Below are 72,089 nucleotides of genomic sequence, written 5' to 3'. Positions count from 1 at the left end.
TCTATAAAATGTCTTGTTAAAATACAACATGGGGATTGAGTTTAAACATACTAATATTTATTAAGAGACAAATGCAGGTTTTGGCAAAAGCAGGTTTACAGTTGTTCTTGTGGAAAATAAGACAATAATTACTAAATAATAATACAAAAATAAATTCTGTGTATTGCATACTCACAGCTGTAAACCTGCTTTTGCCCCACCCTATATTTTCCATGTACTATGCTAAATATCTTAGTACTTCCATACACAATTTTAATTAATCTTTAAAGCAACACTATGAAGCAAATCTGTTTTAACTTCATTTTACAGTTGAAGATATTAAAGTTCAGAAAGTTATATATTTTGCCTCAGCTGCTATTTGGGTTAAGTACCAAAATCAAGTTTTGAATCCAGGTCAGCGCCGTCTATTGCTATGCTCTTTACACTATGACAGAGCAAGAGTGAGACCAAAAATGAGAGAAAGTAAGGGGCTACCTTCAGATACCCTATCACAATCTATTGCTCTGAGCTGTTGACCCTATTTTATGAAAATAAGGATATGATTATAAGATTCTAAAACCCAAATCATCTAAATTAATTTCAAATTGGTTTACAGAGCACATATTCTTGAAAGGGCTGAGTAAAATGGTTGTCATCTGGTAAGAATAAACTTGTCATGATTTCTCCTGGAGAGCTGCCAAAATTCAAAATGTACTTTCTCATTGTATATGAAAAAACAAAAAGGAATTGCATATCTTTAATTAGACATGCTGTTGTCCCAGTGATACTAATCTTATCAACAAGAATAAGAGTGAGAGAAGGTAGCTGTCTTCTATGCCTGGCTGGTTTAATGTTGGACAGAGTTGTTGTTTTATCACCCCACTGAGAAGGTTTCATCATGTAGGTATATAGGAATCACTCAGGTATACGTCAATCTACTTAAGGCCAAAGGGCTGTGCATTCTATAAATCAGTGAGTGAGTATTTACCATTTCTTTAGCTTCAGCAATATGCTCCTTGGTAAATTAAAAAAAAAATAAAAGCAGTATACCTAGGTGAAATGAAAGAAGACACTTGACTGATGATAGTGGCTCTGGTTCTTACCAATAAACTTTATCTGGACTTATTTTGTAATGCTTCCTCTCACCATGTATATTTATTGACAGTTGCATAGAGCCCTTACTCTGGTTATCATCAAAACATTGAATATATTAAGAAAGCTATCTCAGACCAACAGAGTTTCTGAAGGTTGAAAGAGGTCTATTTAAGAAAATAACATCATTTTTGAACTTAAGCTTCTTCTGTCAAAGCTTTGATAACAAGTGGAAATATGCTTCACTTTTATTTGCATAAGGACAGTAGTCACTAGTATTGTAAAGAAGAACCATTTATTCAGATAGAGTGTAGAAAATCAAGGGGACTAAGAAATAGTAATCACTCTTTATTTTATGTTTGGTTAAATAATAAACAATTTATTTGAGTAGAGTGGACCAGTGCTTGCCTAATATTGTCATTTAAGGGAAATTAAGTTAATAGCTACTTTTGTTTATGTACATCTGCATTATTTTTTCTATTCCTTTATGTATGTCAAGCCTTCACAACATTTTTGTAAAACCATATAGCTAAGTAAACAATAATCCATACTTAATAGAACATGGAAGTCAGTAGTAGAAATGAACTAATAGTCCAGAGACTCATCTGTTAAGCACTAGTTGATATAGAAGACATTTTAGGATTTATCATTTAGAATCTGTAAATCTTTTTAGTGGGTGTTATTGTTGTCATTTATCTGAAATTTGTCTTATAATTCCAACAGTGTTTACTGGCAGGAATGTTTTCAGAAACCTCAATCTAAAATTTAACTCCCATGTTTATTAATCTATTTGTTCAATTTTAGTCTGCTTGGCCTGCTATAAAATATCTCAAAGTGGGTGGCTTAAGCAACAGAAATTTACTTTCTCACAGTTCTAGAGTCTGGAAGTCTAAGCTCAAGGTATTAGCAGCCTGGGTTTTTTTCTGAGGCCTCACTCCTTGGCTTGCAGATGGCCCCCTCATTACTGTGTCTGCACATATCTTTTCTCTGTTCAGGAACATTTCTCATGCCCTAATTTCCACTTCTTTTAAGGACACCAGTCAGGGTCCTTAAGTTGAAGTAGGGTCATGCTAATACCCTTATTTGAACTTAATTCTCTCTTTAAAAGCCCTATCTCCAAATACAGTTGCATTTTGAAGTAGTGGGGACATAGCTTAACCTTTTGGATCTCCACAGTAGTGGAGAACACAATTCAGTCCATAACATCATTATTCAGCAAATTTTATGTGATTTAATCCTGTTGAATATAATCTTGCTTTTGGTACTCAGGCCTACCACAGAACATCTTTTTGTTTATTTGTTTAAGATCAATTTTTATACTTCTAATCTTCACTCTCCCCTTTTTTAAAGGGCATGTAAGATGTCTAATTCCACAAGACAGTATGAGTACAGGTGGTTCTAAGTAAAACAGAAATAATTTATGAGTGAATGCTAAAAATTTTAAATTAATTTGAGATAAGATAATGTAGTCATTCTTGTTGAGGTATGGAATAAGTTCTAAGAGCAAAACTGTCAAAGCAAAATAAAAAATGTTAAAATATTAAAAATTTGATTATAACAAACCTAAGCACTTGTGCCCAGTGAAAAGGTATTAGAAGCAAAGATAACAGATTATAGATTGAGAAATTATTTTTGCAAGGCCTAATAATGGTGAGGGGTAATTAATGAACTTCTGTATATCAACTTGTGTGTAGTATATTATTAGAAAAATGAAGCATGCACTTTATAGCAAGAAAATATAAATGGCTAACAACACATTGCAGATATGCTTAAATTTACTTATCAAATTAATAATTAAATCATTGAAAGTTAAAAAATGAGAAATCACTGTCCACCCTTTAGAAAGTTGTGCAGGTGCAGGTGAGGATGTGGGGATGGATATAGGACTGTCTACACACTGTCGATGACACAGAAGACTGAGACATCCATTTGGAGATCAAACTGTTCACTAATTTTATGAACACACATACCTATAAGCCTACAATGTTGCTTTTAGGAGATTCTCATAGAAATTTCTAATGGAAACAAATAATAGTATTCAAGACATTATTCTGAGTGTAGGGAATTAGAGGTAATTATAGAGTCCATCACTATTGGAATTAATAAAGAAAATATAAATAATATGTTCCATGGAATTCAAACCATAGAAGTCAGAAGCAATGGAATATATCTACACATAAAAAACAGAGAGAAAAACCCACCCCCGCACTCGTTCTCAGGGCCACCAGTCACCACGGCCTCTGACCTGTCGGGACTGCCTGCAAGAGTGTCTGGGAAAAGATGGTGGAGGAGTGAATGGAAGTCACACTGACCTCCTCCCAGGACCAACCTGAATTTACAGTTCAATTGTGGAGAAAACACTCATAAGAAACAACAGAGCAATAGCCAGAGAAAAGCATATAATTTCAGACATACAGAACCAGCTTTGGCAGAACCCCGTCTGGTAAGCAGTATAGTGGAAACTGGAGAGGGCTGCCTAGGCACCCACAGGTGGCAGCGCTGGTGGGATAATTAAGCCACCAGATGGATCCCCCAAAGAAGATTGGGGTCTAAATGCTAAGCTAGGATTCCCAGCCTAGAACACCAGAACCCAAAAAATACACAGTTAACAACCAGTGGAAAAAGCCACAGGGTTGCTCTCTGCCAGAGACAGGTGGTTGGAGATGCAAGGGATATTTAAAGGGCCTACACACAAATTTTCATTTGCAGCCACTTACCCATGGCTCAGGCAAAGGCAGAGGCAGTGTGGACAAGGGATGCTTGAGGAGAGACTGTGTACAGAGGCTTTGAAGAGAGAACTGGGAGAGTAGCCACCAGGATCATGGTGCTGAGTCATCCCCCAGACAGCAGCAGCCTTTGTGCTCAGGCAGACCACTCCCCTCCAAGTGACACTAACCTGAGGGGAAACCATAGCCATGACCCAAGGAGGGTCTCTGTCCATGCCCTTTGGTACTTAAGCCTGACTGCTGAGTTCTAGAGACAGATAAACAACCAAAGGATACAGCCAGAGATAGTAGATCACCGGCAATGGAAGGGCAGAGTAGACTAGAGAGACCTGAGGAGAGACTGGGGACAGAGATTTTGGAGAGAGAACTGAAAAAGTAGCTGCTGGGATCCAGTGCAGAACCCACTCCCATACACAGCAATCATCCTACTCCAGCAGACCACTCCCCTCCAAGCAGCAGCTACCTGAGGGGAAATAATAGCTCCCAGACTGGGAGGGATTCGGCCCTGCCCTATGGTGCTTAAACCTGACTGCTGAGTGCAGAGGGACCATATTAACAATTGAAAGAGACAGCCAGTGACAGCAGATCTCTGGAAGTATCTAACAGGCTGCCTAGGTCGGACAGGGTCAATACCTGACATAACCAGACACGGATCCAGAAAGAAAAAAAAATAGTGGTAAATACAAGAGACTACCGATATGGAAGCCACTGTGGTCTCCTTCATGATTTGTGATATTTTATTTCCTACATAGCTTTATAACATTCATTTCTTGTCCAATGAATTTATATATAATAAGTCACTAGATTTTATACTACAGTGCATTTCAATCCACATATTTTGCCCCTCCCTTCTCTTAGCCCAGCTTACCTTCCTCTTTTTTTGCAATATTCTCATTTCAAATTTTGTTTTCTCTATAGCTACAACTTGTTTCCATTTCATACCCTTACTATTTCTCCCCTGCCCAGACACTCAAAATGAATTCTCTTGTTAAGGTTCATTTCACTTCCTTTTGCCAGCTATTAAAATACCCATGCTCTCTGTATACCTGTAACAAACTTTGCTAGTTGGTTGTGGTTATGGTAGTTGTTGTTGCATGATTTTTTCAAGGTTATCTCTAGAGCTTTACTAATTATATATTTCAAATAACAAATTTTACTGCAACCCTCTTACTTTTTTTACTCAAATTTTAATTATGCCTTCTTAGCCTGTTTTTCTTTTTTTTTCTTTTTTGTCTCATCTATTTCTCTTTCATCCTGCCCTTTTATTTTTCATTCTCCATTTTTTCTTTTCTTTTACATCCCAAATTTTAATTTTTCACTCACTTATTGTGGTTTTTGTTCCTCATTTTTAGTATTCCCTCTCCCTCTATCATTACAAAATCACTTCCCATTCCCCTAAACATCTTAGACTTTTCTTTGTTTCTTTTTTCCCTCTTATTCCCATACCACCTATATTAATTTAAGCTCATTTGTTGTTGATAGTACTCTGGTGGATCTTTCTCTCCAATTTGGTTCTTATTTTATTAATTATTTAATATTTTTCATCTTTTTTTATTCTCTCCTCCATTTTACTTTATTTTATACTATTTTAATTTCTGTTTAAACCTAATATTATATGCTTCCCTTCTCATACTATATTCCACACTCTTCATTCCTTTTCTTTATTCATGAGGTAAACTTTACATTCTCTCCTCCCATTGCTCCAACTCCCAACTCTTATTAGTGCCCCTCCATCTACCCTCTCAAAATCGTTTCTCTTTCAGAAGGTCATCTCATATCCACTGTCTTTTCTTATAATAGGCTTAATCTTATTACACCATTATTAATACTGGTCATTTGCTATTGATAGAGGGATTGTTGAGTGGGGCTGTATTTGCAGGTGTGGGATTGTTTCTTGGGCTCTGTGGTTTTGTTCAGTCAGTGCCTGCACAATAGCACACAAGACATGGTGGGTGAAGTGACCCTCAGTCAACCAGCAACAGGGAAGGAACCATGAAAGAATGACCTAACAACAATCAAAATCCAATTACATCAAGAAAACCAGCATAATAAGCATAAAGGACATCCCAAGAACATCAAGTTCAGGTGATCAAGGAGCTGCACCACTATCTCACAAGCCTCCCACCATAGAAGTTCATGCCACAAAGTGAGAAAGTCAAAACAGATCAATTTAAGAAACAGAAGCAAATAAGAAGAGACCCACAAAAATAAGAAGACAAAGAAACAACCCCCAATCTAAAAGAAAGGAGGGATCCTCAGAAAGAATGCTAAATGAACAGAGGAAGGTCAACTATCAGATACTGAGTTCAAAACAATGATTATAAGGAAGCTCAATAAACTTAGTGCACAAATGACCAAAAACTACAGGGAAATTATGAGGAACATACTGCAAACTATATCAGCATAAAAAGGACATAGAAACAATGAACAAGGGCCAAGAAGAAATGAAGGATACAATTTCTGAATCAAAGAACACAGTAGAAGGAATCAAAAACAGGCTTAATGAAGCAGAGGATCAAATCAGTGAGCAGGAAGACAAAGTAGAAAAAACCTCTCAAAAAGAGCAAGAAAAGAAAAAAAGACTGAAAAAAAAATGAAGAGGGGTTAAGGGAGATGCAAGACAACAAGAAATGGAATAATATTCATATAAGAGGCATACCAGAAGGAGAAGAGGAACACAGGATAGAAAACCTGTTTGAGAAAGTAATGATGGAAAACTTCCAAAATTTAATGAGAGAAGAAGCCAAAAGAATCCAGGAAGCAGAGAGGGTCCCAATGAAGAGGAATACAAAGAGGCCCACTGCAAGACACATCATAATTAAAATGATAAAATTTAAAGACAAATAGAGAATCTTAAAGTCAGCAAAAGAGAAACAAGAAGTAACATACAAGGGAGCCTGATAAGGCTAGCAGCTAACTTCTCGATAGAAAAGCCAGAAGGGAATGACAAGAAATATCCCAAGTAATGAAAGATAAAGGCCTGCAACCAAGACTACTTTATCCAGCAAGGCTCTCAATTAAATGAAAGGTGAAATAAGGAGCTTCCCACACAAAAGAAGACTCAAACAATACACCTCCACCAAACCAGTGGAGCAAAATAAGTACTGCAAAATATGCTAAAGGACTGCTTAAAAAAAGGAAGAAAAAAAGTGAGAGAGAAAGGTACAAAGGGGTTAAAATGACAATGAATAAGTACCTATCAATAATAACTTTAAATGTAAATGGATTAAATGCTCCAATCATAAGACACAGGGTAGCTGAATGGATAAAAACACATGACCCACGCATATGCTGCCTACAAGAGACTCACCTTAAAACAAAAAACCTACACAGACTGAAAGTGAAGGGCTAGAAAAAATATTCCATGCAAACAGACAGAAAAAGGAAAGCCAGGGTAAGCAATACTTATATATGACAAAATAAACTTCAAAACAAAGGCTATAAAAAGTGTTCAGAAGGACAGTTCATAATACTCAAGGGAAGAATCCATCAAGAAGACATAAACATAATAAACATATATGTACCCAACATAGAAGCACCCAAATACATAATTAAATTTTTGGAGGACTTCAAGAAAGATATAGACAGCAACACATTTACTGTAGAGAGTTTTAACACCCCACTGTCAAAAATGGATAGATCTTCCAAACAAAACATCAACAAGGATATTGCAGCATTGAACAATGTACTAGATCAAATGGACTTAAAACAAAATAAAATAATGTGTAAAATATAAAATAATGTGTAAAATATATATATATAAAATAATGTGTGTGTATATATATATACACACACACACATATATATAAATTTTGCATAAATTATACATATATATATATATATAAATTTTCATCCCACTGTCAAAAATGGATAGATCTTCCAAACAAAACATCAACAAGGATATTGCAGCATTGAACAATGTACTAGATCAAATGGACTTAACTGATTTTATATATATATATATATATATAAAATATATATATATAAAATAATGTGTAAAATATATATATAAAATAATGTGTGTGTGTATATATATACACACACACACATATATATAAATTTTGCATAAATTTTATATATATATATATAAATTTTCATCCCAAAGAAGAAAAATACATATTATTTTCAAATGCACATGGAATATTTTCAAAGATAGGCCACATGATAGGACACAAAACAAGTCTCAAAAAATTCAAGGAAAATGAAATCATAGAAAGCAGATTCTCAGACCACAAGCCCTGAAACTAGATAGCAACCACAAGGAAAATACTCAAAAACACTCAAACTAATGGAGATTGAATAGCATGCTATTAAACAATGAATTGGGTCAATAACGAGATCAGGGAAGAAATCAAAAAGTTTCTGGAAACAAATGAAAATGGACTCACAACAGTCCAAAACTTATGGGACACAACAAAGGCAGTCCTGAGAGGTAAGTTCACAGCGATACAGGTCTATCTATAAAAGATAGAAACATTTCAAACAAACAACCTAACCCTACATCTACAAGAACTGGGGGAACAACAACAAAGACAGCTCAGAGCAAGTGGGAGGATGGAAATATCCAAGATCGGAGCAGAATTAAACAACACAGAGACTAAAGAAACGATTCTAAGGATCAATAAATCCAGAAGCTGGTTCTTTTATAAGATAACCCAAATTGACAAGCCTTTAAGCAGACTTATCAAGAAAAAAAAGAGAGAGGGCCCAAATAAACACAATCAGAAATGAAACAGGATAAATTACAACTGACACCACAGAAATACAAAGGATTGTAAGAAATCACTATGAAGAACTATATGTCAAGAAATTTGAAAACCTAGGTGAAATGGACAAATTTCTAGAATAATATAATCTTCCAAAACTGAATGAAGAAGAAGCAGAAAGCCTGAACAGACCTATAACAGCTGATGAAATTGAAGTAGTAATAAAAAAACTCCTAGCATACAAAAGCCCTGGACCAGATGGTTTCACAAGAGAGTTCTACCAAGCATTTAAGGAAGAGTTAACACCTATTCTTCACAGACTATTCATAAAAATCCAAGAAGAGGGAAGGCTCTCAAATTCTTTTTATGAGGCCAGCATCATCCTAATCCCAAAACCAGATGAAGACACTACAAAGAAAGAAAACTTCAGGCCAATATTGCTGATGAACATAGACATTAAAATCCTCAACAAAATATTGGCAAACTGCATCCAACGAAACATTAAAAAGATCATATACCATGATAAAGTGGGATTCATCCCAGGGATGCAAGGATGGCATAATATTTGCAAATCAATAAAAGTAATAAAACACATAAACAAAAGGAAAGACAAAAATCACATGATCATATCAATAGATGCAGAAAAAGCATTTGATAAGATACATCCGCCCACAAAGTGGGATTAGAGGGAGCATTCCTCAACATAATGAAGGCCATGTATGAGAGACCTACAACCAACATCATACTCAATGGTCAAAAGGAAAAAGTTTTCCCACCAAGATCAGGAACAAGACAAGGCTGTCCACTGTTACCACTTCTATTCAACATAGCATGTGGAGGATACTGGCCAGCAGTATTCATCCCTGCTACGGATGCTCACTGAAACACGAGAGAAACATATACAGGGACAACCGAGTCCTGTGGGGAAATAGGGACCAAATGGCCATTATCTCTGGTGGACAGTGCCCTGGCCACCCTCCCTAGGGGAGAGCACCTTGTTCACCCACCCAAGCAGGCTTTTATTAAACATACTGATACAGTTTGTCAATTACAATCTAATAGGGAAGATAAAACAAGTGATTAACTTTGAAAGGGAGTGGCAGATCTCCCACTGGGATTCTGAGATGTGCGGGCTTTATCATTTAAAAAGACTACAGGACCTAAGAAGCTAGTTTTGTTTCCTGCCCATGTCTTCATATCCTAATTAAAGAGCATCCTCCAGCAAGCAGGTCTTACAGGATCTTTCATATTCTATGTCTCGTGTCTGATTACCCCGGGGGTCTGCCGACGCTGGTGTGGACTGCACTGCCCCTGTTATTTCCACAAGCCTGAGTCAGGCAGAGGAGACAAAGGCAGCCAGGAGACTTGGATTTCTCAAAGACTCAGGCTTTGGCAAAGCCAAGGAGGCAGGGGTGGATGTTGATCACCCCTTCATTTCCACAGCCCCCAAATCCTTCCCTTAGGCTTCCACCTGATCATGCCTGTCTTAGGTGATTCCCCCCATGGGAAACCTTACCCATCATTGGCTAACTAATCAAAGATTGGGGGCTGGCACAGAACAGGCAGAGTTTATGCCAGGGCAATAAGTTTTTGTCTCCTTAGTGTCTCCTGGTTCAGAGGCCTCTTACTCAGCCATAGTCATTAACGGTTACAGATTCCTGAGACCAGGCAGGGCGAACCTCAACAATATAATTAAAAGTTCTTGCCACAGAAATCAGACAAGGAGAAGAAATAAAATACATCTGAATTGGATAAGAGGAAGTAAAACTGTCACTGTTTGCAGATGACATGGTAGTGTACATAGAAAGCCCTACAGACTCCATCAAAAAACTACTCGATCTGATCAGTGAATTTGGAAAAACAGCAGGATACAAAGTTGATATTCAGAAATCAAAGGCATTTTTGTACACCAACAATGAAATATCAGAAACAGAAAATCAGGGAAAAAATCCCATTTGCTATAGCAACAAGAAAAATAAAATACTCTGGAATAAACCTAACTAAGGAGGTAAAAGACCTGTATGCAGAAAACTGCACAACACTGAAGAAAGAAATCAAGGAAGACACAAATAAATGGAAACATATAACATGTTCATGGATTGGAACAATTAACATCATAAAAATGTCTATAATACACAAAGCAATTTATAAATTCAACACAATCCCTATTAAAATACCAATGACATATTTCACAGATATAGAACAAACACTTCAAAAATTTATATAGAACCATAAATTACCCCAGATAGCTGCAGCAATTTTGAGAAAGAAGAACAAAGAACATGAGATCACCATACCTGGCATCAAAGTATATTATAAGATTATGGTATTCAAAACAGTCTGGTACTGGCATAAGAACACATAGATCAATCGAAGAGTAGAGATCCAAGAAATAAACCCAAGTCTCTATGGTCAATTAATATTCAACAAAGGGGGCAGAAACATAAAATAGAATAAAAATAGCCTCTTCAACAAATGGTGTTGGGAGACCTGGACAGCTACATGCAAAAAAAAAAAAAAAATGAAACTCAACCACCAACTTATGCCATACACAAAAATAAAGTTAAGATGGATAAAACAGTTAAATATAAGTCATGATGCCATGAAAGTCCTAGAAGAGAACATAGGTAGGAAACTCGCAGACATTCCATGCAGCAATATTTTCACTGATATGTCCCCTAGAGCAAGGGACATAAAGGAAAGAATAAACAAATGAGACTTAATCAAAATAAAAAGCATCTGCATGGCTAAAAAAAATAGAAAAATGAAAAGGGAACCAACGGTATAGGGAAACATATTTGCCAATGATATCTTAGACAACGGTTTGATCTCCAAAATATATAAAGAACTCACAGGACTCCACATCAAGAAAACAAACAATCCAATGAAAAATTGGGCAATGGACCTAAACAGACACTTCATCAAGGAGGACATACAGAGGGTCCAGAGACATATGAAAGGATGCTCAGCATCACTAGCCATCAGAGAGATGCAAATTAAAACCACAATGAGATACCACTTCACACGGGTCAGAATGGCCATCATAAACAAATCAACAAACAGTAAGTGCTGGTGGGGTTTGGAGAAAAAGAAACCCTAGTGCACTGTTGGTGGAATGCAAACTTGTGCAGTCCCTGTGGAAAACAATATGGAATTTCCTCAAGAAACTAAAAATGGACTTGCCTTTTGACCCAGCAATTCCACTTCTGGGTTTATACCCTAAGAAGTCTAAAACACTAATTCAAAAGAACCTGTAAACTCCAATGTTCATAGCAGGGCAATTTACAATAGCCAAGAGCTGGAAGCAGCCTAGGTTCCCATAAATAAATGAGTGAATCAATAAACTATGGTACATTTACACAATGGAATACTATGCTGCAGTAAAAAAGAAGGAGCTCTTACCCTTCATGACAACATGGATGGAACTGCAAAGTATTGTGATAAGTGAAGTAAGCCAAGCAGTGAAATACAAATACCAGATGATTTTACCAATAAGTTGAACTTAATTAACAAAAAAAATGGACAACCAAAATATAGCCAAAGACATTGAAGTTGACAACAAACTGACAGTAACTAGAGTGGAGGGGAGAGGGAAATAACATGGTAAAGAAGGGAAAGGGATGTAAGTAAACCTGAATGAGAAACCCATGGATGAATCCAAGGGTGGGGGTGGGATTGAAGGTGAGATGTGAGTGTGGGGAGGGTGGGGAAAGTGGTGGTGGGAAAATGGAGACAATTGTAATTGAGCATCAATTAAAAAAGAAAAAAACAGAGAGAGGGAAAAAACAGAAAGTAGAATGCTACATGGAAAAAAATTAAATATATAGCATAATCAATTTATGTACATTAAAATATGTAGTGTGTTGGGAGCTGTCCTGACTGGTTTCACTAAGGAGACAAAGCTTATCTCCCTGGCAGGAGCACCACTTCTGCTCCTTTTTCCATAACTGGCCCCCAGTGCTTGATCAGTCAGCCAATGATGGGTAAGATTCCCCAAGGGGGGAACAACCTAAAACAGGCATGATCACAAAGAGCCCCCAGGGAAGGACTTGGGAGGCTACAGCAAAAGAGGGTAATGGACCCTTACCCTCTTGGCTTTGACAAAGCCTGAGTCCTCCTTTTGTCTGTGAGAAGTCTCCTAATTTCTTGGCTGCCTTACTTCCCCTGCCTGACTTAAGCCTGAAACAAAGACAGAGGGTGGTACAGCCCTGTGCTGGAAAGGGCAAGCTCCCTGGGTGATCAAGCCTGAGAAAGAATACATAAACTCCTGTGAAACCTGCTTTCCTAAGAATGCTCTTAATTAAATGATAAAGGTCCGAGCAGGAAATGAGTTTGTTTCCCAAAGTTTTCTATCCCTTTAGCTAACAGACCCTGACACAGAATAAGCCCTAGTAGTTCTTTGTATGCTATCTATTGTTTGATCCTTACTGCCTGACAATGATTAATGAACTTTACCTGTATTCCTGTGCAAACTGATTCCAATAAAAACCTGTGAAGGAAAGGATCCGGGCGCTCTCCTTTGAGAGAGTGGCCAGGCCTCTCTGAGGCACTCTCCCCTTGAGAGTGCTGTCCCTTTTGCTCCACAGGACTCGATAGTCCATGTGAATTTATCTTACGTATCATCCATAATGCCTTGGACACCATGGGCCAGTGTCTGTGTCAGTAGTGTATTCACACACACAAAAAATACACAAACTTGCCCTGGCTGGCATGGCTCAGTGGATGGAGCGCAGGCTGCAAACCAAAGCATGCCGGTTCGATTCCCAGTCAGGGCACATGACTGGGTTGCAGGCCACGGCCCTCAGCAACCGCACATTGATGTTTCTCTCTCTTTCTCCCTCCCTTCCCTCTCTAAAAATGAATAAATAAAATCTTTAAAAAATACACAAACTTAACAACACTTAGAAGTTGCCAGTGGGTACAGGGAAAGGAAGAGTAGTTAAAGGGAAATAAAGGAAATACAATGAGCACCATTTGGAAAGAGTATAATCAACTCAACGATCTGCCATAAAATATAATAGAACAAAAAAGAATTTCCAGGAAATATTTTTGCAGAGTTCAACCTGGGAAAATTCCTTTACAATAACATACATATTTTCTGAAATCAACACAGTATGAGTATTTATAAAAAGAACTTTAATTGAAATAGTGACCACCATGACCTTTTGTCAAAGAGTTAGTCTGTATCAATGAGTCTTTGTCTTCTAATTCACATTACTAAAGCTTCTGTTCAACTGCACATACAGGCCTAGCACTCTTCATCAACACTTAAGTTCTGCACAGTACATTCTAAGTGTTATCATCTTTATCTCTATTTATTTAATAATAGAGGTTTGCTTATTTTCTTTAATTCACTCAAAATTAATTCATAATTAATTTATTTTTATGATATGGTGTTTTAGTCAAGTTGGAGATATGAAAAAATAAGACCTAGCATGTGAACTTTTATTTAAGACCCCAGGTTAGTTACTCAAGATACAAGTTCCATCTTTCCAACAAACTCCTAAAAATTACTATGAAGAAATAGATCCTAACTACACCAACCTCTCAAGCAAACAAACAAAAAAGCACACTAGAAAAAAATTTCAAGTGAAAAGCTACAAATTTCTATTTTTTCTTCTTTCAGATCTATCCTACGTGTTATTATTGGAGTATTTATCCTTAAAATAAATTTTAGTCTTCACATATCCATGTGACTTTGATGGCTGCTTACATTGCTTAAGGAGCAAAGACCAGAGTATGTCTTCTAATGCTCATTGTTCCAATACATCAAATCTTTGTCTCAAGTTCCAACCCCAACAGAGGTCTCAAATTAGACTTAACAGAGAAGGAAATTTTTTTATATCTTACCTAATGATAATTTCTCATTTTTGTTTTTTCAATTACAGTTTACTGATAAAATGGTTTAAAAATAGTACATACAGTTTCTTCTTTTTTAATATTTCAAAAAATTATTTACCATTGACATATGTACAATGTAGTCATTAGCATTATTTAATTTATGAAGTGATCACTTGATAAATCTAGTCCCGTCTGACACCATACACAGTTATAATATTATTGACTGTATTCCCTATGCTGTACTTAATATCCAATGACAATTTTATAACTACCAATTCATATGTCTTAGTCCCTTCCTCTTTTTTACCCATTTCCCAAACTCCCAGTTACCTGATACCATCAAAATGTTGTCTGTATCTATAAGTTTGTGTCTGTTTTGCTTGTTCATTTATTTTGGTTTTTGTATTCCACATATGAGTTAAATTATATGGTGTTTGTCTTTCTCTGTCAGACTTGTTTAGCATAGTACCTCCTAAGTTCATCCATGTTGTTGCTAATATCAAGATTTCATTCTTTTCATATGTCTAACTAGTGTCTTAGCCAAGTCTGGATAATTGCTATTTGTTGATTTATTGCTGATAGCCATGTGGACAGGTATGAGGTGATATCTCATTGTGATTTTCATTTGCATTTCTTTGGTTACTGACATTGAGCAACTTTTCGTATGTCTACTGGTCATCTGTATGTACTTTTTGGAGAAGGGTCTATTTAGGCCCTTTGTCTATTTTTTAATTGAATTTTTTAATGTTGACTTGTATAAGTTCTTTATATATTTTGGAATTAACTCCTTATCAAATGTATCATTGATGAATATGTTCTTCCATGCAGTGGGTTTACCTTTCATTTTGTTGATGGTGTCCTTCACTATGCAAAAAAAATTTATTTGATGTAATATAATTCATTTATTTTTTTCTTTTGATTTCCTTGACTGAGGTAATGTATCAGAAAAAATATTGCTATGAGAAATGTCCCTGATTTTATTGCCTATGTTTCCTCCAAGGATTTTTTTTATTTTTAGTCTACCTTTTACGTCTTTAATACATTTTGAGTTTCTTCCTATGTATGGTGTAAGAAGGAGGTCTAGTTTAATTTTTTGCACACATCAGTCCAATTTTCCCAACACCATTTTATAACTGGAAAATCATAACAATGGGAATTGTAACCCACTTCACCATTGTTTTGATATTGTTTCTGTAAATTCTGCCTCTAATATGAGGCAGAAATTGTAACCCACTTCACCATTGTTTTGATATTGTTTCTGTAAATTCTGCCTCTAAACTAATATGTTGCTTGTAGATAAACAGCACGTTTGTATAAGAATCCTAGGGACTAACCTGAAAAAAACACAAATTCTGACCTCCAGGCATCCCAGCTCTGGGAGATCTGCTAACTTCCCATTGTAAAGTGAGGATGGCGAAACCTGGATGACACACTCCAGACCATCACTTGCCTTATCCAAATGGACTGTGCTCATCTGCATGTAGAGAAATTTTTAACCCACTTATTTAATCTCTTTCTTTTGTTTCTCTCTCCTTTCTTATAAAAATATCTGTCTCCACTGAGATGTGGAGATGGGCTTCAAGATGTGTGTCCCCTATCTTAAAGGTGGTTGACACCTGAAAATAAATCACTTTCCTTTACATCAGTACCTGTCTCTCCAGTAGGCTTTCATAGCAGCAGGCAGCCAGACCTGCATTTGGTTATGGTATATTTAATAGACTTTCTTTACACCATTGTATGTTTTTGCCTCCTTTGTCAAATATTATTTGACCATATAGGTGTGAGGTTATTTCTGGGCCCGCTATTCTATTCCACTGACCTATATGCCTGTTTTTATGCATGCACCATGTTGTTTTGATTACTATGGCCTTTGTAGTGCACAAAGTTGGAGGAATCATGCTATCTGATATCAAAATATATTCCTTTCTGAGATTAGGCCAAAGATGATAGATTGTTGGCTTGGTGGCTAGGCAAATATTGTACTAGTATTTTAAAGTGATGAAAAACTTTAAATTCATTGCCTACATAAAAATGTGGATACTTCTGGAAATGTGACAGATCTGGCAGAATTAGGTCTGCAGATCCTCCTGATAGCTAGCACAGCTGGAGCAGAGCACTGCTGCCCTGAGATGAGCCTTGCAGCTTCAGTCTTTCTCATCAGACCACTGATGGCTCCAGGACACTAATCTGATGGTCATTGCCATTTTTTAAAATCTTCACTCAAGGATACGCTTATTGATTTTAGAGAGAGAAGAACAGGGAGAGAGAGAGACATTGATGTGAGAAACAAACATCCATCAGTTCCCTCCCATACGTGCCCTGACCAGGGATCAAACCCATAACCTTTTTTCATTTGGATGGGACTATGCTCCAACCAACTGAGCCACCCAGCCAGGGCTTGGCCATTGCATTTATCATCACATTCCTTATACAGAAGTATTTTCCTATAACCATATCACTCTTGAACATAAAGGCCTTAACATTTTCCCAGGTTTGACTAACCATCAAATAGTTTTCTTTTTGACATTGGGTCTCTGATAGCCTTCCCCACCACACTCCCCCCTATTTTTTGGAGCATTTATATATAAAACTTGCAATTGTGAATTCTCTTTCTGCCCATTTGAGATGTAAATCTTCTCTCTGGCTCTCACAAGTTTTATAACCCAGAAACATCTTTCTCAAGGACGGGGGTGGGGACATCCTTTTAAATTATAATGCACAGTCTCTGTGCAGTGGTAGGAGCCTAACTTCCATCAGTGAAAATGAAAAACCATGCACTGCCTAGTCACATAGACTAACCTCTCACTAATAGCCTCGTATTTTTTTCATCATCTTACCCCAGAATTAAAAATTTTTCTCCCTTTTGTTTTAGCAGCATTCAAAGGCTCCCTCCCTTTGCAACAGTCTTGAACCCTAGAGTAATAATCTTGAGTTAAAGATTTTTCCCTGTCTGTTTAACAATGTTTGGTACAATTTTCCTTGACACTATCAAAATCAGAGAAGAAAAATGGACCAAAATTCTAAACATTTTTAGAAAAATGGAAGAAAATGTACTTACAGAAAGTAAAAACTACTCATGCAAAATAAATATGCAACCAAGTTGAGCCTATGTGGTAGAAAAAGAAACCCACTCTGCTCTGTTCATTTAGGTGTCTGCTTGACTCTGTTGGTATTTGAATTTGTGACCCCTGGTTTTTTCTTTCACAAAAGCCAGAAAAAGAGGTTATTTTCAAGCACCTATTGCTTTAGGCCCTGAAAAACCCTTGAGGCAAAGAAACAAAAAGTCCTACTCAGAACAGTAGGAAAAATGCACAGCACAAAACCTAATAAACTCCCATACTTTTTGATTCTTCTTCAGCAGAGGAAACAAAACACAAATGATTTTTCCAATATATTATCCTGCCACACAGTATTAGTGAAGCACAATGTTTTCTGCTCCTCTTTCCTGCATTTGTGTCTTGAATAATTTAACAAAAGGGATTTATTAGTAGCTACTTTCTGTTTTGTAGTTTTTAATAAAGACAGGGCACTTTGATTTTGATCTGTAGGATTTAAATTACATCATGAATACTTTAGCATGTGAAAGTCAATCTGAAATATTTTATGTGTACTGAGATTCTTAGATGAAAGGGGCTAGATAAATACTGATTCTTTCCACGACTATTTGGCACTTGAGTTCCTTGCATGATTTTTAAAATGTCTCCTGTCCTCATTGTTAGTCTCCCTGGAATCTGCATACCATTTTCCACTAATCTGTTTGTAGTGTCATCCAATTTACATTTGTTGTTGCTGAAGGTATTTTCCAGGAAGGAGTGATAAATCACACATATATTCTTTAATTTATCATTCTTATTACTCAGCATGCATTTATTCATTCAATTTCCAACATGTAGAATTTGTTTTAATGCTTCAGACTCAAAACTGACCCAATAGGCCACAGTTCTACTCATCATTTCTATGACGCACATCTGACTAACCATAGGCACATGCCTGCCATTTGTATCTCTGTTGCCTTGTGCCATCCTTACTTATAGAAGGGCTACTTGGAAGGTCATGCTACAACAGAAAATCTCTTCTTCATAATTGAAGTGCTTCTATTTTCCCCCCTAAACTGTTTTTCTACATTCTGGAGACTATTAAAGATGCCTGCTACTGCCGGGGCATTATAACTCATTTATTAGGCACATACACTGGTTTGGTTACAGCAGTTTGGCATTAAATTGAGATCCTTTTATTTAACTGCATAGAACTTAAAATCAGGAAATAAATTCAGCTTTGTAGAGCTACATTATCTAATCATCTGAAGATAAACGTATTTGCCAAATTCAACTTTGTAGAGCCACATTTGTTCTAATCACCTGAAGATAAACGTATTTGCCAATGAAAATGTTGGTATATGTTTCATTTTATGTTCTTCGATGTTTAGTTCTAAGCAACAACCTAGCCATAACTTTGTACTGTTACATAGGATATTTTATGGGAAGTTCATTACATGTACTTAAGTTTTCTTTATTATTTTCTTTAAACTCTAATTTGAGACAGCTAATAAAATTGTTTTCAATACTTTTAACTTTTAAGCTACAGTGGATAATGAATAATATCATTATCTAAATTTTTAATTGTAATTAAACTTTTAAAATGATATTTCTTTAGTTTCACCTAAAATGATCCCTATTTTACAAATTAACATGCTTTTGTACTTTTTAATTTATAAAATATTATTTAGCTTTACATTATTTAAACTATAGAAGCATTTCAAAAATGACTACTCACAGATAGGCTATCTACAAACACTACAAAATATTCCATAAAACATTATTTTAAAGGGGTATGAAAGTAAATGTAAGTTTGTTTATTTTGATGTTTTTTGGAACATATTTAATTGTGTCAAAATTTAAATGTTAACAAAGAATATTCCTAGATCTCAAAAATTTAAGGCCTCTAAAATAAAAAATATAAGAAATAAGAAATATAAAATGGAGAAAATAGAAAGAAAGGATGTTTTGCTAGTGGCTTTTAATTCAGTATTTTCCAACTATCAGAAGGACAATTCAAAGCATTTATTAAAAATCGACTTCTCATTTTTACCATATGTTCTCATACATACATATGTAAAACATGGTAATTTTGTAGTATAACTTTATAGTTTAAGTCAAACAAATGAATTTGATTTAGAAGTCATTTGATAACTATGTATTGTTCATATTATATTTTTCTTTAGTTCTGACCCAATATTTCCCCAAAAAGGGGCACTAAGTCACATACAGTGGCAAAAAACGATCAACAAAAAGAAAAACTGGCTTCCATAGTTTCATTTTCACATCAATTTCAAATAATCACAGATACCAAATTATCCAATAAAAATAAATCAAATAAAACCTTCAATGAAGTATGGCCAAAATAATGAATAACTAAAAGACGACAAGAAATATGTGTATAACAAGATACAGTGGCATGTACATGTCCAAACAAAAAATAAAAGCAAGTGAACAAGCAGAAATACAACTATGCAGAAAGTATGTGATTGAAAGAAAATGACCAACTGTTTTATTAAAGTGCTCATAATGTTGCTACTTTTAAGTATATCCTAATGAAAACATATGATTTTATACAGTCATAGGAATAAGGCTGTATCTTTATTTACAATTAATGTGACTATACTTCAACCTCCTCCACTTGCTTCATACATATACCCTATCCAAAACATTCTGCAAGTTTGGAGACATTTTTATTGTTTCTTTACATTAATTCTTAGTTTCAATTTAATCAAAGAGATAATCCTTCTTTATGTGCAGGTAGGAAAATTATCTCTGTAGGAGACCCTTATATCACTTAAATATTTATGCAAACATGCCATTTATTTATTTATTTATTTAAAGAAAGGTTATTTTTTAAAATTTTTATGTTTTTAATTTTAATTAAAATTGTTCAAGTACAGTTTTCTGCTTTTCACTGACATCTCAGCCCACCCCCCAGCCCTCCCCACCTCTCTCCTGTTTCCATGCCCCCCTTGTTTTTGTCCATGTGTCCTTCCTGCAAACCCTCCTCCTTTTCCCCTGAAATTCCCTCCCCTCTCCCCTATGGTCACTGTCAGCCTGTTCTCTATTTCAGTGTCTTTGGTTATACAAACATGCTTTTTAATGTACTAGCCAAAGCACCAGACACATCAAGAAGAAATATTTGGAGGTTAAACAGGATCAATATGGTTCAACATTTTGATCTTAGATCTTGTGATGTCACTATTTCTTAGTTTAAGATTTTAATTATATTCACACTACATGTTCCCAAAGACTCAAAATCTAATGAGGGATATGTCAATGTGTTATATTTATGCATAAGTATATTTGGAAATATTTGATTATATTAACTACTGAATTAAACCTAAGAAGTTTGTTCCAAACTCTTTTTGAGCAAAGATGGAAATTTGTCACAATTTGTTGATAAAAGTGAATCAATTGTAATTAATACTATATTAATTAACTAAAATCAGTACATCATCAGCTTCAACACAAAGCCAAATGTATTAGGCTGTTACTATAATCTTTTTTAAAATTGTATTTCTCATCCTTCCCTATTTTTTCCTTCTCAAGAGTCAGTTTGAGACTTTTCTTCTTTTCACTGTTATCACTATTCAAAAAGCACAGAGGCTTCATTTATATAATTTCTTTTACTAAGGATTATTTAATATATTTTTAGATACTTTGAAGTAATTATGTCAGTGAGAGTTTTAAGAAACAAGTGACAGGTACAATATAGAAAGAATTATTTAAAAATATCACCAGAGACAACAAATTCTAGCTCCATGATAAGTAAGACCAGATAATTGGGTTCAATTTACTCTTTTTTGGAAATTGTTATTCTATTACATTTGTCCCAATTTCCCCCATTGCTTTCTCCTGCCCCACCCAACCCCTACTCCCACAATCTCTCCCTTGTTGTCCATGTCCGTGGGTCATTCATGCATGTTCTTTGGCCCCTTCTCATTCTTTCCCCACTACTCCCCTCTCCCATTCCCTTGGGTCACTGTCAGTCTGTCCCTTGTTTCCAAGTCTCTGGTTTTATTTATTGTGTTTACATTTGGTATTTTAATCTATAAGATAATCATTTTCAATGACCCAAAGCTCAAGTCATTTCAAAATGTCCAAACTTGAAAGTTCAAGGATGTTAGACTAATATTTGGGGGGTCTGGGTGCAGGAGGGCAAAACTGTATGCAACATTCTAAGCTGAAAGCAACAACATACTTTCAGGACTTTCTGTTACCAGTATGTCACCCATGGACCTAAAATAATACATTTCCTTCTAGAGACCTCCAAAACCCATATTTATCCCTTAAAACATTTTAAGGTACTTTATTTTCATGTATTGGTTATTTTACTAAACTTAGTAGCCTCTATAATAAACGACTATTATGCTATCTTGTTAGGAAGTAGTTTTACCCCTGAGTTGGAGAAAGTCATTTGTCCTAGGGACTTTGACATTCTGATTCTTGGGGCAAACTGTACTAGACATTTCAAGTAAGGCTTGATTATAAAACAATCAACAAGACATTAGCTATAGCTATGTTAAATCTGTAGCATTCAATTTCAATGCTTGGGTCAACCAAATGAGGTAGAAGGAATGAATTGCCTGAAACTATGGGCTATTGGAAATCTCGCTGATAGGAAACATTAGGAAATGAATGCTTGTCTTCTCAATTTACTAGGAAGAGAATCTCTTATCCTGATTTATTTTGCTCTGGTTCAGTAAAAGTGAATCATTCAGTGTGTGATTTCTAAGCCGGGCTACTTAAATTATTTAACTGATGTGACCTGCAGCATTCCAAATTAAAAACATTTTTAGTCCTGTTCTGGTTCTAATCTTTTGCCAAAATGTTGTATTCGTTAAACCCAGCATTCAGTAGCTGCTATTTTTGCCATGCAGTTGAATAGAAATTGTCTATCGCTGTGTGTCCTGACAAATGTGGAGCCAGTTCTCATGGTAAAGCTGCCACCAGAGATAGGGGCACCAGTCAGTCAGGATGAGTTTGCTGCAGCTGTGATCACACTGGCCTGCCTCCTCAGGGCTGAAGGCAGAGGCCTCTCAGTAATCCCCATCCTAGCCACTCTCAGAAAAACATATGTAACATTTTTTCATGATTCTCATAAAGACTAAACATGAAAGTCAGTTTGTCTTATGTTTATATTTATAATTACTTATAAAATTTGAGACATATATGTTTATGCAATTTTCAACAATACCCTATTAAATCTGCATATATAAGTAATTAGTAAATTAGTTCATTTCTCAATGGGGACAAACAACTTTGATCCCCTTTATGATGTCTGGCACTTTAAGTAATTACCCACAGCCTCACAAGATTGATGGTTTTGAATTTCCATGTGTCACATGGTAGCTTTTACAGTCTCAAGGCAATTACTATGAATCTTCTTCATAGTAGCAATTGGCATGACATTCAATAAAACTAGTCTTTTTTTAAAGATTTTATTTATTTATTTTTAGAGAGGGAAGGGAGGGGGAGAGAGAGAGAGAGAGAGAGAGAAACATCAATGTGTGGCTGCTGGGGGCCCTGGCCTGCAACCCAGGAATGTGCCCTGACTGGGAATAGAACCTGCAACACTTTGGTTCGCAGCCTGTGCTCAATCCACTTAGCTATGCCAGCTAGGGCTAAAACTACTCTTTAATAATTACATTATTAATGATGTGATTTTATCAGTTTCCTGGTAGGAGAAAAAATGACACATCAAAAAGGGGTATTTAAAGAGAGTTTAATAAAAGGCCTATTTACAAAACTGTGAGCTATTTGAAAGGAAGTAAACAAGTAGTGCAGAAGCACTGTGGACATAACCAAGCAGGAGAGCCACTACTTCCTCTGGTCTTGAATGGGCTAGGGGAAACAGGACTCACCAGGACCAAGAGGAAGTAGAAACTGTGGGTGGGGAGAGGGGCATCTGCTGGGACACTGGGGTTCTCCTTTGGTACAGAAAATTTATCCCCATCAACCATGTAGGAGGGATTGTGGGAAGAAATACCTACACCAATTTCTGTCACTCCCCCTTCTCCTTTTGATGACTTCCATTGTCTAAATCTAAACTGTGCCAGAAAAGGAGGGTAATTAAAAGTGTCTAGAAAGAGCAGGCAAGGTTGAGAGGCAAGGTTGTATCTAAAGACAAGATAATATTATTCAGTGATTATTTAGTGAGCACCTGCATGCCTTATTTTGTTAAAATGTTATAAAACTCTTCATTGCTTTACTAGTTGACCCTTGGCTTTCAAGAACACATAACTGGTGAGTGAGAAGGCATGGGCTGAGACTTCTATTTATCTAATTCTAACAGTTATGTTGCTTATACTATGAGGTGCCTATGATGTGTACATAAGTAATCATGTGCTCTAGAAAATACCCAATACTTCATTTGCACTCAGCTTCAGACCGCAGCAATGATGACTTTATGTTAAGAATATACTGAAACATTGGCAACCACTGGTAATAATGGACATATCCCACTCCCTTTCCACAACTCTTCCTTTTTATTTACAAAAAAAAAGATATCTGGCTTCAACACCTACTTACAAAAATTTTAGCTTCCCTTATGCTAAAAGCTACATTATATTGTTTAAGATTTGAGTTAGTTTTGCCTATCCTGAATCACTACTAAAAAAACGAACAGCAATCAAACAAAGGATTATATTACCTGCATTTGTCCTCTTTTATTTTCATAGACTCTGCTAATTTTCAGTATTTCATGCTCCTATGTCATCTTGCATTTAACAACAGGTCTAATTCAATCCACTGAATTGAGAACTGTGTCTTCCTTCATCTTTGATACCAAAGTAGGAAAGCCCTTTCCAACTGCTTAGATTTTTGTATTAGTACAGAGGTAAAAGAGATGAGTTTAAAACACTCCCAAATCAATAAAAGATAAGCCGTGAAGCTAGCACAATTAAATGGGGGAAGTAGCATACCAATATTATCTACTTGTGTGTTCTGTAGAAAGAATGTGCAACAGAATTTAACAAGACTATATTCTCAAATTACATACATATCCTACTAATCACTACTTCCTATATGAGGTCTGTCCAGAAGGTATCCATCCATGTAATATGAAAAATAGAGACATTTACTGAAGAAGATACAAGGAACATTGTATATAGAACAATGATACCTCAGTCACCTCCAAAATAGGTGCCTTGGGACCTCACACAGTTATGATAATCACCTTCAGCTGCCCCATCATATTTTCCTGAATCTCATCAATGGTCTGAAATCTCTTCCCTTTCAAAGGTGATTTTAGTTATGCGAAAGGCCAGAAGTCACAGGGTGCCAAATCTTGGCTGTAGGAACACTGAATCACAGGGTGATTTGATGTTTTGCAAAAAAAAAATTCTGCGTGAGACATGATGCATAAGCAGGCACATTGTCATAATGAAACTGCCAATCACCAGTTTTCTATAGATGCAGCCTTCTGAATCATCCAAATAGTTTCTGCAGAGGAATATTCAAGATTAATGCAAAATTTAATGCAGATTTGTTGCTCTACTCATTCAGTGATTTTGAATGTGACAGCCAGACAGTACAACTGCTTCCTCAACAGTGTCTACTGCCCCCACTAACTAGTACAGTGAAGTCATCATTGTTCATTCATGGACATTCCAGTCCACTCTCCTTGGTTGCCAGGTTAAATTGATATTGTGCAAATAGTTCTTGTTATATTGACAATAGCTGTACTTTTCCAGGACAGACCTTCTATGAACTAGTCAATCATTTGACCTCAATGGACCTTGATTGTCACTAACATTAAATGTCAAAGTGATATTATAGACCCTCACAGAATTTCACTGGAGTAAAATAAGAGATGCAAAAGAGTTTGAAATATAAAAAATGATAAAATTATAAAACTATTTTAAGAATTATTTATTGTATATATTATTGGTATATTCTCCTTTTGGACTATATATTTTTTCTCTTGGTATAATACCAGTCTTATTTTTGTTCAAGTATTTTACTTCAGTGTAGTACTGGGTATTGGGAAAAAAGAAACAGATATAGAGATAGAGGCAGAAATACTTGTGGGGGGTAGGGGAAGAAAGAGAAAGAGAAAGGGATGCAAGGAGGGACAGGATAGAGGCAGGAAAGGTAAGGTTATTTCTAAATTCCAGCACATACAAAAATTTATTTCCTGATTTACTTATTACTGAAAATGTGTTATTAAATTGAATCAACAAAGCACATACTTTACTATTGCCAGAGGCAATGGTGAATCATATTCTGACAGGTTACATGTATTTAATGCAACTATGTGTTTTTAATACAAAAGAAATGAATAATTTCTTTGGTAATTGCCAAATCACACACTCCATGAAATGCATGGCATCTTCTTAAGAAAATATATTTACCAAAATGTCATGTGAATTTATGAATATTTCAAGGCAAACTCAAGAGAAAATATGTATATCAGCTTTCTAACTTTCTTCCCAAAGGGTGACATTAAAAGATAGCTTTCATTTATTGTATAATGTTTGGTAAATTAAACATTTTTAATATGTTACATATTTCAATGAAGTGTATTCATATGTAAAATAGAATATATATACATATATAGTTATAAGGCTATAAGGCAGTGATAAGATTTTCTTTTAATTTTTTTAAAATATCATATTTATTTATTTTAGAGACAGGTGAAGGGAGGGAGAAAGAGAGGGAGAGAAACATCAATGTTTGGTTGCTTCTAGCCTGCCCCCACTGAGGACCTGGACTGCAACCCAGCCATGTGCCCTACCTGGGAATCCAGTGACCCTTTGGTTCAGAGGCTGGCACTCAATCCACTGAGCACCACCAGTCAGGGCTTCTTTCCCTTTATTTGGGGTGTTAGGCATGATAAATCCATTCATTCATTTGATTTCACAATTGCCTAAAGATATTTGATAAAGACAAGAGATCTTTATAGCATTTTAATTGTCCCTTTATTGGACTCATCATTTGACACTGGACCATAAAAATTTAGCATAATCATTTACCAAAAGTCAATAACCTAAAACCAAATGTAAAAAATTAATATCCTTTCTGGAGTGACAGTGATTTTAGGGGTTTGAAGTGATTCATAGCTAAATTTGGTTATCTGGTATTTCTCAGTGTCATTATATGAATTTGGAGATTAAGGGGATGTATAAAACAGCAAATCCTGAAAAAGAAATTCTGGTGAAGTAACTAGTTTTTCTCTGGTAGTCTTTATGAACTCCTAACATCTAGTACCTCAGGGCACACATTATTCTTCAGTATTTGGCATTTAGGCCTGAGAGTAGACTATTCTTCAAAGTAATATATTAGATATAATGATTGAAATATTCTGAGAAATTGATATATCCCAAAATATCTTTTCAAAGTGTGAAAAGTTCTGGGCTTTTAAATTATTTTCTTTTTAAAATATTTTATTATTTTTGCTATTACAGTTGTCTCAATATTTCCCTATTCACTCCCCTCCACTCAGTCCTCCCCAAACTTCCATAATCAGCCCCCTCACCATTGTCCATATCTATGAATCCCTTGTATATGTTCTTTGACTAATCCTTTTTCTTCTTTCAATCAGTTCTTATCTCCCCCGTCCCCTCTCACAGCTGTCAGTGTGTTCCGTGATTCTATGTCTTTGGTTCTATTTTGCTCATTAGTTTATTTAGTTCATTAGATTCCTCTTGTAAGTGATATCATATGGTATTTGCCTTTTAGTGATTGGCTTATTTCATTTAACACAATAATTTCCAGTTCCATCCATGCTGTTGCAAAAAGATAGGAATACTTTTTTTCTGCTCATGGTATTCCATTGTGTAAATGTACCACTCTCTGTGTGTTTTTTTAATCCACTCACCTAATGATGGGCTTTTAGGCTGTTTCCAAATCTTGGTTATTGTAAATAGTGTTGGTATGGACATGGGTGTGCATAAACTCTTTCTAATTGGTATTTCAGCATTCTTTGGATATATTCCAAGAAATGAAATTGCTGGATCAAAAGGCAGTTCCATTTTTAGTTTTTTTAAGGACATTCCATATTGTTTTCCACAGTGGATGCACCAGTTTGCATTCCCACCAACAAGCACTAGGGTTCCCTTTCCTCCATATCCTTGCCAGTACTTGTTTGTTGACTTATTAATAACCATTCTGACAGGTGTGAGGTGATATATCCTTGTGGTTTTAATTTGCATATCTCTGATGGTTAGTGATATTGAGCACTTTTTCATATGCCTATCTGTATGTCCTTTTTGAAGGAATGACTATTCAGTTCCTTTGCCCATTTTTAATTGGATCATTTGTCTCCCTTGGTGTTGAGTTGTATAAGTTCTTCACATTTTGAAGGTTAAACTCTTGTCCAAAGTATTGTTGGCAAATATGTTCTCCCATATAGACAGTTCCCTTTTCATTTTGATGATGGTTTTTTAAGCTGTGAAGAGCTTTTTAATTTGATGTCATCCCATATGTTTATTTTTTCTCTATTTCCCTTGCTGTAGAATATATATTAGCAGAAATATAGCCATACAAGAGATCTGAAATTTTACTGCCTGTGTTTTCCTCTAGGGTTTTTTATTGTATCATGATGTGTATTTAAGACTTTTATTCATTTTTAATTTATTCTTGTGCACAGTGTAATAAGGTGATTTAGTTTCTTTCTTTCTTCTTCTTTTTTTTTCTGTGTGTGTATAGCAGTCCAGTTATCCCAACACCAATTATTGAAGAGGCTGTCTTAAGACAAGGGTGTCCCAATAGCACCACTCTTATTCAAAATAGTACTGGAAGTCCTACACACAGTGATAAAACAATATGAAGAAATAAAAGGCACCTAAATTGGAAAAGAGGAAGTAAAGCTGTCATTATTCATGGACAACATGATATTGTACATAGAAAACCCTATAGGCTCCACCAAAAAACTACTCGACCTGATAAATGAATTTGGGAATGTAGCAGGGTACAAAGTCATATTCAGAAATCAATGATATTTTTATAAACAAACAATGAACTGTCAGAGAAACTAAGAAAAAAATTCCATTTCCTATTGCAACAACAACAAAAAATACTGAGGAATGAATTTGACCAAGAAGGTAAAAACCTGTACTTGGGAAACTATAGGAAATTGAAAAAAGAAAATGAGGAAGATACAAATAAGTGTAAGGATTGGATGATTTAACATCATTAAAATGTCCATACTACCAAAAGCAATCTATAAATTCAATGCAATTTCTATTATGATACCAATGGCATACTTCACAGATCTAGAACAAATATTCTAATAATTTATATGGAACCAAAAATGACCTTGAATAGCCCCAGCAATCTTGAGAAAGAAGAACACAGTTGGAGTGATCACAACACCTGATATCTAACTTTACTTCAAGCCCACTGTAATCAAAACAGCCTGGTACTGGCATAAGAATACACACATGAATCAATGGAACAGAATAGATAGCCCAGAAATAAACCCAGGTCTTTTTGGTTAATTAATATTTGACAAAAGAGGCAAGAGTGTACAATGGGCTTTTTTTAATTTTAATCATTGTTCAAGTACAGTTTTCTCCCTTTTACTCCCATTCCAGCCCACCCTCCCAACCCTCCCCACTTCCCTCCCATTACCACCCTCCCCCTAGTTTTTGTCCATGTGTCCTTTAAATTTGTTCCTGTAAACCCTTCCCATTCTCCCCTGAAATCCCTCTTCTCTCCCCTCTGGTCACTGTCAGCCTGTCCTCTATTTCAGTGTCTTTGGTTATATTTTGCTTGTTTCTTTGTTTTGTTGCTTAGGTTCCTGTTAAAGGTGAAATCATACGGTATTTGTCTTGCACTGCCTGGCTTATTTCCCTTAGCATAATGCTTTCCAGCTCCATCCAAGCTGTTGCAAAGGGTAGGAGCTCCTTCTTTCTTTCTGCTGCATAGAATTCCATTGTGTAAATGTACCATAGTTTTTTGATCCATTCATTTACTGATGGGCACCTAGGTTGCTTCCAACATTTAGCTATTGTAAATTGTGCTGCTATGAACATCGGGGTGCAAAGGTTCTTTTGTATTGGTGTTTTAGTGTTCTTAGGATATAGTCCCAGCAGTGGAATTGCTGGGTCAAAAGGCAAATCCATTTTTAGTTTTCTGAGGAAGTTCTATACTGTTTTCCATAGTGGTTGTACCAGTCTGCAGTCCCACCAACAGTGCACTAGGGATCCCTTTTCTCCACAACCTCTCCAACGCTTGTTGTTTGTTGCTTTGTTTATGATGGCCATTCTGACTAGTGTGAAGTGATATCTCATTGTGGTTTTAATTTGCATCTCTCTGATAGCTAGCGATATTGAACATTGTTTCATGTGTCTTTGGATCCTCTGTATGTCCTCCTTGGAGAAGTGTCTATTTAAGTCCTTTGCACATTTTTTAATTGGGTTGCTTGTCTTCTTAAAATGGAGTCTTGTAAGTTCTTTATATATTTTGGAGATTAAACCTTTGCCTGAGGTATCATTAGCAAATGTTTTCCCATACAATTGGTTCTCTTTTTATTTTGATACTGTTTTCTTTAGCTGTCCAGAAGCTTTTTATTTTGATGAGGTCCCATTTGTTTATTTTTTCCTTTATGTCCCTTGCTCTAGGAGACATGTCAGTAAAATCTTTTTGCATGAAATATCTTACATTTTCCTACCTACGTTCTCCTCTAGGACTTTAATGGTGTCATGGTTTATATTTAAGTCTTTTATCCACCTTGAATTTATTTTTGTGTAAGGTATAAGTTGGTGCTCGAGTTTAATTTTTTTGCACGTAGCTGTCCAGTTCTCCTAACACCATTTGTTGAAGAGGCCATTTTTTTTCCATTTTATGTTGCTGCCCCCTTTGTCAAATATTAATTGGCCATAGAGACTTGAGTTTATTTGTGAGCTCTCTGTTCTGTTCCATTGGTCCATGTGCCTGTTTTTATGCCAGTACCAGGCTGTTTTGATTACAGTGGCCTTGTAGTATAGTTTACTGTCAGGTATTGTGATCCCTCCTACTTCACTCTTCTTTTTTAAAACTGCAGCAGCTATTTGGGGTCATTTATGGTTCCATATAAATTTTTGAAGTGTTTCTTCTTTGTCTGTGAAATAAGACATTGGTACTTTAATAGGTATTGCATTGAATCTGTAAATTGCTTTGGGTAGTATGGACATTTTGATGATATTAATTTTTCCAACCCATGAACACGGTATATGTTTCCATCTATTTATGTCTTCTTTGGTTTCTTTCCTCAGTGTTATGTAGTTTTCTGAATACAGGTCTTTTACCTCTTTGGTTAGGTTTATTCCTAGGTATTTTATTTTTCTTTTTGCTATTTCAAATGGGATTTTTTTCTTGATTTCTGCCTCTGCTGTTTCATTGTTGGTGTACAGAAATGCCTTTGATTTCTGGATACTGACTTTGTATCCCACTGTTTTGACAAGTTCACTTATTAAGTCAAGCAGCTTTTTGGTGGACTCTGGAGGATTTTCTACGTACACTATCATGCCATCTGCAAGCAGTGACAGTTTTGTTTCCTCCTTTTTGATTTGGATGTCTTTTATTTCTTTTTCTTGTCTGGTCGCTGTGGCTAAAACTTCCAGTACTATATTGAATAGAAGTGGTGAAAGTGGACAGCCTTGTCTTGTTCCTGATTTTATTGGAAAAGACTTTAATTTTTGCCCATTGAGTATGATGTTGGCTGTAGGTCTCTCATATATGTCCTGTGTCACGTTGAGGAATGTTCCCTCTTTTCCCACTTTGCAGAGTGTTTTTATCATAAATGGATGTTGTACCTTATCAAATGCTTTCTCTTCATCTATTGATATGACCATGTGGTTTTTGTCTTTGCTTTTGTTTATGTGATGTATTACATTTACTGATTTGCAAATATTGTGCCATCCTTGCATCCCTGGAATGAATCCCACTTGGCTATGGTGTATGATCTTTTTAATGTATTGTTGGATGCGGTTTGCCAGTATTTTGTTGAGGATTTTAGCTTCAATGTTCATCAGAAATATTGGCCTGAAGTTTTCTTTCTTTGTTGTGTCTTTATCTGGTTTTGGAATTAGGATCATGTTGTCCTCATAAAGAGTTTGGGAGTCTTCCGTATTTTTGGATTTTTTGGACTAATCTATGAAGAATAGGGGTTAGCTCTTCCTTAAATGATTTGTAGAATTATCCTGTGAAACCATCTAATCCAGGGCTTTTGTGTGTTGGGAGTTTTTTTATTACTGCTTCAATTTTTTTTTCCTGTTATTGGTCTGTTCAGGCTTTCTGCTTCTTTTTCATTGAGTTTTGGATGATTATATTTTTCTAGAAATTTGTCCATTTCACCTAGGTTTTCAAATTTCTTGGCATACAGTTCTTCATAGTAATTTCTTACAATCCTTTGTATTTCTGTGGTGTCAGTTGTAATTTATCCTCTTTCATTTCTGATTGTGTTTATTTGGGCCCTCTCTCTTTTTTTCTTGATGAGCCTGCTTAAAGGCTTGTTGATTTTGTTTATCTTTTCAAAGAACCAGCTCCTGGATTCATTGATCCTTATAATTGTGCTTTTAGTCTCTATGTCATTTAATTCTGCTCTGATCTTGGTTATTTCCTTCCTTTTGCTTGCTCTGTGTTGTTTTTGTTGTTGTTCCTTGAGTTCTTGTAGACATAGGGTTAGGTTGTTTGTTTGAAAAAATTCTATCTTTTTTAGGTAGGCCTGTATCACTATAAACTTCCCTCTCAGGACTGTCTTCGCTGTTTCCCATAAGTTTTGGGTTGTTGTGAGTTCATTTTAATTTGTTTCCAGAAACCTTTTAATTCTTCCCTAATTTAATTCTTGACCCATTCATTGTATAATAACATGTTATTTAATTTCCATGATTTTCAGTGTTTTGAGTTTTTTTTCTTGGGTTAGTTTCTAGCTTCAGTCCCTTGTGATCCAAGAAAATGCTTGGTATCATTTCAATTTTCTTGAAATTGTTGAGGCTTGTTTTGTGTTCTATCATGTGGTCTATCTTTGAAAATGTTCCATGTACATTTGAAAAGAATCTGTATTTAGCTTCTTTGGGATGGATCGCTCAGTATATATCAGTTAAATCCATTTCATCTAGGGTATTGTTCAATGCCACAGTATCTTTGTTGATATTTTGTTTGGAAGATCTGTCCATTTTTGACAGTGGCGTATTAAAATCCCCCACTATAATTGTGTTGTTGTTAATATCTTTCTTGAAGTCCTCTAAGATTTTCTTTATGTATTTGGGTGCTCCTATGTTGGGTCTATATATATTTACAATATTTATGTCTTCTTGGTGGATTCTTCCCTTGAGTATTATGAAGTGACCTTCTGGGTCTCTCTTTATGGCCCTTTTTTGGAAGTCTGTTTTGTCTGATATGAGTATTGCTACCCCAGCTTTTTCTTCCTGTCTTTTTGCTTAGAAAATTTGTTTCCAGCCCTTCACTTTCAGCCTGTGCAGGTCTTTTATCCTGAGGTGAGTCTCTTGTAGGCAGTATATGTGTGGGTCATGTTTTGTTAACCATTCAGCTATTCTATGTCTTTTGACTGGAACATTTAATCCATTTACATTTAAGGTTATTACTGATAGGTACTTATTCACTGCCATTTATGTATGTGTATTCCTTCCTCTCTCTCTCTTTTCCTTCCCTTCCTTAAAGCATTCCCTTTAGCATCTCTTGCAGAGCTGGTTTAGTGGAGGTGTATTCTTTTAGACTTCTTTTGTCTGGGAAGCTTCTTATTTGGCCTTCTGTCTTGATTGAGAGCCTTGCTGGGTAAAGTAGCCTTGGTTTCAGACCTCTGGTTCTCATTACTTGGAATATTTCTTGCCATTCTCTTCTGGCTTGGAGTGTTTCCATTGAGAAGTCACCTGTTAGCCTTATTGGGACTCCCTTGTATGTTACTTCCTGTTTCTCCCTTGCTGCCTTTATGATTCTCTCTCTGTCTAGAAATTTTGCCCTTTTAATTATGATGTGTCTTGAGGCGGGCCTCTTTGGGTTCCTCTTGATTGGGACTCTCTGTGTTTCCTGGATTTGTGTGACTTTTTCTCTCATCAAATTAGGGAAGTTTTCCATCATTACTTTTTCAAATAGGTTTTGTATCCCTTGCTCTTCTTCTTCTCCTTCTGGTATCCCTATTATACGGGTATTATTACGTTTCATATTGTCTTGCATTTCTCTTAATCCCTCTTCATTCTTTCTGAGCCTCTTCTCCTTTTCTTGCTCTTTTTGGGTGTTGTTTTCTACTTTGTCCTCTAGCTCCCTAATCTGATCTTCTGCTTCATCTATCCTGCTTTTGATTCCTTCTACTGTGTTCTTCAGTTCAGAAATTGTATTCTTCATTTCCTCTTGGCCCTTGTTGAGAGTTTCTATTTCCTTCTTTATGTTGATATATTTTGGAGTGGGATGGTTGTAGCTTCCCTGTAGTTTCTCGTAGCTCATTGTCAGTTCATTGAGCTTCCTGATAATCATTGTTTTCAACTCAATATCTGATAGTTGAATTGCCTCTATTTCATTTAGCATTCTTTCTGAGGCTTCCTCCTTTTTCTTTATTTGTGGGTTGTTTCTTTGTCTCCTCATTGTTTGGGAGATTCTTCTTGTTAGCCTCTGTTTCTTAAATTGATCTGTTCTGATTCCCTGTGATTATGGTGTGAACTTCTGTGGTAGAATACCTGTGAGATTTAGTGGTGCAGTCTCCTTCGTGTATCCTGTTGTTCACAGCTTCCCCCTACTCCATTTTGTGATCAGTTGGAGGAGTAAGGCAAAATGGTTTAAGACAGCAAGACAGTATTCTATGATATTTACAGTAGCAGCCAGTAGGGAAGAGATGGGACATCCTTTCACTACATATATTGTTAAGTGTGATCTTTCACCCCACTAGCCACTTTTTAGAAAGGATGGAAAGAAGATAAGACTCTTATTTGGGAGGAAAGAATTTTTAGTTGGATCTAGAAAGCTGTGAGGCTGTGGGAGGTCAGATTCTGAGGTAGGGTGGGAATAAAGATTAGTAAATAGGAGTAGTGTGTAAATGAATAGAGACAGCCCCCACAATAATATAGTGCAGGAAATTGCGAAGTGGGCTGAGATCAGGGAGGGGTGTTGAGTAGTATTTACAATTTTATGAACTAGGTCTTATTTACAGTAATATTAAAGCAACAATCATGTGGCAGAATCTATGAGGTCTAGATAACAAGAATAGAGTATAGAACCGTGAGAGGTGTACTAATGGAACACAAATGAAGAACAGTAAATTATCAACACACTGTGACTGAGATAACGGGGGGAACCTATCAAATGACAGTTTAACCATACAAGCAAAGAAGATTATACAGAAAGAAAAAGAATACCAAAATACAATTAAAATAAAAAATGTTAGAAAAGTGAGAAAAAGATAATACAAATTTGCAGTAACTTGCAGTCTCAAAAACAAGTGAAAAAAAAGCAGAAGATGGAATGCAGTAGAGACAAATTTGGAGTGGACTGAATAATACTAGGATGAAAGGAAGAGAAACATAAGGACTTGAGAGATATAAAAATAGTAAGAATTAAAAAATAAAAAGTCACTTAAAAAACAAGGTAAAATGAAATAATCAAACAACAACAGCAGCCAAAAAATAAAAATAAACCTCTTGTTGGTTTCTAACTGGCCAAACCAGTTTTTTTTAAAGATTTTATTTACTTATTTTTAGAGAGGGAAGGGAGAGAGAAAGAGAGAGAGAGAGAGAGACATCAATGTGCGGTTGCTGGGGACCATGGCCTGCAATCCAGGCATGTGCCCTGACTGGGAATCTAACCTGTGACACTTTGGTTCACAGCCCACGCTCAGTGCACTGAGCTTCGCCAGCCAGGGCTCCAAACCAGTTTTTCTGGTCTTGCTGGCTTCAGCAGACTGAGGGGTGTTTGGAACGCTTTTCACTCTTCCCAGTCAGAACTCAGTCAGTCTCTGGGGTACTGTCCCCAGGGCCAGCAGCACGCTCTCCCCAGAGCCGATCTGACGTGCCCCTGCAGGACCCTGGATGTGGGTATGGGTGCTCCCAAGCACTTTCTCCAGAGCTCATTGCAGTGGTCTCCTGGGCTCCGGGGCCCCACAGAGCTCCTGGGTCTTTTCCAGGTTCATGGTGCAAGCTCCAGGGATCAAGAAGGGGCACGCACTTCCACCCATTTCCCCGCTGCGGGCTCCAGGAACCTCTGAAGCTCCTCGACCCTTCTGGTTTCACAGCGCAAAAAACGGGAATCTTGTAAGGGTGCGTGCTTCCCCGAGTTCACCACCACAGGCTCCAGAAACCTGAGAACACCTGTGCCCTTTCCTTGTTCAGGGATTCCAGGCCTGGGTCTTCCACAGAACCACACTCTCACCGAGTTGGGGGCATCAGCGCATGTCCAGGATGCCCTTGGCTGCGTTGCGCAGGCTAAGGGCACTCATCCCTCCCAGGGCTATGCATGGGTGCCTGCAGCCCCTGCGTGACAGTCTCCTAGTCTAACTCCCCTCTGTGTGCCCTCAAGCAACAAGGCCTCCCCTGGTGCTGCTCAATCCCTATTGTCCAGGGAGGGAGCAGCGACTCCACTCTCCCGGGTGCCCTGAGGCAGACCCGGGAGCACCAGGCCTGGAGGCTGCAACCCCCCTGGTTCCCACGCTGATCCCTGGGTCCCTATTGTCCTAAAGCAGTCTCCTTACCGTCTGGTTTTTCAATGTCCACTATAATTTTTGATGTCCTGTTTTCATAAATTTTGCGATAACCTAGACCCCTTGCTCCATTCCTCTGCCAATTGACAAGTTTCTCTCCCCTGCATAGAGGAAGGGGTTTACGCTCCCTCCAACAAAGCCGCCATCTTAGCTATCTAACTCGATCCTTTGCATCAACCAGGAGGTAATTGGAAAAGTTAAAAGTTACAATCAATAATATCTGAGCCTTTCCCAGCTAAACAGTGTATGTCTGTAAAATAGTAAAGTCCAACCCTCTCTTCAGGGTTGAGTTAAATAATACCTTAGATGACTGAGCTTATTGCAGTTAAATGCTCATTGTTTCAGATTTCCTTCCCTCCTTATGCTTCTTTACAAGATGGCACCTGGATGGGGTTTCCAATAAGCTTTTTTAAAAGAGTCAATTGGAATAGCTTCACTAAGCCACAATAAATCACTCTTTTTAATGCCTATCAGTAGACTCAGCATATCTCAACATTGTGGCTCTGAAAAATAAAATGTTTTAAATATTTTATTTATTTACTTTTAGAGAGGGAAGGGAGGGAGAAAGAGAGAGAGAGAGAGAAACATCAATGTGCGGTTGCTGGGGGCCATGGCCTGCAACCCAGGCATGTGCCCAGACTGGGAATCGAACCTTGGACACTTTGGTTTGCAGCCCGAGCTCAATCCACTGAGCTACGCCAGTCAGGGTTTGAAAAATAAACTCGAGTACATTTAAATGCATAATGTGTTTCACTTTTCAATCTTGAAGTAAAATCCTATAGTCCATTCCTACTTTTTTTTGTTTCCATAGATTTTTAGGCATTTTAACTTCTTTAGTCTCTAAAACTTCTTTTTAAAAATATATATTTTCTTGATTATGCTATTACAGTTGTACCAATTTTCCCCCTTTCCCCTCCTGTACCTAGTTCTTCCCATTCTCTTCAGCAATCTTTCCTGCCTAGGCTCATGCATATAAGTACTTTGACTACCATTCCCTATACTGTTCTTTTTTATTAAATATTTTATTGTTGTTCTATTACAGTTATCTTAATTTTCCTCCCTTTGTTCTCCTCTGCCCATCCCACCTCCTAATCCCACAGTCAATCTCTACCCTGTTGTTCATGTCCATGGGTCATTCATACCATCCTCATGTCTATCCTGTACCTACGGATTTGTACTTCTTCGTCCCTGCACCCTTTCCCTTTCCAACTGATAACCTTCCAAATTATCTCCATTTGTATGATTCTATTCTGTTTTGCTTGTTTGCTTAGTTTGTTTTAGACTCTATTGTTGATATTGGTGAATTTATTGCTATTTTAATGTTCATCGTTTTGAGCTTCTTTTTCTTAAATAAGTCCCTTTAACATATGTAATAATGACTTGGAAATGATGGCTTGGTAACTCCTTTAGCTTTACCTTATCTGGGAAGCACTTTATCTGCCCTTCAATTCTAAATGACAGCTTTGCTGAATAGGAGTAATCTAGGTTGAAGGTCCTTACTCTTCATCACATTGAATATTGCTTGCCAGTCTCTTCTAGCCTGCAAGTTTTCTTTTGAAAAATCAGCTGACAATATTATGAGAACTCCTTTGAAGGTAACTATCTACTTTTCACTTGCCGTTTTTAAGATTCCCTTTTTACCTTTTACCTTTGGCACTTTTTATTATGTGTCTTTTGTGATCCTTTTGCAACCATCTTGTTTGGGACCCTTGTACTCTCTGGACTTATATGTATATTTCTTTCACCCAATTAATGAAGATTTCTTTTATTAATTTTTCAATTTCTTGATTGTTCTCCTTTCTTTCTTGACTCTTATTTGAATGTTGTTATGTTTGAAATTATACTAGAGGCTTCTCACCCTATCCTCATTTTTTTTATTCTTTTTTCTTCTTGCTGTTCTGATAGAATTGTTTCCTTCCTTCTGTTCAAAATCATTGAGTTGATTCTTGGCTTCATGCACTTTACTCTTTATTCCCTGTAAATTTTTCTTTATTTCACTTAGTGTGAACTTTATTTCTACCTGTTTTTTATGCTGTTGAAGTACCCAATGAGTTTCTTGAGCATTCTAATAAGCAGTGTTTTAAACTCTGCATCTATTAGATTGCTTATCTCCATTTTTTTCAGTTCTTTTTCTAGAGTTTAGTTCTGTTCTTTTCATTTGGACCCTATTTCTTTGTCTCCTTATTTTGGCAACCTCCTTCTGTTTGTTTCTTTCTATTAGATAGAACTGCTTTGACTCCCTGTCTTAGTAGTCTGGCCTAAAGTAGAAAAGTACACCTGTAAGTTGGATGGGGTGGAGCCTTAGATAATCACTTGGGTAGGGCAACCCATGTGAACCAGGTTGATGGAGTCTCAGTTATGGTGCCACTCTCTAGCTCTGTATGGGGGAAGGCTCAGGAAAGAGACAATGTGTACTTCTTGACCTCTGGAATTTTCTCTGGAAGGAAGCTCTCTCCTGCTATTCACCTTGATGCCAGACACTTTAGTTTCTCTCCTTATGCCACTGGTGCCCTTCAAGTGCTACCCTGGTTCTGGAGCCCAGAGGGAGTAAGCCTGCATAGTTCCTAAGTCCATTGCAGACCCTCTAAAAGCAGAAGCCTGAGAATCCCCGTTTATTCTGCTACCCCAACCCCTACTGGTTTTTATAGTCAGAAGTTATGGGCACTTATCTTCCTGGCACTGGAACCCTGGGCTGGGTGGTCTGGTGTGAGGCTGGGATCCCTCACTCCTGAGATATCCCTCCTGATTTTCATCCCTTAACCATGTATGTAGTATTGCCCATTCTGTGTCTCTGTATCTCCACCCCTCCTACCCACCTGAATGAATATGATTTCTTTAATTCCTTGGTTCTCAGACTTTCATATAACTCAGTTTTTTGACAATTCTGGGTGATAGTGGTTTTGTAGTTCAGTTGTAATTTTTGTGGTGGTTGTGTAAAGAGGCAATCCATATTTACTTATGCCTCCATATTCGTCTGAAGTCCTAAAACTTCTTGAAAGAATAATTAAAACAAATGCATATGTGCGTACTTAGGCAGAATATCAATGAGTCACAAATAAGTAATTGAGTCACAAATAAATAAGTCACAAATAAATACATAATTCTTCCTTACACTTTGTGTTTACCTGCTAACAGTGGCACTATGCAAATTTCAAAAATATCAATTGATATTTTTCAAATGTAAGAAAGTTATATTTCAGGAATGATAGAGTGGCTCTGTGTCTAAGTCAGGGCAAATTTTTTTCAAGCAAGATCATTTTACAGTGACAAGTAGGCAAAAAGAAATCTCTTTTTACACAATTCTCCCAGAGCTGACTTTCTTGATCATTTATTAATTCATTAATTTTGGTATGTATAATCGAGTACCTACTGTATACACCTAGGTGCTGGCTAAACAAAGAATTTGCTCTTCTACATATTTATACAGGGGTGGGAAAAAGTAGGTTTACAGTTTTTCATGAGGAAAATAATATAATAATTAATAAGTAATAATACAAAAATAAATTATTTCTTGTACTCACAACTGAAAACCTACTTTTGCTCCCATATATAAACAAGGAATTGTACTCCCCAAATTATAAGAGAAATAAGGTGTACTTGACTGTCACAGAGAGATATAGTAACACATTAAAGATAGCCATAGGTTGTTAATATTTCATCTAGACAGGCAAATGTAAGGAAGGGGTAAATGAAGGTGGAATAGTGCATTTTAGTCAGAAAAGGTTAGGAAATGCACAAAAGGTGAAAAACGTATATAAGGAAAAAGTAAAGAAACTTAGAGTACAAACAGCTGTAAATTTTATGATTTGGCTTGACTATTAGTAGTCAGAATAGGATGTTAAACAAGAAATGGCTTGAATCTGACCATCTATGAGAAACTATTTTCCCTCCTTCACAACTCTAGATGGTGTACTTTGATTTGTATCACCAGATGGGAAATTCAAGCACAACTTAATTAAATGGGTCTTTATTAGAAACTCACAATGGGCAACAATCCATTAGGGTTACAGAACTCATAAACAGAAGGAACAGAACTAATAAAGTGACACAACACCAGCAAGCCAAAAATGAAAGAGGGTCCAATTAGGAAGCCTACTCCGATTATGCCTGGCCAAGTTTTCATACTCATTTAGTCTAAATTATTGATAGTTAACATCAGAAGTAATATAGTTTAAAACAATTTTTAATTGATTCCAGAGAGTGGGCAGAGGGAGAGAGAAACATCAATAGGTTGTTTTATGTATGTACCTTCACCAGGGACTGAACCTGCAATCCAGGTATGTGCCCTGACTGGGAATAAACCCCCCAACACTTTTGGTTTATGGGACGATGCTCCAACCAACTGAGCTATACAAGCCAGTGCCAGAACAATATAGTTATATCAATATATTATTTTAGTATTGTACAAATGTATGTATTTGTTTTTCCATTTAGAAAACACAGTCACTGTGTTAAATGTTATCTCAGCTAATATGTTTAATGTCTCTTAAAGCTGTAAACTAAAAAAAAATAAGTATCATTAGGGAAAAGCAACCTTATCAGGTTGTCTCTGTCAGCATTGGCTGTTTTAGTGTGATACTCAGAAACATTACCCAGATGAGTGCTGCTTATACTTGTATATTTAAAGCTTTGCTATGTAATAGATTTATGCAAGGTGCTTGTAAAAATATAGCTTCTTTGCTCTCTGTCCTGAATTCTCTCACTCAGCATATTTTAGCAGAGGAATCCAGAGATTCTGAATTCTAGAGATTTTACTGGCAGTTATCTGTAGACCAGAATTTGAGCAACACAGCCTTATAAACTCTGTTTAGGTAAATATTCTCCCACTACTGTATAACCAATAAACTATATATCTGGGAAAAAATTAAATTACTTATCTATATCATTGCAAGTAAATATGGTATAATTAATGACCTCTATATATAATGCTTCTTTAACCCTTATTCATCATTTCTAAGACAGAATATTGATTTCATCTCATCTGCCAGTAATGATTAGGAGTTCATGGTATACTGGCTTGTGGATGTTCTAGACTGGCAAGGTTTCTGTGCAGGAAGTGTTAGGATGGATTAGCGATGTCTGCAATGAACAAAAGAAGTAGACTAAGTAGGGCCAGGTCCCTGAGTGTCCTCATTTTCCTGCCATTACTCTGCTTTCTTTTTTGTTTTTAGGCTATTTCTTCTCTTGTGTTCTGAGATTCAGCAATCATTTTATTATTTTTTTTGAGTGTTGGTTTCCTCCTACTCTTTATCTGTTCTTTCCTCTTTGTGTAGAACAAGTTTGCTCATTAAGCAGTAACACCCACCACTCAGGCTGACTGTTGAGCTTCTCCCTGAGGCAGACACAGCGCATGTGTGCAGAGTGTTGCCCACCATGTCCAACAGCCCTTTCTCAAAGCAGGACTCTCCCCACTGTCCTTCATCATGTCACAGTCATCCCAGTCCCTTTTCAGTTGTTGAATCTTCTTCCCCAATTTTGAAGACCCTTTCTCTGTCCCTCTCCTCTTCTTATAATTATTCCAATTCTACCACAAGATCTAGATCAAAGAGTAGTTTCTGGCTTGTTTCCTCCAGCTGAATAGTAAATACTGTAAGTTCAAAACAACATACAGATGAAGCATTATATCTCTCTTGCACCAGTACAGTGGCAAGCAAGCAACAATATATAATTGGAAAACAGCATTAAATAAACAAATATATTTTTGAAATAACAGATTGAAATATGAAACCCATTATTGCTTCTCAGTTAAAAATAGTTTGTGTCAATGCTGAAATATAATTACTAAGCTTCAAAAGTTTAGCTTATAAATAATTCTTTAATCTGAGACAGTAGTTTTTCAATATTAGTTCTATGAATACATAAAATTATATATTGCATGAGTGTGTGTGCTTCTATAGTTGTACATACTATAAGCACACATTATACGTACATACTCTAAAATAGGGAGTACTGGATAGAAATTGGGATTTTAATAAATAATAACAATGTTATCCTAACTCTTGCTAAATGCTATTATATCTTTCAGGAAGTAAAGGAGTATAAAAAAGAAAAGAGAGATATTAAGAGAACATTAAGGTAGGAAGAGGTGGGGGAGAAATAAAGAAAGAAAGTAGGAAGGAAAGGAAAGAGAAAAGAAAGGAAAAAACAATATTTTAAAAGTTAGTTTATGCTTAGACTTGCAAGATTAAATTAGATACTTACTTTTCTTAGATGTTGAGTTTAATATCTATAAAATCTATTATATTTCCTTTGTATCACTTGCTAGAAAATAACAAAAATAAATGCTTTACAAATGTACACACTGAAAACAAATACAGCATGGAGACAAAAGGAAAGTACTTTATTTTCTGTCCACCTTTAACTCTAAGGATCCAGTGAATAAGGATTCACATTTTAAAAAGGTTATAACTTGCCCCACTCTGGCCGGGTGGCTCACTTGGTTGGGGCATAATCCCGTTCACCAAGAGATTACAGGTTTGATTCCTGCTCAGGGCATATACCCAGGTTGGAGGTTTGATCCCCACTCCAGTCAAAATGTATCCAGGAAGAAACCGATGGATGTTTCTCTCTCACATTGATGTTTTTTTCTCTCTTTCTCTCTCTCTCTTTTCCTCTCTCAGTAAAATAAATGAATGTATCCTGGGGAGAAGATTTTTAAAAATTATGACTTGTCTGTTAGAATATTATCACCCTTTCACCAAAAATTCACTTTGGAACCTCTGATTCACTGTGACATTTTTACACAGTTCTTTCTCTTAATTGTATATATTGACACCTGGGTTTTGGGTATCTTTGAACTTATTACTAAGAGACCTTTGTAACAGTCTTTCAAATGTAATGAAACAAATGCTTGTGAGCACATGGATTTCTGAAGCATATTTTAAAAAGGCCAGGCTCTAAAGTCAAGGATGATAAGAAACAGGATCAACTAAGTACCTCAGCCAATAATCCAACTCATCAATGCTTCTGAATTTAAAATTAGAAGTGTTTTACTACTCCTGAATTACTTAAATTACATTGGATCATATCAGTAATTCCAATAGATCAATCTTATAGATAATCTTCTCACTTTAAATTTAGACTCACTGTAATGTCTGCTCTACTCAAAATATCATTTTACAGGTTGACAATATTGTCTATAAAGAGCTAGGAGCTTTAAGATGAGAAGCAGATAAGGTATGTTACATTGCATGCATTATATAAGCTTTACTCAGTTCTAAAAGTTTCACATTTTTATGTAGTTATACAGTGAAAATATAATTCAAGAGACTGTTATATTTGTATCACTCTAAAGAGAAATGGTAGAAATAACAGTTATTATAGTATAATGCTAGTGGAGAAAACTAATTAGCTGAGGTCAGAGGATAAAAAAAGCTGCATGGTAAGCATTTACTGAACATTCAAAGAAAGGAAGAGAGAGATTCCATGAAGCAAGAGATCAAAGGAATCAAATTCAGACTGAGGTAAGTTCAATGCTAACATAATTCCTCTTAATGCAGTACAACAAATGAAAAATTCAATTAACTAGAAAGGGCTTTACTTTATATCCAATATAGTCATCATTTCCAGCCTCCAATGACTTATTGAATTTGCATAAGTAAAAAATTAATGGAGAAGTAGAGAACCCAACAATAGTTTTCCTTAGGGATCAGGCAATGTAAAAAACTGTTAGAAAGTTTAGTGAACATTTTGAGACATCCCTGTAGTCCCCATGGGTAAAATACAAAAGATGCAAAGCAATGTAGATAAACTTATGAAAGAGACACTCAGATGAAGACAGAGTAAAAACACTATGTAGGACAATCTTCTACAATTTACAAAATCTATTATTAGCTTGTTCATAAGGCTAGGTGTACAATCTTTAAAGATTATATCTAAGAAACAAAATCTTACTGTCAAAATGGTGAAAAGTAGGAAATGATTATATGATCTTATTGTCACAGTTTCACAAATAAATAACAGAGTCTACAACAATACACATGATATTCAAAGTTGATTATTTCAGCTTCTACACAAACAAAATAAAACGAGGAAGTTTTTGTTGCTGCTTCACATAGATTTACTATTTTGTTGACCCTTGGACTCCCATAATTCTCAGATAGCTATGCAACCATTTTGCACCTTCATACCCACCCCTCAGCACTGTAGTGGCAAATGTGGCCACCAATTTATGGTCACCAGGACATCCATGCTATACCTTTTATAATAACATGGTGCTTTAAATATGGGACTCCTCTCTGTCCCATTTATCAACCATGGGTTTTCCTGGGTTAGTTCAAGTATATTGATTGAAAAAAATTCATTCATGTTAATGATCAGTTATCAGCTAATGTTCTCATTTAAAAATAGATCTCTATTATCTGGCATATCTATGCATCATCTTAACTTGAGGATTGTTGACTTAATTTCAGACACCATATTAAATCACATATGTTAATGTTAGAAGGTAATTAATAAGTTTGCAAAGGACATTTCAAGTAACAAGGAAAATAGAACAGAGTAAACCAGAATGGATTCAAACATCCTGCTTCAGAACTCAAATATAAAAATTCTTGTAGGCATATCATTTGCAAAGTTGTTAATAAAATCCAAGAAACTTTGAGGTGATGAGAAGATCTGGTTAAATAGTTTCAGAAGACCCCTGTTTACAAAACCGTGAAGTTAGTTTCTAGGAAGTGACTTACCTAACTAGCCATTTCATCACTGTAATTCATGAATACTTAACAAAAATCATCTCAGTTTTAAAAAGTTTATGTTTACATCTCTGGGATTCATGACATTCAACACTTACTACTGAATGTTTTCCAAACCAGGTAATTGAATATGAATATTTTTTAAAATAAAAAAGTCACCAAAATATTATTATTGATTCAAGAGATGAAGCAAAGCCAAGTATCACCCAGGGATTTGGGATCTAGAATTCACTCTTACAGAGGTAAATAAAACCCATAAAAATAATTTTAAAGCAATGAAAGAAAAAACAAAACAAAAATGTGAATGAAATAATGTATTTCCACTATTAGCTAAAACTTAAAAAAAATCAAAAGTTCTACCAGTTGGTGAATATTTTACTCAGTATATGTTTAGAATTGATGTAATATATTTATAGACTACTTTTCTTTATAAGAATTCTCTGAGAAATTGTAAAGTGGTTGGAGAGAAATATAATATTGTATTCAATGTCCAGAACATTTGTGTGAAGGTAAAGACCATGTTTCTATGCTTAAATTAAGGGTTTTAAATTTGCTTTAAATTTACTACAACTTGTTAGGTGGAGCCCACTTTTTCACAGAATCTGTACAGATTTTGGAAACTATTTAAAAGACAATATAAAAAGTCAAAAGCATGCATTGATAGGTACCTATTTATACTAAATAATTGAAAGTACAAGACATTTAAGCTAAGTGGTACTTTACATAAATAGAAATGTTTTTAAGCTTGAACATTCCTCCACAGAAACTATTCGAATGATTCAGAAGGTGCAAACCTTCCTGTTATGTTAAGAATGGCTGAACTTTATCCAGACAGCCCTCATTTATGCATCACCATGTTCCTAGCAGCGTTATTTACAATAGCCAAGATCTGGAAACAGCCTTTTAATATTTTTAATAGAAAGGACATATCACATTCTCCAAATTAGGGCTTTTAATGTATACATTATGCGGTATGATGATTCTGAGAGCATCAGTAGAGACATTTAAATGGGATGTAGCAGAGCTGAAGCTAGAATTAATTGTCCTTTTATTTACCATCAGTGTTCTATAAACTAATTATGCATTCAAAATCATTTCACTGTGTATTTTAATGAATATTACTGTGAATCTATGTTAAAATCATTGTTAATCTACAAAAATAAATAATAAAAATGTTTTTAAATGTCATTGTTTTAACTAAACCCTTCCATTGTTTTTGTTTGTACATATATTTTCATTCATCTTTTATTTAAAAAATCCAATCTTTTATTTAAAAAAAACATGAAAACAGATGATTGTGCTGAGCTTTGTTTATACAGCATTTACTTATGAGAATAGGCATACCCTTTAAAACCACATAATAGCAGTATTCTTCTGTGCAATGCTGGCCATTAAACTTATGAAAGTGTGCAACATAAATTTCACTAACTGGCAAATACTGCATCTTGAAACTCGTAATGTTTAAATCAATAGCAGTAATAGAAATGTTTTTATTATGACTGAAAAAATAATTTTAAGTATAGCTCCTATATGATTCATAATGAAAAAATATGTATATAGTTTGGAAATGTCACATAGAGGGCATTTATAAAATATGCCTCATCTTCCAATTAAAATTGCAATTATCATTTTCAGAAGCAGGCAGACAGGAAGGAAGAGACAGAGAATATTAACCATTGCTTTCTTCACTTTTTATTAATAAGCACTATGCTTTTCATAATTTGAATAGACTCAAGGAAAGTACAATAAAACATATTTTATTTCACTTTGATGTGAAGGGAAAACTATCTAAGAGAATTATGTTATAATGACTAGAGAACAATGGTGCCTACAAAAGTTTATTGGGAGCAAAGGCTATCTTTAATAGACACAAAGTAAGTGTATTACTGAAGTGATGGATTTTCTGTCATACATTTTTAATTAAAGCCAATGTTGTCACTAAGAAAGTTATTTCCTCAAGTCACTCACTATGAGTATCAGTTCTTGGAAAAAGAATCATAGAAAGAATAAAGGATAATCATGATTATAGGAGCATCACCATGAAACCATATAGCTGAATGAAATATGGGGGGGGGGGTTCTAGCAAAATATTTGTGTTGCTTCTGCCTATAAAGAGACTGAAGTATTTTGTGGAAAATAATTTAATTTTTTTTCTCTTTTTGCAAAATTTTTTATGATTAAATGATGTGTTGATATTTGTAATAATGTTATTAAGGGCAAAGTAATGTTCCTGTTACTCACCTGTACAATTTATAAAATGGAAAAATCTCCCACCTGACCAAATTTTTCAGTGTCAATAAAGAGAATAATGAATCCAATTTACAGAATTTTGATTTTCACCTGACTCTGTAAAAAATTTTACCCCCAGCTTCACTGAGGCATAATTGACAAACACAGTTATAAGATATTTAAAATGCAAAATGTGACTGTTTGACATATGCATATATTGTAAAAGAACTTTCCCCACTGAGTTAATTAAAATATACATTAATTACCTCATATATCACCCTTTTTTGGTGAAGAAACTTATTATCCCAGCAAATTTCAATTGTGCAATACATGTTTATCAATTATAGTCACATTGTTAAACATTAGATCCTCAGCGATTACTCACTTTAAAAACTGTAATTTTGTACTCTTTTATCAACCATTTTCTACATCTCTAGTCCCTGGTAACAACTTTCCTACTATTTCAAACAGTTTAGGCTTTTTTTTTGCCAATTCCAGAAAATAAATCATACTGTGTGGTCTTTATCTTTTTCTGTCTGACTTATATTTTCTAAATTTGTATATTAAGCCTAAGTGTACTTTGCTTTTTTCCAAAATATCTTACCTTTCAAACCACGTACTGTTCCATTACCAAGATATCTGTCATCCCATCTACAGATTATCCAAAGCTACACTCCTTGATTCTTGACTGCCACAAAACTTTATTTCACTTCCTGATTCCCCTGTTACTATCACTGCATTACCATTCTCTCAATCACTCATGTACAATAAAATCAAAGTTATCTTTGTTCCTCCTGTATCTTCTATATACAATCCAGTGTCACAATTTATATTTTTCATAGTTTCCTGTCTTTCTTGTTTCTTTTTTCATATTTTCATTACCAAAAACTAATTATTACTGTATTATTGAACCATTATAGTAGTTTTTCAGGTGGCTCTCTGCTGCCAGTTTCCTGGTGCCTATCTGACCTCATCCAATTTACCTTAAGTAATACTATTCAACAAAGTATCACAATGCCCTATTGTCACCAAATGACTGCTCCAGTCAAAATACCTCAATTTTCTAGTCTTTCAGCCTTTAAAACATAATAATGAATACTTTGAATGGACTCAAGATTCATGATGTGGTCTTTCTTTGTCATGTTCTCAACAAAAACAAATGAACCTACTCGAATTCCCCCAAATAGTTTTATGTTATTTTATGTCCATGAATGTATGTCAGCTCTTTCTTCTCTTTCCTGCTTATGAAATTCTTCATACATTTTACGCTCTCCAGGTCTTTCACTGTCCATCACAGGTAACAGCGACCATTTTCATTCTCTGAACTGCCATTTTCCCCTGTAGTACACAATTACTTTAGTACATATACTATCTCAGAGTAAAGAGCTTTGAGTTCATATGTGAATGAGTTATCTTTCCATTGCAATTATCAGCTTAAAGTGTGCAGAGTATTTTATTTTTCATTGTATCCTCTATAACATCTACTAGAATACTTTGGATATTGTAGGACTATTATTATGATTATGGCTATGATTGTTTTACTTTCTTATTTAAGGGTTCTTGTAATTAACGATGATGAATATTCGGTTAAATGAATTTGATATTATGAGATGTGCTAGTTACTGGAAAAGATAAAAGGAGAGGATTTAGTTAATATTAAACCATATTAAGTCAGAGACCCTTGAATGCCTTAATCCTGTTCCACAAAACACAGCTTCCTTTTTACAGGGTATTTCATGTTGGAATCAAAGCACCAGTTTATTAAGAGCTGTAGAAGTGTCTCATATCAAGTTTTCGTAGTACAAGTTGTTAGGCTTAGGTGTAAGTGAAGGCTCCAAATTCAGATGCCATAGGAGAAAGAGTTAACTGGAGAGTGATACATTTTGTCTCTCCTAATACATACCCTAAGTATCTTGTTTTGTCTATTAACAAGTACAATAAAAATAATTTACTGTTCATTATCCAATAAAATAGCTTATATAAATATTATTTTACATGTAACTTCAAAAATGTGCATTTTACTTCAAATTTTACATTTTTTAAAAGATTTTATTTTATTTTTATTTTTAGAGAGGGAAGGGAGGGAGAAAGAGAGAGAGAAAGAAATATCAATGTGCGGTTGCTAGGGGTCATGGCCTGCAACTCAAGCATGTACCCTGACTGGGAAAATTTTACATTTTTAAATCAAGGTATGTCTTACAATTTGTGTGTATTTTGAATGTGCATATAATTTTTATTTTCTAAGTATGTGTCTATTAAACCTTTCTTGCCACCTTGAAATTGTCAAAATCTTGGAATGAAGAAAATAATCAAAGAGATTATCTTAATCTGTTTCTATATATAATCTGTTGAAATTTTCATACATATGAAATTGAAAATTATCTTCAGTATTGAATTCCATTTCTTTACCATTAAAACTGCAATAAGTCATATTTTAAAAATTATAGCATGGCCTCAGCCATAAATGATCAAATATGGTTTTTGTCCATACTTGTTTTCATATAGCAATTATAGGAAGTAATTGGTCTATGATTGAGATGAAGCAATTAAGGAGAAATATAAGCATCTTGAGAATGATTATTTACTTTCTTCGTATACTACTGGAGTATTTGAATAGCATTAGTAGTATTACTATTATTGCTACTAGAATTACTAGATTTGATTTGTAGCAAAAGAGTGGCTTGTTAGAGAAGTAAAGTAGAAATTAGATTTAAGGAACCAGACCATCAAGGTTGAATGCATGAATCATGTGAATTTCCTTATGGAATTCTGTGAGAACATGTGTTAAAAAATTAATTAAATAGAAATAGATTTTCTCAAGCCATGCAAAATGAGGGGTACAAAGTCACCATAATCATGGAAGTTAAAACAGATCCCCAGTTTTGCAAAATGATGACATACCAGTTACTTCTAGGAAATAGATAATACATTTTTTAAAGGATTGTTAAAAGTTGTTCATTAAAAAAAACAAAAAAATGGTAGCTGAGGTTTAAATAAAATTAAGTTTCAAAACAGCACAAAAATTTGCAGTATGCAAAGAGGGAATGACCATCAACAATAGGTTGTCCTGTGTAACAAGGTGCCTGTTTTACTTATAGTAACAAAAAAAATCAATAATTAGCTTGATGTCCTGTATTTTATTTGGCACCCCTGTAAGAAGGCCTTTTCTCAATAAAAGCAATATACATGACTTTCCCCAAGTTTGGAAATAGTATTAAAAATAGCAACAAATGCACAGACCAACCAAATTTTTCAGCCATTGTGATGAAGTATCTTGTTTTAAGCTTTTCTCAGATCTTTTATTAAAGAACACAAGTGACAGAGAAATTTCAATACTCTGAATCTGTGGAGGATCTACTGCTTCAGGTGAGCAATTTTCAACTTTTTTTACTTCATGGCACACATAAACTAATTACTATAATTCTTCAGCACACCAAAAATATACTGTTTGCTGATCTGATAAAAATACAGGTATAATTTTTATTCATTCACACTGAACATCTATTGTTGTGTTGGCTGTTGTCATTTTTTATTTGATAATCTAAGGAAATGAGGTCAGTGCCCCTGACTAAATAGTCAGGTATTGCATGTTTTAAAAACACGCAATATTCTTGTGACATACCAGGGTGCCTCTTGTAAGACATGAGCTGAATCCCTGCTTTGTCACAAACTTCAAATTGTGATCAAACAAAACGGAGGTTTGTCTGCCTGTCACCACAGAAGCCAAACTCATGAGGCAGGTGCTGGTGCAAAAGAAAAGAGGTTTTATTCAGGTACCATACAACCTAGGAGATTGGTGGACTCCTATCTCAACAACCATCTCAATCTTCTAGCTCAGGCCCAAGGTTCTTACAAGGATAGGGAGGAGAGGGCTTTTTTCCTTATCCAATTATCTTTCTAGCTTTCTGCATACTTGAGGCCCTATCCATTAATTTTTCTAGCTTTCAGTGCACTGAGTGTAAGAACCCCCTCTGCCACCACCTTGGCCAAAGGGGAAGACTTTCTGCTCCACTGACTGTCTAAGGTAACAAAATTACATAATTCTTTGAAGCTTCATTTCTTAAAATAAAGGCACACTATTTCATACATAGTTGGGTTTATGTTGGCATGAAAATAATGCTTTAAATTATTAATATCTGAACAAGAAACAGTGGCTTAGACAGAAGCATCATTTTTCACCCTAAATGTTCTCCTTGGCCCTGCCATTCTTACAAGGGCATGCATGCCCCAGTGAGTGAATCACTGTTATAATCAAGTTAGCACAAGACTGGAATGCCTCCTGGAACAGCTTCAGCCTTTACTCAATTTCCCAAGCCAATACCTGGGGGCAAATTTTGCCCATTTTTCCATATTTTTACTCATTAGTCTTATTCATTCTCCTAAATATCTACTATGTCAATGATCACTGTTATACTTCTAGCTCCTCATTATTTTTGACTAAATATCTACAAAAACATCTTAATGAATTGTTGTTCTGCTTTTTGTCTCTTTCTGCTCCAACCTAACCTCCATACTGCAACTAGAAATATTTTACTTTTCTAAACAGAAAATGTATTACTACATTATGATATTACTTCTTGTTTAAATTCCCTTTGTTTTCCAGCACATACTCATTAGTTGAATTATAAGTTTCCTTATGGTCAGAGCATTGCTCTTGCAGTCTTTTCCTGTTGTTTCCCTTTATATTACATTTATTTATCTCTCAATCTCCCCTATATGCATTTTTTCTTAATCTCAAGAGAATGACTTAAATTTGCATCTTCCATGGCCCTGTTTATGCAGCATTGTAACTATTGCTAAACTGTCAGTCAGTTCTATGAGTCCCAAAGAGCTTCGGAGCATAAATTTATCTTTTAACTCAATATATGCCTAGTACAGTGCCTGTAACATTGTAATTATTCAGTACATGTTTGAGGAATAACTGTATGAGTGATCAGCATATGCTTTAATTCTAGATCAAACAGTAATTGGTTATTACCTTGAGGAAAATAGTCAGCATATCTCAGCCTTGTTTCTGAATCATAAAATGAGGGATGGAGCTGAGGGTGGTCAAAAATGTCCTTTTCACTCTAGTATTCTCATCATCATTTAAGTTTGCCACTTTCCCCCCTAACACATTGAATTTTTCTGGAATATAAATGTAATCAAGTGATGTATTTATTGTACATTTGTTACCCCCACCCCTGAGAAGTTCCAAAAATACAATGGGAAGACATGAATGACATATCACTGTTCAGGTAGTACAATGATCAGAGACAAGGATTATTTATCATGCTTCAAAGAGGCCCTAAATTATGGTGAAAATGCATTGAGACTCACTGCTGCTGATTTGGTTAAAATGAAGTCCTATCCTCATGTGGCAAGCATTTCGGCTCAGACAACCCTCTGGCGACTTTATAATATTAAAGAACCACAAAATGAGTTATGAATAATGGAAATAGAATTACAAATAATAGAATACTTGAAGGTGAAGTATGTTCAGCATTTTGTTTGTTTTTAAGTAAACAAAAGCAGTTACAGATATGGATTTTTTGTCTTAATTGATACACATTTATTATGCATTTATATTCATCAAACATTTACTATGCACCAGGGACTGTGGCCTAAATAGCTTATGTTACAGAATGAATGTAACCACCAAACAAATTATGTCAAAGCAGCATGATTAAGACTTATATTGCACCCTACACTTACTCAGCCAGCAATACTGAACAGAAAAAGAAAGTCATATAATTTATTCATTCAAATTTTCCACATCTCTGAGGGCCCAACTATGTGAAGTAAATTGTATAAAATACCAGATATACTACAACAAACAGGATTTCACCTCAGATATCAGCAGTTGTCAATCTGGGGTAATTCATAGAGCACACATAAGGACAGGAACTATGAATGAGTTGTGTAGCGGGTATCATGAGAAATAAATTTTCCTTGATATAAGAAGAATATTTTAAGGTAACTTTTATTGCTTTCATGCAAACATTCTACTGGAGTCTTTTCAAGGTTGCCAAAACTGGAAAATGCAAAAAGAAAGAATTTCAAGGGCTTTTGAGCCTTTATCAGGTCTTGACCCCTTTTGATTGTCTAATAAAAGATCATGAACTCCAAAGGAAAATGCAGATTGCATATATAAACACATTTTGCATGCAATTTGTACTCTGCACCAGGGATTTAAATAAGCTTAATAACCTTTTTTAACTGAGGAAGCAGTGCTATAATGGAAGCAAGTCTCTAAAGAGTTAAATTTTCTAAGTGAAATGGAATTAAAAAACAATTATGACTGATGCTGAATCGATAGAGAAGGAGGGATGAGTTTGTGCATTGACTTTGGGTTAAAGTAATTCACAGCAATTAATGGATGAATACAATAGAATAGTTATTTTTAAGGAATTTTTAAAAAATTACATGTGCTTTACTAATTTATAGAACAGGCAATTATTTTTGTGAGCTGTGTATTGACCACTGTAACTCTTATGCCCCTTTGTAAAAGACTGAAAATGAGAAAAACCTTCATCTGTAATCCCAATTATAAGAGCCACATTTCCCATAGCAACTGTCACTACATACTAAGCATTGACACATTTTAGAAAATATGATGCTGTTTCTTAAATATTTAATGGAAATTAATGCTGCTTAATAATTCTGAAAAGTCACTGATGGTGTCTTGATTCATTCTACTTTTCACTGAGAATGTCACGGAGAGGTCTCATATAATAAATCAGTTCCATCCTCAAGAACCAGATAGCATGTAACTCCTTGTGAATTCTTCCAAAGCTTCAGATGGTTAACATTGGTTGGTTCTCTGTGATCCCACAGATGCAAGTCACACAATCACACTACAGTTCATTCACTTGAGCTCTGTCATCAATATCTTCTGATAGATGGTGACTCCTTTATAGTAAAAACTGAGTCTCATTCACCTATGTCACTCCAGCCACAGTGCTAGTCAAGGAAGTAATCAGTAACATTAGTTTTGAATCAAAACACATGACCTAATTTAATTGCTTTCCTCTCTAAATTTGAGCATGTTGGTAGTTGTTAAGGATATGTACCCTTTCTTATTAACTTCTAAGAGGATTTATCAGAAAAGGACCATATTTATCTTATTCACCACTACAAACCCAACACTGGTCATGATGCCTGATACATTACAGGTGACCAATAAGTAATTGTTGATCCCTGGCTAGTGTGGCTCAGTGGACTGAGTGACAGACTGTGAAGCAAAGCATTGCCAGTTTGCTTCCCAGCGGAGTCACATGCCTAGGTTGTGGACCAGGTCCCCAGCAGGGGGCATACAAGAGACAACCACACATTGATGTTTCTCTCCCTCTCTTTCTCCTTCCTTTCCCCTCTCTCTAAAAATAAATAAATAAAATATTTAAAAAATAAAAAAATAAGTAACTGTTGAATGAATGCTGAACAGATTAATTCAAAGGGACAGGAAGGGTACCCAAATCATATATTAATCAAACAAGCATTTTTTAATGCTGTAAATAAGGGAAAGGGTTTTCTTTCAATTCACAGACCTCTGCAGTCATTTTGTGTCTATAAGCTGAGTCTGGAAATGAAGGGAGTCTAGTACAGAGTCCTTTGCATCACAGCCACTACAGAGTAGTAACTCTGATGAGGACAGCAAAAGAGAAGCTCAAGGTCTTAGACAATTACATAGACTGAGCAAATGTCATAAACTAAAAGTCAAGGAGATGTTCTGGAGAAAATGATTTCCAAAATGAGAACTGAAGTTTTGATGACTTAGGTTGGAAAGAATGCATGGAATAAAGATGAAGAGTGTTCCAAAAGAACAACTTTACTTAAGGATCAGAAATGAAAAATGCAGAGGATTCCAAAAAGAACTGAGTACAGCAATCACTACTTATTGCTATCCCCACATACTGAGCACTTTAAAGTACAGTATATTCCAGTATTTTTCTGCTTAAAAATTACATTAGATAAAATTTTACACTCCCTTGATCTTTGTTCACTTTCATCTTCTAAAAGTCTTTAAGAAATGTCACTTCATCAACAGGACCATTCTTAATCATCCTGCCCCCTATGCTTTTTATTCCCCTTCCTGCTTCCATAGCATCCACTGCCATTTACAAAGCTATATGTATTATTATGCTCATTTGTTTCGTGTCTCTTTTTGTCTCTTTGTCCAGCAAAATGAAAGCTTTCTGAAGGGTGAGACTCTCATTTAGACTGGACTGACTGGCTGCCTGCTTGCCTGAATGAATGAATGAATGAATGAAGGGAGTCTGCAGCTTTCATTCTTTATGCCACTTTCAATGCACAGAGCATCTTTCTGGATAGTTTAAAAATGCAAAATTTTTCAGGTCACTTGCTTATTTAAAACTAATATGTATTCCCACTGCATTAAAGATAAGGTCTAATTTCCAGAAGTTGATTCATAGACTAATAAAATACCCACAAATTCTGGCTTCAGGTTTCCCTACAAGCTATAGCTCAAAGTTCTCCACTTTGCTCTGTAGCACCAAGACACAGGCTTTTTTCAGTTCCTGAAGCAAATTGTTCTTTTATGTCTTCCTGGCCTTCCTAAAAGAAACACATTTCCTTTTCTGGTACACTTCTGTCTAACTTCCTCCTTTCACACAGTTAGTTTTGGTTTCAGATCTCCATTTTGGCACTTGGAAAATGTGCTGTCACATGTGGGTGTATTGATTAGATGTTTTAAGTTTTCTTCAAAAAGAATTAGCAATCTCAAAAGCAGTGTTTTTCTAAGGACTTCTCATGTCTAGTCAAGCTTATTTTTTCTACTCTGTATTTCTGGAAGTGTTGTAAATAATTGCTTCTTTTAAAATTGCATTTTCTTTTTTTAATCTATTGTTTAATTAGAGTTAATATACAATATTGTATTAGTTTCAGATGTACAATGTGATGTTTACATACCTCATGAATGATCACTCTGATAAGTCTAGTATTATAATATTACTGATGGCATTCTCTATGCTGTAATTGACATCCTTGTGACTATTATTACAATGGGGGGATTTCTACTTCTTAATCCCTTTTACCTTTATCACTCATCCCCCCCCCCCAGCACTTTCCATCTGGTGACTACAAATTACTTCTCTGTATCTATGAGTTTATTTCTGTTTTGTTTTTCATTTGTTTTGCTTTTAGGTTACACATGTAAGTTAAATCACATGTACTGGTCTTTTTCTGACTGATATCCTATACCATATATAAAAGTAAAGTCATTATGAATTAAAAAATTCAATGTAAAATCTGAAATCATAAAACTCCCAAAACAAAACTCCTTTAAATTACTCGCAGCAATATTTTGGGGGCTATAACTCCCCAGCAAGAGAAACAAAAGAAAAATAAACAAATGGGGCTGTATCAAACAAAAAAAAATTTGCACAGTGAAAAGAAGCCATGAACAAATGAAAAGACAACCTACAAATAGGACAAGATTATTTACCAATGATATATCCAATATGGCACAGGTGGCAAAAACAAGGCCTGTGGGGAAAATCTGGCCCTCCACCCTATTTTATCTGGCCTCACACCTTGTTTCTACCCAGCAGCAGTGCTGAGCTCTTGCTTAACTGTTAAGGAGTAGTTACATTTATACAGTCCTAAAGTTACATTCAGTCCTTTAAAGGCAACCACAAGGCTGATGTGGCCCCTGGTGAAAATGAGTTTGACACCCCTGCAATATGGACTTAATGCCCCAAATATATACACATTAATGCACATACACACACACAGACCAATCTGATTAAAAAATGGTATAACTTCCTGTTAAGATGCAGGCATAGGTACATACACTGTGCCTTCTCACACAATCAAAAGAAGGACAACAATAAATGTAAAAACAAAGAACAACCAGAACTGACAAAAACTGAATTGTATGGAAGTCTGACAACCAAGGAGTTAAAGAAGACACGTTCATCCAGACCAGTAGAAGGAGTGGAGTCAGTCAGCCAGGCTGAGAGGACTCACAGAGAGGCAGCTGCTGGTAGAGCTAGTGGTCCATGTTTGTGTGCAGATAACTGGGAGAAACAACTGGGGAGAAAGACAGATTGCACAACCCTGGGATCCAGTGACGGGGGAAATAAAGCTTCAAAACTTCTAACTGAAAAATCTCTGGGGGTTGAGGTGGCAGAAACCACTAGCCTCATAGGAGAGTCTACTGGAGAGACAAGGGGCCTAGAATGTACACACACCCACTGACACAGGAATCAGCATCAGAAGGGTACAATTTGCTTGTGGGTAGCAAAGGAATAGACTGAAAGCCTGCTGAGAGTTGAACAAACTGCATTGTTCCCTCTCTGACCCCTCCCTCAAATACAGCACCACAACACAGCAACATGGGTTGCCCCAACCAGGCAAATACCTAAGGCCCCACACCTTACTACATAACAGGTGTGCTGAACACCCCCGCAAAATGGTGAAAGAACAGGTGAAAACTCAAGAGCAAATACAACTAAGTGATAAAGAGATAGCCAACCTATCAGATGCAGGATTCAAAACACTGGTGATCAGGATGCTCACAGAAATGGTTGAATATGGTTGCAAAATAGAGGAAAAAGTAAAGGCTATGAAAAGTGAAATAAAGGAAAATGTACAGGGAACCAACAGGGACAGGAAGGAAACCAGGACTCAAAACAATGATTTGGACCAAAAAGAAGAAATAAACAGTCAACCAGAACAGAATGAAGAAACAAGAATTTAAAAATATGAGGAGAAGCTTATGAATGCCCAGGACAACTTTAAACATTCCAACATCTGAATCATAGGGGTGCCAGAAGGATAAGAGGAAGAGCAAGAAATGGAAAAATTATGTGAAAACAAATAGAAGGAGAACTTCCCCAAGCTGGCAAAGGAAATAAACCTCTAGGAACTCCAGGAAGCCCAGATAGTCCCAAAGAAGTTGGACCCAAGGAGGCATACATCAATGTACATCATAATTACATTACCCAAGATGAAAGATAAGGAGAGAATCTTAAAAGCAGCAAGAAAAAAAGGAGACAGTTACCTACAAAGGGGTTCCCATAAGACTATCAGCTGATTTCTCAAAAGAGACCTTACAGGCAAGAAGAAGTTGGAAAAAAGTACTTCAAGTCATGAAAGGCAAGGACCTACATCCAAGATTGCTCTATCCAGCAAAGCTTTCATTTAGAATGGAAGGGCAGATAAAGTGCTTCCCAGATAAGGTCAAGTTAAAGGAGTTCATCATCACCAAGCCCTTATAATATGAAATGTTAAAGGGAGTTATCTAAGAAAAAGAGGAAGATCAAAAGTACGAACAGTAAAATGAAAACAAACTCACAGCTATCAACAATGAAACCTAAAAAGAAAAAACTAAACAAACAAGAAAAACAGGATCAGAATCACAGAAATGGAGATCACATGGAGGTTTGTCAGTGAGGAAGGGGAGAGGAGAATGGAAGGGAAAGGTACAGGGAATAAGAAGCATAATAGGTAGGCACAAAATAGACAGGGGGAGGTTAAGAATAGTATAGGAAATGGAGAAGCCAAAGAATTTATATGTATGACCCATGGACATAAACTAAGGGGGGTGGGAATGTGGGTGGGAGGAGGTATGCAAGACAGAGGAGAATAGAGAAGGGGAAATGGGACAACTGTGATAATATAATCAATAAATTATATTTAAAAAACAATGGGCAGAAGACGTGAATAAACATTTCTCCAAAGAGGACATACGTATGGCTAATAGAAATATGAAAGAATGTTCAACATCACAAACCCCATAATGATAGATTATCTCACACCTGTCTGAGTGGCTGTTGTCTATAAAGGAACAAATAACATGTGTTGGTGTGAATATGAAGCCAAGGGAAGCCTTGAGCACTGTTAGTGGGAATGCAGATTGGTGCAGCCACTACGGAGAACAGTATGAAAGTTCTTCAAACAAATAAAAATAGAACTTCCATATGACCCAGAAATTTTACTTCTGGGTATTTTATCTTTAGAAATTCAACACACTAATCCAAAAAGATATATGCTGCTTTATGTTCATTGCAGCATTATTTAGAAGAGCCAAGATATATAAGCAATGTAAATGTCTATTGATAGACAAATGGATAAAGAAAAGGTGGTACTGCATACAGTGGAATATTACCCAAACAAAAAAACCCTGAAGTCTTACCATTTGTGACAACATGAATAGACCTAGAAGGTATTATGCCCAGTAAAATTTTATTTTCTAACTGTATGCTTCATGTTTTGTTGGTTATGGTGGTGAATATTTGCTGAACTACTAAGTAATTATTTTATATTTATCATCACTGTATTTGTTTTTGTGATGTTATAACAAATTACTACAAATTTAGTGGCTTAGTCCTAAAGGCCAGAAGTACCAGACGGATCTCAGGGGGCTAAAATAAAGGTCTGGGGAAGGTCACATTCCTTTCCAAAGGCCATTTGCTTGACATTTTGAGTTTCTAAAAGCCACTCATATTCATTGGCTACGTGTCAAATAGTATCACGGGGTCAAATCCTCCTCAGGATGCGATCTCTGTTTCTGTGCAATCTGTTAGTTTCTCTGCATTTAAGAAGTTGAGTTATTACATAAAACATCTCTTTAATAATATTCAGTAAAATATTTTACTACTTCTTCATCTGGCTTCATAGCTACACATTTTAATTCTGCTCTATTTGAAGTTACACTTAAAATTTTATTGCCACTACTTAATTTCATACAGTCAAAATCAATCAATAAAATAAAGATGCTACAGGAACAAATTTAAAGGACACGTGGACAAAAACTAGGGGGAGGGTGGTAATGGGAGGGAAGGGGGAGAGTTGGGTGGGTGGGCTGGATTGGGAGTAAAAGGGAGAAAACTGTACTTGAACAATGATTAAAATAAAATAATATATATATGTATATAGAAGTTGAAATATGTGTTTTCTACCATAACACATACTGTTTTAACACAACTGTGGTAATGATGCACAGAAATGCTACATTTGCAGTAATTTTCATAGGAAATAACTTCTAAGAACAAGTTTGTGCTACAATTGTGTGAACAGACAACTAACTCATTGAACTCCTTAAGTAGAAAGAAACTCTATGGTACAAAAATAAAAAAATAAAATGAAATGAAATAAAATAAAATAAGGATGCTGAAATACACTCTCTCTCAAATGTTATTTTAACTCAGTAATGTATTTCTAACTTGTCTTATACTGCCATCATAATTAATACTCTATTTCTAACCAATGCTAATTTAAATTTACCCAAGTCACTAGGCCAATACTTCTTAAATCCCTCTCTGTCCATCAGGGCTTAATGCAGGGTGGGGCAAAAGTAGGTTTATAGTTGTTAATATGGAAATTTGTACTATAATTTATATAATAATATAAGAATAAACTGTTTCATGTACTAACAACTGTAAACCTATCTTTGACCCACTCTGTATTTTTCCTTCAGAGACATATATTATTTTATCTAATATACTGAGAGTCTGCTGAAGATAAAATTTTAATCCTCATCTTAAAACATTTACATTTAATTTATACTATTAAATGTTTTAGAAGTTCTAGCTGATTGCTTGATCTTTTATTATGTCGTCATCTGGATTCTCTTGTCAATGTGAATAGGTAAATGTCTGTGTATTGATTATTGTACATTAGCTTTTTTTTCCTTTTGACTGCTTTCAGGAACTTATCTTTATAAACATTGTTTTGACTAATTATATGTTATTTGGCTTTCATTGTGTTCACTTTGTGTCCTGATTTTGGAGATTTATGCTTTTTGCAATTCCAGAATTTTTTTTGTCAATTATCTTTTGATTTTGTCTTTCTTCTATGTTTATTAAAAGATGATCTACATGGTGTGGCATTTCCAGAAAAGTCAATAAATGAACAGAACAAAATAAAGAGCTTGGAAAGAGACCCCTATTTTTCTCATCTTTCACTGCACAAATATTAAACATAACATCTCAAATTTTCTTTTATATCTCTAGACCTCTTGTTTGTATTTTCAATATCTTTTATTTGGCATTCTTTGCAGTTTCTTCAAACTAATTCTGTATTCAATTGTTTCCAAAACAATGCTATTTATGTAATGTTTACCTCACTTACTTGGTTTTTATTTAAAGGATCACATTATTTATCTTATTTCTAAAAGTTTGTTGCATATTTATATATTATTTTTATCATGTTTTGTTTTTTTAAAGATTTTATTTATTTATTTTTAGAGAGGGAAGGGAGGGAGATAGAGAGAGAGAGAAACATCAATGTGCGCTTGCTGGGGGTCATGGCCTGCAACCCAGGCATGTACCCTGGCTGGGAATCGAACCTGTGACACTTTGGTTCGCAGCCCACACTCAATCCACTGAGCTACATCAGCCAGGGCTTCATGTTTTGTTTTAATATTGTAGTCATTTACATTTAATTTTGTTAAAAAGAAAAAATGTTCCATGGCTTTATCTTCCCTATAAAATTCAAATTAGCCTGATTAAATAGTCGTTTTAAGGACTAAAAGATAGTCATTTTCATGACTAAAAGATAAATTTCAGACATGTCCTGTAGATCATGTCCAAATCTTTTTGCTTTGATCTCACCAAACCAAGAGGCCCACTATTTGCTCTGTTTTAAAGTAATTGGACTTTAACACATAATATAAGCTATATGAAGCTAACTATTCTTAACTCATGGAAGGTTAGAATAAGTCAATTAAAAAATTACAAAGATTTTATGTTTGTAGTTATAGTTCTCTAGAGGGGTACTTGATTTTTTCACTTGAAAACTCTTCATCCTAGATATAATTCCTATAATTTTAATGGCCCATAATACTTTCAATTTGAGTAAATATTATGAAGAAATATAGAAAAAGCACAAATAGTTAGATATGGGAAATAAGGAGGAGTTTAGAGAGGCAGATATGTCTGAAATATACTCATGGTCACTAATGAAATGCATACAATATAGCTAAGGAGATACAATATTACCACATATAGAATAAAATTGTTGAAATATGTTAATCTTGTGAATGCCATGATCAAATTTTCTATATTAGAAAGTTAACATAGCTTTCAATGAAAGTGTGGACATTTATTAAGAGGCTACTATAATAGTAAATTTATCATATATGTATAATATCTGCTGTCTACTTCTTAGAGGTAGATTCAGCATTTTACCTATATATAGGTAACCCAGAATCTTAATTCAGTGTCAGGAATATAATAATTACTCTCTAAATGGTAGTTGAATTGAGGTAAAAATGTGGAAATAAATGATTTTTCAGCCCAATCTCTGGTTATGTAATATAATTATAAAATTGGAATTTCTTGTATGTGCTTCATGTGTATCATTGAATATTAAAACAAAACCTAACAAAATGATCATCTATAATCAAATGAATGACTAGATATTGAGTTTCTTTTACAAAATTTGAAAGATTTGCATAGATATTAGTTTCTACTATTAGGGTATTAAACTTGTAAGAATAAATAGTTCTGTTTCACATCTTACTAGATAGTCGGTGAAAAAACTGAGAAACAAATGCTAAGGAGAAGAAACCTGAAGCAAAGAAGGCTGATGCTGGTGGCAACTTAAGAAGGGTAACCTCAAGGCCAAGGCTCCTCAGAAGGGGCAGTCCCATGGCAGCAGAAGCCTTGTCATAGTGAGAGGAATTGGCAGCTGTTCCCAGTCAGCTATATATTCTCCAAAGGTCACGTACAAGAGGAAGTATTCAGCAGCTAAACCCAGTATTAAAAAGAAAAAGAAGGGGAAAGTTCTTGCTACTGTCCCCAAACCAGTTGGTGGTGACAAGAATGGTGGTATCTGAGTGGTTATAAGACAAAAAATGCTTAGCTACTATCCTACTGAAGATGTGCCTCAAAAGCTGCTGGGCGGTGGCAAGAAACCCATCATTCAGCACATGAGAAAACTGCAGGCCTGCATCACTCCCGGGACCATTCCGATCATCCTCACTGGGGCCACAGAGGCAAGAGGGTGGTTTTCCTGAAGCAGCTGAGTGGTGGTTTGCTACTTGTGATTAAACCTCTGACCCTCAATCCAGCTCCTCTGCTAGAAGATACCAGAAATTTGTCATTGCCGCCTCCAGCAAAATTGATAGCAAGGATGTGAAAATTCCCAGACATCTCACTGGTGAACTAACTTATCGATGTTCATTTGTAGTAGTTCATTCATTGATAGTGACAAACGTATCATACTAATGTAAGACATTGAGAGAAAACTGAACGTGGGACATGTAGAAATTCTCTGCACTCCCACAACTTTCATGTAAATCTAAACTATTTTAAAATGTAAAGGTTTATTTTGGAAAACAGTTAACAGAAGCATACTGTAGGAAAGGCAATCACTAACTTTGTTCACCATTAACTTCTCTGTGTGCAGGTCTGTCTTCTGCACTATTTCTTTCATTTTCCCAGCTTCCTGTGGGCTCCATCCGATGTGTGAATAAAATAGCTCTACGTGAAACACCTGTTCTAAGTTTTTGGTTTTTTTATAAGTATTTTTAACAGAATGTTTTCATCACTTTTGAGTAGAAATACAGACACTAAAAATGAAACTGAAAAAGTTGTCCAGTGGTAAAAATGTGGATGGTGCTTCTCTATGTGTCTTATAAGCAGTGGTTGTCAATTCAAACTCCATGTTTCAATACCAGCCACGGCACATTTAACAGCATGGCCTTTACCAAACTACTTAACCCCCTGTAGGAAAAAAAAAGAAAGTAGCGACCATATAGAATGTAAGCATGTTTTACATGCTTGCTTTATTCAGGATATTTATAACTCTGTAAGATTAGTCACTATTACTTCTTATGCCCCTCAGCTGTTTACAGGGTGATACACTTCTAATACAGCCACAGCTCTAATATTTTTCCTTTAACATTTTCAATGTTAACTCTTTTTATACAGCTATATCCCAATTATTTTTCTTTGAGACAAAGTGGGATGTTTTTGAGACTGAATTCAAACCTCATATTAATTATCTGAAATCCAGTTTGTTGTCCACATATCTTTAGAAATGTGAGCTATATAGTATGCAGTATTCATAATATGGTTAGATAACTCGTATGAGAGTAATTTAATTGTCAGTGCTGCTCATCCGTTGTTTAATGAATTCCTAACAATTTGAAAAGCAGGCTGTTGGAAAGCCATTATTAAATTTCATATTTGTTCTGCAGTTTTCTACACCAGTGCTTCATCTATTTAGGATTATGATAACATTAACTTTTGAATTTCTTTTAAAAACCAGACAACTATAATTGAACAACAATAAAGTAATTTATGAAAAAAACTGGACTTTTTGCATAATGCAAAATTTGAACTTTGATTCTACTAAGAAAACAGAGTAAATGTATTTTAAGGAAGGCTTGAAATTAAACCAAAGGGTGATGATGATCATACTAGTCTATGCAATATAATTCAGATTAATGAAACAAAAAAATCACTGTTTACCAATTTACACAGTAGTGATGATAAAAAATATTATGGTAGACACAAAAGAACAAGTCAGGTAACTACAGCAGCACTTAATCTTACCTTATAAAAAGCTTTATAAATTGTAACCACTAATATATCAAATAGCAAACTACATCAAGGCACATTTTATTTGTTTTACTGATCATGCCACAAAATAAATACACTGTGTATTGCTATGTTGCTTTGCTGTAATATCTCAAGAGGCACATGGGAAAAGAATATGTTTTAGGGAGTTCATATAAAAATAAAATAACTGGGTTAAATTTGGGGAAGAAAACTAATTAAATTAATGATTTTGTGGGTTAATAAAATAAGGTAAAGAAGGTACAAAATATATTTGCAGACTCTTCAGTATTATAAACTTTTGTTCTATATACAGTAAATTAAAAAAATACAGACATTTAGATAGTTAAAATAGTTAAAAAATTACATGTAGCAAATAATCATGACTGAGCTATATTATACACAGGGTGGGGCAAAAGTAGGTTTATAGTTGTGTATGAAACACATTTTATTCTTGCATTATCATTTATTAATTATTGCACTGTTTTTCATATGAATAATTGTAAACCTATCTTTCCTCCATCCTGTATATGTATAAATATCTCCCTAGAGCCTCAATGTGATCTAAAAAATAAGGGAAAAATGCAAACATTCTCCAGATTTTGGGGAGGCATTAGTAATAAGAGGGTCTGCTAGGCATGCTGTCACTGATGAAAACTGATCTAACTAGACTAAATGGCAAACAGAAATTGGGCTGTTTGCTGATCGAATACAGTCTGAGGTAGTTAAGAAAACACATCAGTTCAGTGTGGATTTTACAAAACTTTAGTAAAGATTTTATACCACTAAATAAAAGTTTGCTAATTATCAAGAGACTTGGGATTACTTGGTCTTTACATTTCAGGACCCAGTATGGATTCCCTGAACTATCAACACCTACTACTCAAATGCATTACAGAGATACTGTCTGTGAAACAGCGCTAGTGGTACAGTAGACAGACTCTGTGCAGACAGTGCTGTGCAGTGAAAGAGACAAAAATTTGAATTCTCAGTATAACTCTCCAGGTTTCAAATTACTTGCTGTGTCAGACCCTAATTTCCCACCTATCAAGACAAAGTTCTGACTACTTGCTATGGTTGCTATCTTTCTTTGGGTCTGGCAAAACTTCTCCAATTCTTCACTTTACAGATCTCATCATCCTGGAAACAGGATGGTCATGCCATTTGAACCAGGCTAATTAACCCTCAACCCTAATTTCAACCTTACTTCCAACCTCCAGAGGTGATTATGCCAAGGGATGAGGACATAATTAAAGTAGAACCAAGCAGATTTCCTCTGCTCTTGTATAGAAACTAGAGAGGAGGGAGACTAAGCCCTTTTCCCATTGGTCAGGGAATGAACCAGAGGTGACTGCAGACATGCTTCTGGGGAAGAAAAGCACTTCTACAACAGCAAAGAACAGAGCCTAGACATATAGACATGGAATCAAGAGATGTGGGGAGGTCACTTCCATCCCTGATGATCCCATGGCTTCCAATGTAAATTGAACAATCCCCCTTTTAAAAGGAAACCAGACACAGATATATTAGCCACTAGGAACTAGAGCTCCACTAATATTTTATCACTGGGGATTGTTTTTAAAAATATGAGAGTGCACGCACTGTATTAGTCATAGATTAAAAACATTGTAAATTGAGGCCATTTTTATTATGACATACTTTTCTCACTTCACACAGTGAAAGGGGACCCAAAATGGAATTTATTTCTAAAAAATTGTGTATTTATTTTTACATGTTTGAACTTCAGTCATTTTCAAAGTACTCTCCATTCGATACAACTTTTGATACATTTTCCTAGTCAAAACAGTTTTTGAACTCATCCATTTTGATGCCTTTTAGCTTTTTATTTTATCTCTTCCACATCAGCAAAACATTTCCTTTTGAGGACTTTTTTCATCTGGGGAAACAAAAAAACAAGTAACTCAGGGCAAGATAGAGTGAATAGGGAGGGCAGGGCATGGAGATCATGCCATTTTTTGTCAAAACTGCTGAACACTAAATGCCATGTGGGCTGATGCACTTGTAAATCACCCATCATGAAGTAAGCAAACACATTGAAAGAGTCTTCAAAAAAGATCCACTGGAGCCAAATGCAGCCTCTAACAACAACGCCAGCTGGTACACTGATACAGATGGGTTCTGAGAACACTCACATAGCAGGGGAAGCCTGCACTACAAGGGCCTGTCCTCCAGAAGGTAATTCTCATGTTTTTTTGGGTCCCCTCTCATAAAGATTCTCATTAATTATTTGACTCAGCCCAAGGTTCAAACATAAAAGTAAAATAAACATTTTTTATAATTCATGTCAACTGTATTACTTCTACTTCTCTGACTAGTACTCCTATTGCTACTCCTACTACTACTAATACTACACATATTGTTATAACTATGACTATTATATGGCTTAACATTTGCTGAATGATGACTGTTTCTCCTACTATGCTAAGAACCTTACATGCATTATCTCATTTAGTCTACATAGGAATTATTATTATTAAATAAATTTATTATTATCCCTATTTATAAAGGAAACTAAAAGATATATGAGGTTAAGTGGCATAAATTAAATTTATATCCAGATATGTTTAACTCCAAATCTGAGAGCCCAATCATATATCATGCTTACTGACATCCATATAATTTAGATAAAAATTGGGTATATGCTCAAATAACTCCCTAATTTCTTCAGGTTTCTCTGTGTCTTTGGAATAAACCCTAGTGGCAGTATCACTGAATAATGCAAAGTGAAATAAAGAAAAAATGTCTCCTAAGCCAGAACATGAATGCCAACTCTGATCACAGCTCTGCGAGATGAAAAGCAAATACTACTTAATTTTACTGATTCACATTTAATACATTTTTTAAAATGGTAGATAATATTTATGTGTTCAGGATTTATAAAATGAGAAATAAAGAATGGTTCAAAGTGTGTTTTGGTGTTGCCATTGTTTTACTGTCTAAGTTTTGAGAGAATTTGTCATAAGCAATATATCTAATAAATGCCTCTGCTAAGAAAAGATGGAAGTTATCATAAACCCAGATCATGCTAGAAAAAAAAAATAAGATTAGGCTTAAACTGAGCAGAAGGGTATAATATTGCTAGAGGGAGATACAGTTTCCAAAGAAGCCAGAAAATGCCATGTTAGTGAGTTGTTTCCTTTATCTATTCTGCATCAAATTTATAAATGTTCTTTGTCTGGACTTAGTCCTATTTGGCTCACATTTTCTGCAACTAAATCTCTTAGTCATTTCTGGGTCACCTATGGTGTCTTCTCTTTATATTATTTTTCTTAAATTTTGATAACTGCTTTCTGGGAAAACTATATTCCTTTTCCTTTCTGACTGTCAAAGTGATTTAAAGTGTGACCTCTCAATCAATGGACAGTGGCCATTTTGTCTTGAAATGATTTTTCTTTTCTCTCTCTTGTCTTTTGTTCACTAAATGTGCCATTGAAAGCAGTACCTTTAGGTTTTCAAATTGACCCATTTCTTGAATTGTTTTCCCCTACCAGTATTTCATTAAATTTTCTCCAATGGTTAGTTACTGTCAGAAACCTTGAAAAAAGCTGTATCTTTGTGTTTATGTTCTCACTTATCTATCTGATCTTGAATAATTATAATACAGTTCTTTGAAAAGGATGCAGTTTTCTCTAATTGTAGGCTCATTTTCTTGTCCTTCTTGTAGATGTGTAATAGAAAATTTCTGTTGGTATTTTTAATTTTGCCTTCATAATATAAAAAAAATCTTTAGGAAAAATATCTCATTTGAATGTCAAGCATTCTTTTTCTTTCAATAAATATTGAATATGAATAAGGAGAAGAAAACAAAATTAACATTTATTGAGTAAAAATGTTTTTTGCCAAGTGTTTGCACTATGCTAAATATTACTCTATTTTATGCTTACCACAACTTTATACAATTTGGGAAAAGTTCAGCAAAAGTAAATGAATATATGTATTTAATTTCTCTTTTTTTTGTTTCACTGTAAAACTAAAAAAAACACCTTTGAAAATTTATACATGTTGAATAACTTACAGGATGCACTTATTAAAATGCAAATATAAAAAGAAACATAAATAATTGTCAGAAATATTGTTTCCTCATGCCATTTTTTTCCAAATCTTTCACTTATGTAAATACTCCCTAACTCTCTCAGGCCAGACAGGTGATAGACTCTGAATGACACATCTTACTTTTGGCTTATCAGACATAAGATAGATATTCACCCCCAAGCTAACCTGAAAAGCATAATTTTCCCTACTACTGTTTTTACCCATGCCTTCTTCAATGCATCCTTGGCCATTTTTTTTTTTGCAAGGATTACCACTTCCCAGTCTTTTTCCTTCTAGCTTTAGTTTATCTTCACAACTGTTGGGGTCATTTTCCCTATAAATCAAATTATTTCATTTTTAATTTCAAATGTATGTTCAAGCATTGTTTACCTCCACTATTACTTTGTATTAGTTTCAGGTGTATAGCACAGTGGTTAGACAATCATATATTTATAGAATGTTCTCCTTGATATTTCCAGTAACCACCTGGACAAATAATTCTTATAATATTATTGACTCTATTCCCTATTCACTTTATATCACCATGACTATTTTATAACTATCAATTTGTAATATTTTTTTGTTTTGTAGAATGATTTATTTTAAGAGTGTCATTTATTGATTATGTTATTACAGTTGTCCAAATATTTTTCTCCCCTTTATCTTCCTCCTCCATGCCTCCCCCTCCACCCTTCAACGTTCCTCTCCCCTTAGTTCATGTCCATGGGTTATACATCTAAGTTCTTTGGGTTCTCCATTTCTTGTACAATTCTTAACCTCCCCCTGTTTACCAATTTTGTGCTTACCAATTATGCTTCTTATTCCCTGTACCTTTCCCTTCCACTATTCCCCTCCCCTTCCCTGCTGATAACCCTCCATGTGATCTCCACTTCTATGATACTGTTCCTATTCTAGTTGTTTGCTTAGCTTGTTTGTTTGTTTGTTTGTTTTTTAGGTTCATTTGTTAATAGTTGTGAGTTTATTGTCACTTTACTGTTCATAGTTTTTTTATCTATTTCTTAGATAAATCCCTTTAAATTTTCATATTATAGGGGCTTGGTAATGATGAACTCTTTTAACTTGGCCTTATCTGGGAGGCACTTTATCTGCCCTTCCATTCTAAATGATAGATTTGCTGGATAGAGTAATCTTGGATATAGGCCCTTGCCTTTCATGACTTTGAATACTTCTTTCCAACCCCTTCTTGCCTGCAAGGTTTCTTTTGAGAAATCAGCTGATAGTCTTATGGGAACTCCTTTGTAGGTAACCGTCTCCTTTTCTCTTGATGCTTTTAAGATTCTCTCCTTATCTTTAATCTTGAGTAATTTAATTATGATGTGTTTTAGTGTATTCCTCCTTGGGTCCAACTTCTTTGGGACTATCTGGGCTTCCTGGAGTCCCTAGAAGTTTATTTCCTTTGCCAGATTGGGGAAATTCTTCTTCATTATGTTTTCAAATAAGTTTTCCATTTTTTGCTCTTCCTCATCTCCTTCTGACACCTTCATGATTAAGATGTTAGAGCATTTAAAGTTGTCCTAGATGCTCCTCAGCCTCTCCTCATTTTTTTTTGAATTCTTGTTTATTCATTCTGTTCCAGTTGCATGTTTATTTATTCCTTTTGTTCTAATTCATTGATTTGAGTTCTGTTTTTCTTTCCTTCATTGTTGGTTCCCTGTATATTTTCCTTTATTTCACTTTGTATAGCCTTCATTTCTTCCTTTATTTTGGGACTGAACTCAATCAATTCTGTGAAAATCCTGATTACCAGTGATTTGAACTATGCATCAGATAGGTTGTCTATCTCCTTGTTGCTTAGTTCTTTTTTCTGGAGCTTTGATCTGTTCTTTCATTTGTGCCATATTTCTTTGTCTTGGCACACTTGTTATGTTGTAAAGGATGGAGCCTTGGGTGTTCCCCAGGGTGAAGCTATGCTATGTTGGACTTCGCAATGTTGTGGTGTTGTCTGTGAGGGAGGGGTCAGAGAGGGAGCAATACTGCTTTCTGGGCTCTCACTCCACTTTCCATCACTTCCCACACTTCCCATAAGAATATTGTGCCTTTTCAGGAGCTGATTCACAGGTGGGTGGGTCTGTGTACATTCTAGGACCCTGTGGGATTCTCCAACTGACTTTCTTGTGACACTAGAAATTTCTCCCACCACCACAACCCCAGAAGATTTTTGAAGCCATAAGTTTTAAGTCTTTGGTTTCCCACACTGTAACTCTGGTTAGTGCGGTCTGTCTCACTCTCCATTTGTTCTTCCCATGTTATCCTTGCTGGAATATAGGACTGCCCATGTAGTTGGCCACCTTGCCACACATCCTCTCTGCCTCCATCTCTGCCCTTCTTACCAGTCTGGATGAATGTTTCTTTAACTCCTTTGTTGTTGGACTTCCATGCAGTTTGATTTTCTGGCAGTTCTGGTTGTTTTTTTTTAATTGGTTTTTATCCTTCTTTTGGTTATGTGAGTAAGTGAAGTGTTTCTGCCTACACCTCCATCATGGCCAGAACCTATAAGTCAAAATTTAAATGCAAAATATTTAAAAATCTAATTTCAGCATATGCTTCCAAAAATATCCTTAGATTCTTAACAACAACAACAAAAAAAAACCCTGTTCTCTTTTCACCAACCCCATGAATTATCAAGCATCTCTTTTATAAGCATGTGTGATTTCTGAAAATAAAAGTAAGGACAGCATTTCATTCAGATTATCATGAGAAAGAGAAAAATACAGCACGAATGATATCAGAGGAACGGCAGTATGAGAGATTCCCCTGGTCTCTCCCTTTGAAGTTACAGCAATTTGAACAGCTATAATTCAACAAAAGATTGCCTGCTCAACATACAAACATGTCTGAGAGACCCAGACATTGAAACATCTGAAAGTGTTCAAGTCAGTGCGAGCAAGTAGAGATGGGAAGGGATGGGATAGGATGCTTTGAACTGATGCAGTCTGGAGTTCTCTGTGGGTCTTAGAGGAGAAAAAGAATCAGGTCACAACTTGCATTCCTTGAAATCTGGGGGAGAAAAGAGATAGAGTGAGCATTTCTGGAGTGGTCCTATGCACTGCAGATAAACCCAGTGACCTGGGTACCTTCAAAGAGCTAGCAGTGGGCCCCAGCAGACTAAAGCAGTGGTTGTCAGGCTACAGAGCACACCTTCTGCAGCCCAAAGAACTGGAAAGACTACTATTTTTCCCTGAGTGGCAGGTACATGCTGTGGTTAATCCCATTAATAGGTGGAGATACAGATGAGATATAGGGACAGCTGAAGTCTGGCAGTTGCCATTAATGGAAGGAAAACAAAGCCACAAATGCACCAAACAGGCTCTCTAAGCTCATATGGCCCCCATCTATGGTAACTACTCTGCTGGTAGTGCTAGGATTTCAAACTCTTGGAACCCAATTGCCCACCATATTCCCCCACAGGAAGAATGTCCTGAGACTGAAGCTACTTGGTCTCTAAAGAAACACCCACATCCCCAGGAAATACAGGACATCTTTAGTGCCACATACTGAAATACAAAAGAAAAACTTACCAATCTATTAACTACAGAAGTGCCACTCAAAACATACATAAATAAAAACAGATTT

At 35.5% G+C, this 72,089-nt stretch overlaps 1 pseudogene; it reads left to right on the top strand.

Annotated features, from left to right (window-relative positions):
• The first annotated feature begins 35,444 nt into the window (after positions 1-35,444).
• On the top strand, positions 35,445-63,107 carry LOC123818683 (annotated as a pseudogene).
• Positions 63,108-72,089: the final 8,982 nt, after the last annotated feature.

This window comes from Phyllostomus hastatus, unplaced genomic scaffold, assembly GCF_019186645.2.
Source record: "Phyllostomus hastatus isolate PE091 unplaced genomic scaffold, TTU_PhHast_1.1 phas_contig_29, whole genome shotgun sequence".
Classification (NCBI taxonomy): domain Eukaryota; kingdom Metazoa; phylum Chordata; class Mammalia; order Chiroptera; family Phyllostomidae; genus Phyllostomus; species Phyllostomus hastatus.
Note: the sequence above shows the minus strand (reverse complement) of the source record. Positions and strands in the feature narration are given on the sequence as shown.